This window comes from Bombina bombina, chromosome 4 (assembly GCF_027579735.1).
Source record: "Bombina bombina isolate aBomBom1 chromosome 4, aBomBom1.pri, whole genome shotgun sequence".
NCBI classification, from domain to species: Eukaryota; Metazoa; Chordata; class Amphibia; order Anura; family Bombinatoridae; genus Bombina; species Bombina bombina.
Window position 1 is genome coordinate 667,905,199 of NC_069502.1, and position 72,089 is coordinate 667,977,287.

The window sequence follows — 72,089 nt, forward strand, 5'->3', positions numbered from 1 at the left end:
GAATTTAATGTGGTTACATTTAGTTTAGTAAAGCTTCCTTGCTTTATTTTGTTTACTTATTCATTTTTTCAATTTTATCTCTCCTTCAATTATTTAGGCTAGCATTGTTGATGGTTTAAACCCCTTTAAAAAGAGAACTATATTTTTAACTTACATTGAAAGTCTAGTTATATTTAATTTTTTCTATTAATTTAACGGCTATCTGCTTAAATGTCTGGGAAAACGATATTTCACATGGAATCTGATTATTTTAACAATTATATTCATAAATATAATGGTCCATTCCTCATCCCAGAAGCTAAAAATCCCAAGTGTGAAAGTTTTTTTAGAGATACTAACACAGGTAGTAACTCTTAAAAAATCAATAATAATTAATAATAATAAATGAAAATGTATGATAGTGCAGGCAGTGATTTCAACAATAAGGGGACTAACAAACATTTTTGGAGACTTGACAGAGCAAAATAATGATTTGAAATTAAAGTTAGATAAAACATAGTCTGATAGAGATTGTATTAAGCTTTCTGCTTTAACTAACACCATACAGATTGGTAAATTCTGTCAATTAAAATTAATAGAACATAGCAGAAACGAATACTCAAATAAAATTACTGAGTTACAGATGAAAATAAAACAAGAAGAAAAAATAATTAGTGATATTTCTGGGAACAATGCAGTTTGTGATCACATGCTGTCACAAAGGAGAGAGCCAAAACAAGTGAAAAAACAAGATAATATGCCACTGGGTCCCACTAAAAACCAAAGTTCTGTTCCAATTGCCCCTGTCATAATATCTAAGCATTTTAACACCCCAAAAGTTCCTACAGGTTTTTCAAATCAGACCAGGCCAATGACTGTAGCAGATAAAGAAATGTTTCAGAAATGGTGGGTCACAATCCCCACAAACAGCTTTAATAACTTTTCACAGTGGTTTCACAAGGGGTCTGAAAAAGCCATAAAAGAAGGTATGAACATGGAGGAATGGACAGAATTTCTTCAAGATGCCATGGGCCCCTATGCCAACAGGTTATCAGGATTCACCTCAAGCATATCTGATCAGGCTGGGAGAATAGTTACATTTTTTTAAATTTTACTAGTCTAGAAAAAGAGATTAGTGAAATAACCATGAGACCTCTAGATGGGCCATTTGAAGTAGCAAAAAGAGTTTTATTCTGGTGTGTGCTGTGCCAGCCACAGACCCAAATGGTCTGGGGGTCAATAACTCACATACATAGGGTACTTGAAGCTCTCCCTAGAAAATGTCAGGAGTTTGTAAAGCTGTATGATCCAAACTACACAAACTTAGAAATGGTGCTCACTACAATCTCTATCAGACTATAATAGAAAAAGGAACAAGCGCATCCGTGATTCACTGTATCAATCTTTATTCAGTCAGATCCCTGACTATAAACATGCACACTTACAAGATATGTGAGTAAAACATGCCTATAATGTAAATGCCATTACACTGGAGTTCAGGTCTGGTTAAAATTGAAGTCGAATTGCAGAACTGAATTTCTATTGTAGATATTTTTCCCACAGTCCAATGTTTGCGGCTATTCGACAATAGGTGAGTAGTTTCACCAACAAAGGTTTACAGTCATTTAGAGTATCACTCTCTACCTGAATGCATTTCGTTCACACTTGGGTAAACTTTTTCAACAGAAAATGAATAGTTCTCAGCTGTTTTATCTAGCTTTAAATTTACCGGGCTCTGTTATTATTGGTTCATGTCAAATGACTCACACTGCCCATTCAAAACTTGCTACAATAATAACAATGTTAGACTAAATACAAGATATAACCATTTCTGTTACATATAAATACAAAATAAATTGAAAGCTACAATTGATTTAAAACCTATTCTAAGACTGCTACACTCGATTGCTAAACATATCATAAGAATTACTATGCAATAATTGTGATATACAACTCTCAACGGTAACAACTAATAAAATACAAAATAGCTTCTAAAAACAATGAATATTATACACTGTGAAGTTACAAAACTATAATTATTTTAAAATCCATTTTAAAAATCTTCAAAATTCTAGCTAGGATGAGACATAAATAAACTAATCTTACTTGATATCATATAAAAATAATGTATTATACTAACTGAAACGGAATTACTACTTATTACCAAAAATACTTAGCCAAAGTATTCTAGTATCTGGTATCTTCCATATTAGGCCATGAATTCTTGTAGGTCTATATCTATATTTAGACCTTTAGGGGTTAAGCTTTAAGCTGTATTTTATTAGTTGTTACCGTTGAGAGTTGTATATCACAATTATTGCATAGTAGTTCTTATGATATGTTTAGCAATCGAGTGTAGCAGTCTTAGAATAGGTTTTAAATCAATTGTAGCTTTCAATTTATTTTGTATTTATATGTAACACCAATGGTTATATCTTGTATTTAGTCTAACATTGTTATTATTGTAGCGAGTTTTGAATGGGCAGTGTGAGTCATTTGATGTGAACCAATAATAACAGAGCCCGGTAAATTTAAAACTAGTTGAAACAGCTGAAAAATTAAGAAGAGATAAGGAAGATTATGCCATGGATAAAGTACATACATACAATAAAAAGAATAACAAGATACGTCATAATGAGATTATATTTCACAATAACAAAAATCATTCCACTACAAGGGAATCTAATAGTGCCACAGGTAATGAAGGAAATACTCCTAGACAAGGGAACAAATATGTCCCTCCACCTGTGAGTAATAGATTTGGCCCCCTTAGTAAGAATGTTGGACACAATAATTATCAATCTCCAAAATGGGAAAAAGAGGGAACTAAACCAAAAGGAGGTGGAGATTACAACCATGAGGAAAATTCTAGAGCCATACATAAACCACATCATAATGAGAACCATTTTTTGTACGAAAGAATGTTCAGCACAGACCACCACCATATGCACAAAATACACATATAAAACCAACAGAACAAAGTTGGTGGGGACACCAGAATCAGAATTAGAGAGTAGTAAAATGAGGATGGGAACAAAGCGAGGATGAAGAGGAGGCACCAAACTTAGGAAGAAACAAACAAAAAAGATGGAACTAGAGATTGCTAAAAAAGGACATTTTCAACATATCAGATAGGGTTCTTAAAGATGAGGAAATTAGTCTGTTAGGTAAAGGTCTTAAATTTGCCCCTAAAAGAGCCCCTAATAAATTTGACACATATATAGATCTACAGAAATTTATTAGAAAACTAACTCTTAAAATATATTATGTCAAAGAATACAATAGTAATATGCAGAAGATTAGTTTAAATCTAGAAGATATTAGGGCTATTAATTGTCTTAAACAGTTGGAAAAAGATAATTATAATGAAGACTGCAGTCTCATAGACACTAAAGAAGATGATCTGTTGAATTTAAGTATATATGAGGAAGGAGATGACATAAAACATAGTGGATTAAAACCTCATTCCACTTTTTACCCACTCCAGGCCCAAAGGAGAATATATATACACCTATAATAAATTAGTTACAGAGGACCTGAATACTTACTTTGACAAACAACAAAAGAAATATGTGAATAAATATAATGATAACCTAAGTTTCTCAGAAAGAAAAGCACTTAAATATCTAACTAACGATAAGTCAATTGTTATTCCTCAATCTGATAAAGGAAGAGGGACAGTTGTACAAAATAGGTGTGATTATCTTAAAGAGGTATTTATTTTGTTGGGGATAATCGAGTATATTCTATTTTAAAACTAAATCCAACTGAACAATATAAAAGAGAACTACATTTGCTATTAACAGAGGCCAAAGATAATAACATTATAGATAAAGAAGAATTTAATTTTATATATAAGATAAATCCTAAGATTCCGACGTTTTATCATATTCCAAAAATTCATAAAGATTGCAATAACCCCCCAGGACGACCAATCGTTTCAGGGATTGGTTCAGTTAGTAGTAATTTGTCCATATATGTAGACTGAAACCTCCAACCTATGGCCAAAAGTTTTAAATCTTACATTAAGTATACAACACATAATATAAACATTTTGAAGGATTAGATTGGCAACAAGATTTTTTTGGATATCACGTGATGTCTCCTCTTTATACATCAAAATCCCTCATAATCAAGGTATAGATGCTTTTAAAGCGCTAAGTACCACCTGGAATATTCCAGATATACATGTAGACTTCTTAGCTAAGAGTATATTATCTATACTAACCCATAATTATTTTGCATTTGAAGGAAAATTCTATAAACAAATTCAAGGTACCGCCATGGGGACCAATATGACCCCCTCTTATGCCAATATCTATATGGGACATTTTGAAAATTCAATGATTTGGAGTGAGCATCAATTTAAGTCGAATATACATCAATATTATAGATATATAGATGATATTATTATGATCTGGAAAGGTACCCAAGAAGAATCTGAAACCTTTATAAAATATATTAATAATAATACATATAATCTCCAATTCACAAGCAAAATTTCAGCCAGTAAAATAGAATTTTTAGACCTTGTATTTTATATAGATAATCTAAATAAAATAGCTACAAAAAATTATAGAAAGCCTACCTATAAGAACGGTTTCCTACATGCCTCTAGTGGACACCTACCTATATGGAAAAATAATATTCCAGGTGGCCAATTTAGACGCATACGTAGAAACTGTACTAATCAAAAAGTAAATTTATGCTTACCTGATAAATTAATTTCTTCTATGGTAAGACGAGTCCACGGATTCATCCTTTACTTGTGTGGGCTTTTAAAAATGATGCTTCTGTTGAACAGATTTGTAAGGCTGCGACTTGGTCTTCGCTTCATACCTTTTCCAAATCATCCTGCTAACAGGAAATGGCAAAGAGCACCACAGCAGAGCTGTCTATATAGCTCCTCCCTTAGCTCCACCCCCAGTCATTCGACTGAAGGTACAGGAAGGAAAAGGAGAAACTACAAGATGCAGAGGTGACTGAAGTGTAAATAAAAAAATATAATCTGTCTTAAAATGACAGGGCGGGCCGTGGACTAATAGAAGAAATTAATTTATCAGGTAAGCATAAATTTACTTTTCTTCTATAAAGGTAAGACGAGTCCACGGATTCATCCTTTACTTGTGTGGATACAATACCAAAGCTACAGGACACGGATGAATGGGAGGGACAAGACAGATGGTTAAACAGAAGGCACCACTGCATGAAGAACTTTTCTCCCAAAAATAGCCTCCAAAGAAGCAAAGGTATCAAATCTGGAAAATTTGGAAAAGGTATGAAGCAAAGACCAAGTCGCAGCCTTACAAATCTGTTCAACAGAAGCATCATTTTTAAAAGCCCACACAAGTAAAGGATGAATCCATGGACTCGTCTTACCCTTATAGAAGAAATTACTATATACAGGAAGCTAATGTATTAAGTAAGAAGTTCATACAAAAAGGTTATAGGAAAGATCTTTATTGATACATGCTCAGATACAACTATGAATTGGAACAGAACCAACAAATATACTATTAATCATAGGACCACATGTAATTCCACATATGTAGCGTATCAGTTGACATGCATTTGTTGGATAATTTATATTGGGCGTACAAAAATCAAAATAAAAAGAAGGGTGTATGAACATCTGAATAATATTCAAAATGGACTAGAGGGACACAGTGTATCCCACCATTGTAAACTTAAACATCAGTGTAACAGTGTAGGGATCAAGTTTAAAGTCTTAGAACATATAATTAATAGTAGTAGTTATCGCCTCCTACTCCTTAGGAAAGCTGAAACCAAATGGATACATTTATTGGAAAGCTTAACCCCTAAAGGTCTAAATATAGATATAGACCTACAAGAATTCATGGCCTAATATGAAAGATACCAGATACTAGAATACTTTGGCTAAGTATTTTTAGTAATAAGTAGCAATTCCGTTTCAGTTAGTATAATACATTATTTTTATATGATATCAAGTAAGATTAGTTTATTTATATGTCTCATCCTCCGCTAGAATTTTGAAGAATTTTAAAATGGATTTTAAAATAATTATAGTTTTGTAACTTCACAGTGTATAATATTCATTGTTTTTAGAAGCTATTTTGTATTTTATTAGTTGTTACCATTGAGAGTTGTATATCACAATTATTGCATAGAAGTTCTTATGATATGTTTAGCAATCGAGTGTAGCAGTCTTAGAATAGGTTTTAAATCAATTGTAGCTTTCAATTTATTTTGTATTTATATGTAACACAAATGGTTATATATTATATTTAGTCTAACATTGTTATTATTGTAGCGAGTTTTGAATGGGCAGTGTAAGTCATTTGACGTGAACCAATAATACAGAGCCCGGTAAATTTAAAGCTAGATGAAACGGCTGAGAACTATTCATTTCCTGTTGAAAAAGTTTACCTGAGTGTGAACGAAACAGTGATACTCTAAATGACTGTAAACCTTTGTTGGTGAAATTACTCACCTATTGTCGACTAGCTGCAAACATTGGAATGTGGGAAAAATATCTACAAATAGAAATTCAGTTTTGCAATTCAACTTCAACTTTAACCAGACCTGAACTCCAGTGTAATGGCATTTACATTATGGGCATGTTTTAGTAGCATATCTTGTAAGTGTGCATTTTTATAGTCAGGGATCTGACTGAATAAAGATTGATACAGTGAATTGCAAATGCGCTTGTTCCTTTTTCTTTTGCAGTGTTTTCGAAAAAAAATCCGACTACAATCAGGACCATGTGATTAGCAGCACCTGAACGATTCAGAAAAGACATTTACAAGCAGGATTTCACTACTCAAGTGAGTGGAACTGTCATCTGAGTCCTGCACGATTTACCCTGTTCGATCCTGAGAGTAATTTCACTTTGACTATAACCATTAACCAACATTTTGACGGTGATGTGTATATAATGCTATGTCTATTATATTTCAGATGATAACATTGGGACTTACATTTTAACCATATATTATTTTATGCTTCTTAAACATAATTTTAAAGTATTTTTGTAGGGAATTTTATATTGATCACATATTATCACTAAATTATATTATCCTGAAGGTTGGCTATTTACCTGTGGTTCAGAACTTAGTTGCGCTGCTTTATTTTTTAGATAGTAAGTCTCTATCAGACTGTGTTTTATCTAACTTTAATTTAAAATCTTTATTTTTGCTCTGTCAAGTCTCCAATAATGTTTGTTAGTCCCCTTATTGTTGAAATCACTGCCTGCGCTATCATACATTTTTTTTATTATTATTAATATTTTTAAGAGTTACTACCTGTGTTAGTATCTCTAAAATACTTTCACACTTGGGGTTTTTAGCTTCTGGGATGAGGAATGGACCATTATATTTATGAATGTAATTGTTAAAATAATCATAGATTTCCTGTGAAATATAGTTTTTCCCAGACAGTTTAGCAGATAGCCGTTAAACTAAAAGAAAAAAATAAATATAACTAGACTTTCAATGTAAGTTAAAAATATAGTTCTCTTTTTAAAGGTGTTTAAACCATCAACAATACTAGCCTAAATAAATGAAGGAGAGAGATAAAACGGGAAACAAAATGAATAAGTAAACAAAATAAAGCAAGGAAGCTTTAGTAAACTAAATGTAACCACATTAAATTCCAAGCTAATTAAATTCTAAATTATTTCTAAATAATTTGATGTTTTTAACAAAACAAATAAGTTCAGCTGAGGCATGTATTGTGAACATCAATTTGAATAACCCACTAGCCGCCACTGGGGATTATACATTTTATTATTCCTGTTTTATGAAAATGATGCTTGGAAAAAAAAAAGTAATGAAATAAATTGTTTTACAAATAAAATATTTTTACTTTATACTTATGTTTAAGAGGTCCTCTTATCCAGACTTGACAAGATGAGATAAATAGATACCAGGGTATGATACTGAGAACTAGATTATAGGGATAGTAAACCCAAGTATATTCATGATTCAGATAGAGCATACAATTTTAAGAAACTTTTTAGTTTACTCCTAGGGTTTGATATATAATTTGTCTGGCGAACATGATCGTTGTAGCGATCATGTCTGCCAGACATCGATAAATGCCGACAGTTATGGTGAACTGCTTGTGCAATGCCACCCCCTGCAGATTTGCGGCCAATGGGACGCTAGCAGGGGGTGTCAATCAACCCGATCGTATCCGATCGGGCTGATTGCTGTCTGCCTCCTCAGAGGTGTACGAGTTAAGGAGCAGAGTTCTTAAGAAGGTCCCGAAGGCTCGCGCGGAAACAGGGGTATTTGGCCCCATTCTGGCCTTGATAAATCGGCCCCCTATTATCAATTTTTCTTCGTTCTCTTGGTATATTTAAAAGAGCAGGAATGACAGCTTTTGGAGCCGGCCTATTTTTTGATTCAAGACTCTGGATAGAGCTTGCTGATTGGTGGCTACATTTAGCCATCCAATCAGCAAGTGCAACCCAGGTTCTCAACCTAAAATGGGCCGGCTTTAAAACTTTTATTTTTGCTTTTTCAAATAAAGATAGCAAGAAAACAAAGAAAATTTGATAGGGATTAAATTAGAAAGTTACTTAAAATTGCATGCTCTATCTGAATCATGAAAAAAAATGTGTGGGTTTACTATCCCTTTAAGATAAGTGGCGCATAATTGGAATTTTTAGCTTGTGCACTAATTGTGCTTAAACTAAAATTTTGACGAAGCTGTGTTTTCGTGCGCATTATAAGTTGAAAGAAAAATGCGTAAAAGCAAAACATGAAACACACTAACTTCAGGTCTACTGATATTGTGACTGCATTAACACATTTTCCCCATAGACTTCAATGGAGCGCACATTAAAAAAAAATGTGTCGCTCAATCAGGCTCATGCACTAACTCAACATGCATTAGACCAACTGTGCTAAAGACGAAAGTAGTTATTACTACTTTAAATTCTGATGTTCTTCAAACAGAATATTATTTTTAATTTAAAATACAAATATATAAAAACATATATATGTAAATATATATACAGTAAATATATATATACAGGGAGTGCAGAATTATTAGGCAAATGAGTATTTGGACCACATCATCCTCTTTATGCATGTTGTCTTACTCCAAGCTGTATAGGCTTGAAAGCCTACTACCAATTAAGTATATTAGGTGATGTGCATCTCTGTAATGAGAAGGGGTGTGGTCTAATGACATCAACACCCTATATCAGGTGTGCATAATTATTAGGCAACTTCCTTTCCTTTGGCAAAATGGGTCAAAAGAAGGACTTGACAGGCTCAGAAAAGTCAAAAATAGTGAGATATCTTGCAGAGGGATGCAGCACTCTTAAAATTGCAAAGCTTCTGAAGCGTGATCATCGAACAATCAAGCGTTTCATTCAAAATAGTCAACAGGGTCGCAAGAAGCGTGTGGAAAAACCAAGGCGCAAAATAACTGCCCATGAGCTGAGAAAAGTCAAGCGTGTAGCTGCCAAGATGCCACTTGCCACCAGTTTGGCCATATTTCAGAGCTGCAACATCACTGGAGTGCCCAAAAGCACAAGGTGTGCAATACTCAGAGACATGGCCAAGGTAAGAAAGGCTGAAAGACGACCACCACTGAACAAGACACACAAGCTGAAACGTCAAGACTGGGCCAAGAAATATCTCAAGACTGATTTTTCTAAGGTTTTATGGACTGATGAAATGAGAGTGAGTCTTGATGGGCCAGATGGATGGGCCCGTGGCTGGATTGGTAAAGGGCAGAGAGCTCCAGTCCGACTCAGACGCCAGCAAGGTGGAGGTGGAGTACTGGTTTGGGCTGGTATCATCAAAGATGAGCTTGTGGGGCCTTTTGGGGTTGAGGATGGAGTCAAGCTCAACTCCCAGTCCTACTGCCAGTTTCTGGAAGACACCTTCTTCAAGCAGTGGTACAGGAAGTAGTCTGCATCCTTCAAGAAAAACATGATTTTCATGCAGGACAATGCTCCATCACACGCGTACAATTACTCCACAGCGTGGCTGGCAAGAAAGAGTATAAAAGAAGAAAATCTAATGACATGGCCTCCTTGTTCACCTGATCTGAACCCCATTGAGAACCTGTGGTCCATCATCAAATGTGAGATTTACAAGGAGGGAAAACAGTACACCTCTCTGAACAGTGTCTGGGAGGCTGTGGTTGCTGCTGCACGCAATGTTGATGGTGAACAGATCAAAACACTGACAGAATCCATGGATGGCAGGCTTTTGAGTGTCCTTGCAAAGAAAGGTGGCTATATTGGTCACTGATTTGTTTTTGCTTTGTTTTTAAATGTCATAAATGTATATTTGTGAATGTTGAGATGTTATATTGGTTTCACTGGTAAAAATAAATAATTGAAATGGGTATATATTTGTTTTTTGTTAAGTTGCCTAATAATTATGCACAGTAATAGTCACCTGCACACACAGATATCCCCCTAAAATAGCTATAAATAAAAACAAAAAACTACTTCCAAAACTATTCAGCTTTGATATTAATGAGTTTTTTGGGTTCATTGAGAACATGGTTGTTGTTCAATAATAAAATTAATCCTCAAAAATACAACTTGCCTAATAATTCTGCACTCCCTGTATATATATATATATATATATATATATATATATATATATATATATATATATTTACATATACACACAGATACACATATTAAGACATATCTAGAAAAAAGGTGCCCGTCCTAGTCAAACATTTTGCCAGAAATATATTAAGTTTACACTAGTCCACTAAGAAATAAAAAGCGAATACATTAAAAAAAGTGAATCTTTAAAATTGAGTGGACTAGTAACTTTTTCCCTTTGGATAAGTAATTTTTAACCCCTGACTAGTAAACTAAAGTTCCAAACCAAGAACTAGTGGCACAATACACAATATCATTGGACTGCGCTAGCATTAGCGCGCAACTTGATATTACAAGTCTGTCGTAAATTGCCTTTACCAAAGAAGGGTAAGCGCGGCCGACATCACTCTAGCGCAACCTATAATTTCACTGGATACTGTGACGATGCTAAATTGCACTTAAATTACAAGTTGAAAGTTATAGGTTGTGCTTGAGCGAAAGGCAAATCTACCCAAGAATATTTTGCGCGATTTGAGGCCCTGGGTTAGAATTATCAAAGCTTCAACTGATAATATGCTGGAATTCCGCGTCAAATTTGACGCAAGATTGATCTGCCATAGTTAACAAAGCATCAAGATCATCAAATGTTGAAACATATGATGTAATATACGCTCCCACGATCTCAATCCGATGCAGATCGATGCTTGCGTCATTCCAGATGTTTTAAATTCACATTCGACTCTATTTTACCCTCTTCCCAATTTATCAAACATTCAATAGCTACGCTCACATCAATTCCGACGCAGTGTACCTATCATTCAAACTGCCACCCTTGAGGCAGCTAATGCCATAGAAATCAATAGGAGTCTGAAAAAACAGAAAGGTTATGATCGATGTTGCAAGACAATGAAGCATATTAGATAATACACTTCTGCCCTTCACTTAGCCAAGCAAACTTACTTCTCTTCTCTCATATCTACTCTTTCCTCAAACCCTAAACGACTCTTCTCCACCTTACTATCTTCCTCATGCCTTACTACTAGTGATGCCGCAAACCTAAAAATTTGGGTTCGTGAATGTCGAACGCGAACTTACACAACTGTTCGTGAACGGGCGAACTGGGCGAACCGCCATAGACTTCTATAGGCAGGAGAACTTTAAAACCCACAGGGACTCTTTCTGGCCACAATAGTGATGGACTAACACCTGGACTGTGGCATGCTAGAGGGGGATCCATGGCAAAACTCCCATGGAAAATTACATAGTTGATGCAGAGTCTGGTTTTAAGCCATAAAGGGCATAAATCACCTAACATTCCTAAATTGTTTGGAATAACGTGCTTTAAAACATCAGGTATGATGTTGTATCGATCAGGTAGTGTAAGGGTTACGCCGCTTCACAGTGACAGACCAAACCCCCACGTTTAAAGGGACAGTCTACACCAGAGTTTTTATTGTTTTAAAAGATAGATAATCCCTTCATTACCCATTTCCCAGTTTTGCATAACTAACACATTTATAATAATATACTTTTAACCTCTGTGATTATCTTGTATCTAAGCCTCTGCAAACTGCCCCTTTTTTCAGTTCTTTTGACAGAGCCTGCTCCCAGATAACTTCTCGTGCAGGCACTTAAACGAACACGTGTGAAGGAAACTGACTTCTATTATTTAACACAGTCAAAAAAGTGTTGTTTTTTTTAAATCTACACTACTGTTACACCAGATATGAGTTGCAATGGGGTGACACTGTGCCCTGGCAGGCAGGCAGGCAGGCACTTAAACGCACACGTGTGAAGGAAACTGAATGCTATTATTTAACACAGTCAAAAAAGTGTTTTTTTTTTTAAATCTACACTACTGTTACACCAGATATGAGTTGCACTGGGTGACACTGTGCCCTGGCAGGCAGGCAAGCACTTAAACACACACGTGTGAAGGAAACTGACTGCTATTATTTAACACAGTCAAAAAAGTGTTGTTTTTTTAAATCTACACTACTGTTACACCAGATATGAGTTGCACTGGGGTGACACTGTGCCCTGGCAGGCAGGCACTTAAATGCACACGTGGGAAGGAAACTGACTGCTATTATTTAACACAGTCAAAAAAGTGTTTTTTTTTTTTTAAATCTACACTACTGTTACACTCGATATGAGTGGTGGCACTGAGCAAGTGGGCACAGTATATGCTGTAAGCCTGACACACATGCTGGCAGGCAGGCAACTGCAATTAGATTTTTTTTTTTTATATATTTATTTTTCAATTTTCCAGCATTTTCCAACAAACTTAATACATACATGAAACTTAGTATTCCAATTGTATAGAAGAGCGATGTAAATATATAAGTCATACTCGACATAATAATACTCATGTAAATAACCATATTGCAATTGTTCCTAAACACATCACAATCATGAAACAAACTAAACCCGCCACATGCTCAGATACTCTCCCTTTCTTCTCTTTTTAGAACAAATTACAGAACATTATTTGCCCTATCATACAGGGTTGATTCCTTATGGCGAAACCACAAGACAAAAACCAAAACACTAAAGAAAAGAAAAAAAAAAAAAAGCTCAAAAATCACCGGGATATAACTAGGAGAGGAGGTCTCCTCTGGCCTCACCGCCCCCCCTCACTGTCACCAGCCACCTCCCCGAGCCAGGCCCCCGGGAAATGACCCGCAAGTACTTGTAATTGGAAATATGGAGTGTTCCTAAATGGTTTGACTAGCATTATTTGTATCGGAAGTGGACATGATAAAATAAATATCTTCCAGTGTCTAAAAAACACTGCAAGACGATCATCAGTTATATTTTGTAAATTATACTGTTCTGAAATAACTTGCGTGATTAATGCTTTTTTTAACTCTTGCAGTGTGGGAGCAGTTTTGGCCTTCCAGGATCTTAATATTAAAATGCGACCCAACAATATAATCATATTAATTAATTTAGTTCCTTGCTGAGCGTTTTGTGCCAGAAAGAATATCTCCAACGGCTGAATCGCATAGTCTATCCTAAGAGTTACTTTCATCCAATAGAAAGTTTTTGCCCAAAACTGAGCAATCTTTGGACAGGACCAAAAACAATGAAATAGATCCGCGCTGGAGGCACTACACCGCGTACATAGATTTCCAGTCTTATACCATCTAGATAATCTATCTGGTGTTAAATAAGTCATTAACGATAGTTTGATCTGTGATTCCCTCCATGACGTTAAGATCCAGCTTTTCTGTATTGCTTTAAAGGCGTTTATTACCACTGAGCCTTCTATCTCTGGAAATATTTTATTCCATTTTCGGACAATGTATTCTACCTGCATTTCTGAGGGCTTTTGATTAAAAAGTGCATAAAATGGGCCAATTGAATAAAACCCTATTCTGAACATATTAATCCTAGTTTGAATCTGACGGAGAGCCCAATCAGAACCATAACTTTGCCTTAACTCAGCTATCAGATGTCTTACCTGTAAAAAGGCATAGAGGTCTTTGTTCACAAGCCCAAATTGGGTACTTACATCGCGAAACGAGACCGGAATAAGGTCTTTATCTATTATTTGACTGACATATATTAACCCCTTCGCAGCCCAGTCTCTGAAGACTCTATCTGTCAACCCTGGTGGGAAAGTCGGGTTGCCAGTAATTGGTAAGTATCCAGAGACATATGGGGAACAATCCAATATCCCGCATAATTTTTGCCATGCTGTAATTATATGTCTAAATGTAACTAGAGAAAAAACCGTTGAGGGTAAAGAAGTGATTGGGCAATGGAGGATAGCAGCTAACCCAAAAGGAGCTATCACCGAGGTCTCCCATACAGACGCAGCTACTTGATCCTGTTCTGTGAGCCAATCAACAGCAATCTTTACGCGTGCTGCTAAGCTATAAAACTGTATATTAGGAAGATTGAGGCCTGCCGCATCTTTGTTATTCATTAATCTGGAGACTGAGATACGCGCCTTTGTGCCTTTCCATATGAAATGCGTACATGCTTTATTATATTTACTTATATCTGCTTTATGTAACGGTATGGGAATGTTCTGAATAAGATAAAACAATTTTGGAAAAATAATAGTTTTTATAAGCCTTACTCTAGCTGTTAACGAGATGGGCAAATTTAACCAACCTTCCATTATTTTTCTAGACTCTAAAAAACAGTTGGAAAAATTCAAGCTATACCACTCTTCTGGGTTGACACTAAGTTTAATACCTAAATAAGATATCTGAGAAGTTTCTCTAAAAGGAGACTTAAAGTTTTGTTCTCTTTTATTTATCCATAGAAGTTCGGATTTTGACACATTGATTTTGTAACCCGAAATTGCCCCAAAAGTTTCAAACATGTCTAAGACGAGGGGAAGCGTCTTCCTAGTATTATTCAGACACAAGAGTATGTCGTCTGCATACATTAATATTTTCAATTTCTGGTCCCCTATCCGAATTCCGTCCAATTGTTGACGGAACCAAATTGCTAATGGCTCGAGCGAGATATTAAAAAGGAGTGGGGATACTGGGCATCCCTGTCGCGTACCCCTTTGTAAGACTAAACGCTGTGACAATTCCCCATTAACAAGCAGAGATGAATTGGGTGCGGAGTAGATTATACGAATAAATTCGTATATCTGCCCAGTCAACCCGAACTGTTCCAGAGAGAAAAATAGATGCGACCAAGAGATACGGTCAAATGCCTTTTCGGCGTCAACTGTCAATAGCGCTAAGTCAACCATCTCTCTGTGTCCAGAGTTTCTGAATTTATTCCAGAAATAATCTAGAAGGGTCATAATCTTTCTTATATTTTTAGCCGGGTTCCTCTTAACCATAAACCCCGCCTGGTTCTCATGGATTAATAACCCCAAATGCGGACTCAGTCTCTTTGCCAAAATCGATACCAATAGTTTATAGTCCGTATTTAATACAGAGATGGGTCTATAGGACTCCGGAAGTTCTGGGTCTTTATTTTTTTTGGGAATCAAGGATACAACCGCTGCAGCAAAATAAGGAGAACACTTACTATTCTTGACAAAGTAAAGGTTAAATAACTCTGCCAATGCGGATACTATCTGTGGTTGGAGAATCCTATAAAATTCTATAGGTAGACAATCTGGTCCAGCTGCTTTATTGGCTTTAGCAGCCTTAATAGCCGCACTAATTTCCTCTTCTGTGATCGGTTTATTGATTTCTGCCAATGTTTCAGTTGTAATTTTTGGCGTCTTAATTTTGTCCCAGAAAGCTTTCCTACTGTCTATCTCATGTTCTTCAGCTTTATATAGTTTGGTAAAATAATCAAAAAATACTTTAACAATCTCTGTATTATTAGTTACTCTTCTGAGATTACTCCTGATAGCCGTAATATTATTCCTATTAGCAGCCTTAGTTAGTCTTGCCAGGAACTTAGCAGATCTCCCAGCAAACCCACCGTAAATGATCTTCTGTCTTTGTATGTCTAGCGCAGATTTTTGATTGATGTGTGTATCATAGGCCAATTTGGCATCTATATATTTCTACCAATTGACAGAAGAGCGTCCTTCTAAATATACTCTGTATGTGTTCTTGACCCGGTTAGATAGTTGTAATTCCAATTGCTTGGCTTTTTTTTTCCGCTTACACATATAATGCTTGATTTCCCCACGTAGGACAGCTTTGGCTGCTTCCCAGAAGTATTCAGGTTTATCTACATATGCACTATTAAATCTATAGTACTCTTTCCATTGATTACAAAGCCAGTTATGGAAATGCTCATCATTAACCAAGTATTTAGGGAAAAAAATAGACTGGTTAACACTCCTATCTAAGCTAGGTGCGTTTAAAGTCAAAGAAATCACTGCGTGATCAGAGATTACAATATCCCCTATCTCCGTCGTCCAGTTGCGCCCACTCAAAGAAACTGGGATCAAGATAAAATCTATCCGAGAAAGAGACTGATGACCCTTTGATAGACACGTAAAAGCTTTCAGATCTGGATGCTGCAGACGCCAAATGTCTATCAAACCTAATTGCGCACAAACTTTCTGCAAAATATAAGTTTTCCCCTCACGCGAACATCTGAGGGCTTTACTATCTCTGTCTAAAATCGCGTCGGCTATCAAATTGAAATCCCCAGCTACTATTAGATTCTGTCCTGTATATTTATGTAAATATTGTATCATCCTGTCCCAAAACTCTCTATCAACTACATTGGGCCCGTAAATATTACACAAAACATAACGAGTTTTATTATGCGTCAATTCTACAATTAGAAACCGACCTTCTTGGTCTACATGCGTAGATTCTATTTTATATTCCAGAGTCTTGTTAAAGAGAATTGCCACACCTCTCTTGCGATCATTGTAAGGTGCCGCTATAACTTCTCCAACCCATTTGGAGCGCAGTTTCGGGACCTCGGCTACTTTTAGATGTAGCTCTTGTAAAAAAGCAATATCAGCTTTCTGATTTGCTAAATGCTTAATTATTGTTTTTCTCTTTATTGGGGACATTATTCCCCCAACATTCCAAGATGTTAACCTAAGAGGAGCCATTCACACATCTTATAAGGAACCACCACCAATGCCCAGACGACACACAGAGAGGTGATAAGGGACGTGCTGGGTGCCAGAGACCAGAGGGACATACGACGCCAGCATAAAAGGAGCCAGCGCAGAGCAAAGGAAGAGAAAAAGGAGAAAAAAAAAAAAAAAAAAAAAAAAGGCCATCAGGAGGGGGGGAAAATTTATTATCTACTTCATCAAATAAAAACATTACACCCTCCTGTGGAAAAACCCACAGTAAATATATACAAATAAAACAAGCGAATATACTGCTGAAAAAAATCAATGTAGCTCTTAGTATCATGATCTATGCTATTACAACCTCATCAGATGCCCAACTCTTTACATAAGGATCTAGCCTCATCGCTATTGTTCAATGTATAGGCGGTATCCACCTTACTCACTAACAATTTTGATGGGTATACCAATCGCACATTGTATTCTGCTTTCAAGAATCTGTCAAAGAAGGGGGACATTTCTCTTCTTTTAGCTGAAGTCTCAGCCGAAAAATCCTGAAAAATCATTATTTTATGTGAATGAATATTTAAGGCACTTAGTTTCCTGTAATATTTTAAATATAACATTTTATCCTGATAATTCACAAACTTAAAAATGACCGGTCTTGGTTTATATAATGAGTTATTCTCTCTAGTAATGCCTATTCTGTGAGCTCTCTCAATCAGAAACGGAACAGGGGGAAGAGGAACCGAGAGTGCCCGAGGTAGAGTAACTGATGCGAAGAGTATTAAATCTTGAAACTCAACCGACTCAGGGAGGCCAATAACCCGCAGGTTATTCCGCCTTGACCTGTCTTCAAGATCCTCCAAACGAGCTTGCAAATGGCAGATGGTCTTACCCTGTGTCGATATAGTTGCCTCGTGTTTGTTTACTGTATCCTCCACGTCAGACACCCTCGCTTCCACCTCGTCCATTCTGACTGTGAATTGCCTAACTTCCGCTGTTAAATTAACTATCTCTGTTTTTATTTCTTTTTTAATCATGTCAAAATGTGGTGTCATCATTTTGACTACTTCTGCCGCCAAATCAGACATGTTAGTGGTTGCCGGATTGCTCATTCCCCCTTCCTGTGAGATATCAAGGGTCATATCAGTATTTTTAGAGTTGCCTCTCTTGTCTTTTACTTTAGGTGGCATTTTAGGTGAAATACCTTTTTGAGAGGACACAAATCTGTCCATTCACCACCGTGTGTATGTGCACACTAATCAGTGAGATTAGTTTTCGAGTATATTTTACTGAACCCCTAGAGGGGTAATATGTGTAAAAAATGTGTATATAAAAAAAAAAAAAAAAAAAGAGCCTTATGCCGTGCCACGTGTAAAAAATGTGTATCTAAAAAAACGAAGAAAAAAGAGTGTTATGTGTAAAAAGAGAAGAAAAACACACAAAAAAAAGGGAAAAAGAGGGGCGGCAAACTAAGCCCCAGTGTGAACTGCCTACCTAAAAAAAAACTAAGATTATGTTTCTATTTAGCACCTCTAAAAAAAAAAATTACTTAAATATCAAACTCTGATAGATTCCTGCAGTTTACTCTCAAAATTATATTTTAGCTATAGGACAAATAACAAGAATAGGAAAAAAAAATTTAAGCTACACAAACTGCAGGTTCTATCACAAGGATTTATAATCTTATGCCCTAGATTCTTTTTCTATGAAAAATAGGAACTAATACCTTGTTCTATATTAACCGGAAAGAAAATTTTAAGCTAGACAAACTAGCAGACTTTATCACTAGAGTTTATAATCTTATGTCCTAGATTCTTTCTCTATGGGGAATACAAGCTGAAAAATTATTCCATATTATTAACTGCCCTTACACACCATTCAGCATCTGCTATAGAGCAAAAAAAAAAAGAGAACCAAAAAAGGGAAAAAAAAACAAGAAAAAACAAATATTGCAACAACAGTCAACTTTTTTATGCAAGATAAACTTTCTTCTCTTGTGCAAAGTCCAAAGTCTAAGCCAAAAGATCAGTCCAGCACAAGGCGTACCATAAATCCCCAGTTGCTTAACAATGTCACTTATGATCTGAAAGATATAGCGTTACGAACTCACCAAGCCTTAGGCCATAGGACCGGGTCTCAAATTTATATTCTTCTCCACGGCCGATACTCTGATAACTCAATGTGTGTTCTTGTGCGGGACACCTTTCTTCAGATCAAATTATATAATCCACCTCTGATAAGTTTATAAAAAATTCAACTTTCTTTACTCCCAAATCGAGTAATGACAGGCCCCTTTATTTCCTGAAGGGTTTAGAGCTCACATAGCTCCTCTTCCAACTTGCTAAGCTCCTGCGCTGCTCACCTACGGCTTGCGGGAAGCGGTCTCACAGATTCCTGTTGACTCCTTTATATTTGACTCATATAAGGACAGCACCACAGGGTATGTAGTATCCTAGCACGGCACTCACTCACATACCGGGTACATCAGACCTCTAGATCCTCGCCCTCAATGGAAACCACATCACCCGTGCTCCCTTTGCAATAACTCAGGGCAGAGCGACAAACACTAACAGGATCCCGCGTCGGCTCCTCAGGACAGCAACGCCGACTGTACAGAGCTCAGCGCAAAGGGGAGGTGTGTCAACGACTCTTACCCGGATTGGATCGGCTTGCAAACACTGGGCCACACACCCCCCACGCTAGAATCGTGTATCTACATCGGCAAATACAACTGTGGCAGCCCTTCTAGGTATTCTTTGCCCTTGATGCGAAACCGGCTCTGTTTCTGTGCGATCTTGTCCGGACACTGTATCGCCTCTATATGTGGGGAATCCTATTATCCTGCTGGCCACTGGGGAGACTCAGTTCTCCTTGTACACAGATCCACAGAGCGGAATCCTACGCAGGGAAGGTGTGTCAACAACTCCTGCCCGGATTGGGTCAGCTTGTAGACACCGGGCTACACACCCCTCTCACCAAGGCCGAGCTCCTACATCGGCAGACCAGCTGCAGGATTACTTCCAGGTACTTTTCTACTCCGCAGGTGGACAGGTCATAACAACTCCCATTTATTTTTTCCTATGATCTAGGGCACTTGTAAACTATTGACCATCAATTTAAGCCGCAAGACTGTTTTAATTTTACAGTTTGTGTTGCGGTGCCCTTTAGCAAAGAGAGCAAAGTTTTGCCTTATCGGGACTTCTCCTCCGTGGTTGATCCAATCTTGTGCCGGTCTTAAATGCTTTTAATCGAAGACAAGGCACCCTACGGAAGGCTGGAGAAAAGTCTTTACTCCTTATTTGGAGAGACGTAGCGAGCAGCAGCAACTTGCCTGCTACCTGTCCACTCCGCCCCCAGCCGGAAGTCTCAGAAATCCTCTCAAATGCTAATCAACTGCAATTAGATTAAACAGGAAAAAAAAAAAAGCAGACTGATGTTCTAGCCCTAAAAAGGGCTTTTTGGGGTGCTTTCCTTACAGCAGAGATCAGATGAGTCCTTCAGGACTGTAGTGGACACTGAATACACTACCCTAGCTATCGATTTCCCTATTCAATCAGCAGCAGCTACACTGTCCCTCCTCTCTCTAAGAATGCAGCTTCCAAATGAATCTAAAATGGATGCTGTCCAGGAGGTAGGAGGGTTTGGAAGGGAGGGTCTGCTGCTGATTGGCTGGAATGTGCCTGCTGACTATGAGGTACAGGGTCAAAGTATTACTCAATGATGATGAATAGGGGCGGATCGAACATCGCATATGTTCGCCCGCCGCGGCGAACGTGAACAAGCTATGTTCGCCGGGAACTATTCGCCGGCGAACTATTCGCTACATTACTACTTACTACCTGCCCGCTCGACCCTATCCCTTCCCACCTAATACCCTCCCTGTCTTCCACCCTCACTCCTGATCTTACTTACATCTACAACCTATCTCTCTCTACCGGCTCATTTCCATCTTCTTTTAAACAAGCAAAAGTTACTCCCTCGACCCTAATGTTCCTGAAAGCTACCGCCCCATATCACTGTTTCCACTAACATCAAAACTCCTTAAAAACTAGTTTACTATTGTCTAACCCACTTCCTGCCACCAACTCCTTGCTTGACCCCCTGCAAACTGGATTCCGCCACAAACACTCAACTGAGACTGCCCTTACCAAGGTTACTAACGATCTTCGCTCTGCTAAAAATATTGGCCACTACTCTATACTCATCCTACGTGACCTTTCAGCTGCCTTTGACACAGTTGACCACCCCCTCCTCCTACAGACCCTTAGCTCTTTTGGTCTTTGTGACACTGCTCTTTCCTGGATTCACTCCTATCTTTCTCACAGGTCTTTTTTTGTGTCATTTGCCGGAGACTCCTCCTCTTCAATGCCTCTGTCTGTTGGAGTACCTCAAGGATCTGTTCTGTGTCCTCTACTCTTCTCAATTTATACTTCTTCTCTGGGTAAACTTATCAACAGTTATGACTTCAAATATCACCTCTATGCTGATGACACCCAGATCTACCTCTCCACCCCTGCTCTCTCTCCCTCTGTTCTTTCTCATGTCAGTGACTGCTTATCTGGTATTTCTTCCTGGATGGCCTCTCACCACCTAAATATTAACAAGCTCTACGCCAACTTCTGACTTCTCTATCCCTGTTGATGGCATCACCTTTTCCTCATCGCCCCAAGTCCGCTGCCTCAGAGTTACACTTTACTCAAATCTATCCTTCATCCCCCATATCCAATCACTTTCTACATCCTGCCGAAACCATCTACACAATATTTCCAAAATTCGCCCTTTTCTGAGCGCTAACACCACAAAGCAAATAATTCACTCATTTGATATTTACCATCTTGACTACTGCAATAAGCTACTTACTGGCCTTCCTCTATCCCGCCTCCCCCCCTTCAATCCATCCTAAATGCCTCTGCCAAGCTGATCCATCTTTTCCGTCGCTCTGTATCTGCTGCACCTCTCTGCAAGTTCCTTCATTGGCTCCCCATTTACAGCAGATTTAAATTTAAAATTCTCACCATTACATACAAAGCTCTCAGCAACGCCACTCTCTTTTACCTATCCTCTCTAATAAACAAGTATACTCCAGCCCGCCCACTAAAATCCAACAATGACCTGCTCCTTGCCTCCGTGACTATCACCTCTTCTCATACTAGACTGCAGGACTTCTGTCGTGCAGCACCTACCCTCTGGAACACTCTTCCTTGTGCTGTCAGGCTTTGCCCTAATCTTTCATCCTTTAAATGTTCCCTGAAGACTTTTCTGTTCAGGGAAGCCTACCACCCAACTCAATAATAAATTAATGTCACTTACCTGACAACATTTCCCTCATCTAACTCTGCATTAACATCGTTCTCAATCTTGCAGTCCTCACCTCCTGTTTCTCAACCTCCTACCCTTCTAGATTGTAAGTTCCCACGGGGATAGGGCCCTCAATTCCTCCTGTATGTTTTTGTAAATTTTGTCCTGTCTCTTACAAGTTTTATATTATTGTTTTATTTAACCAACTCTTTACATAAGGATCTATCCTCATCGCTATTGTTCAATGTATAGGCGGTATCCACCTTACTCACTAACAATTTTGCTGGGTATACCAATCGCACATTGTATTCTGCTTTCAAGAATCTGTCAAAGAAGGGGGACATTTCTCTTCTTTTAGCTGAAGTCTCAGCCGAAAAATCCTGAAAAATCATTATTTTATGTGAATGAATATTTAAGGCACTTAGTTTCCTGTAATATTTTAAATATAACATTTTATCCTGATAATTCACAAACTTAAAAATGACCGGTCTTGGTTTATATAATGAGTTATTCTCTCTAGTAATGCCTATTCTGTGAGCTCTCTCAATCAGAAACGGAACAGGGGGAAGAGGAACCGAGAGTGCCCGAGGTAGAGTAACTGATGCGAAGAGTATTAAATCTTGAAACTCAACCGACTCAGGGAGGCCAATAACCCGCAGGTTATTCCGCCTTGACCTGTCTTCAAGATCCTCCAAACGAGCTTGCAAATGGCAGATGGTCTTACCCTGTGTCGATATAGTTGCCTCGTGTTTGTTTACTGTATCCTCCACGTCAGACACCCTCGCTTCCACCTCGTCCATTCTGACTGTGAATTGCCTAACTTCCGCTGTTAAATTAACTATCTCTGTTTTTATTTCTTTTTTAATCATGTCAAAATGTGGTGTCATCATTTTGACTACTTCTGCCGCCAAATCAGACATGTTAGTGGTTGCCGGATTGCTCATTCCCCCTTCCTGTGAGATATCAAGGGTCATATCAGTATTTTTAGAGTTGCCTCTCTTGTCTTTTACTTTAGGTGGCATTTTAGGTGAAATACCTTTTTGAGAGGACACAAATCTGTCCATTCACCACCGTGTGTATGTGCACACTAATCAGTGAGATTAGTTTTCGAGTATATTTTACTGAACCCCTAGAGGGTTAATATGTGTAAAAAATGTGTATATAAAAAAAAAAAAAAAAAAAGAGCCTTATGCCGTGCCACGTGTAAAAAATGTGTATCTAAAAAACCGAAGAAAAAAGAGTGTTATGTGTAAAAAGAGAAGAAAAACACACAAAAAAAAGGGAAAAAGAGGGGTGGCAAACTAAGCCCCAGTGTGAACTGCCTACCTAAAAAAAAACTAAGATTATGTTTCTATTTAGCACCTCTAAAAAAAAAAAATTACTTAAATATCAAACTCTGATAGATTCCTGCAGTTTACTCTCAAAATTATATTTTAGCTATAGGACAAATAACAAGAATAGGAAAAAAAAATTTAAGCTACACAAACTGCAGGTTCTATCACAAGGATTTATAATCTTATGCCCTAGATTCTTTTTCTATGAAAAATAGGAACTAATACCTTGTTCTATATTAACCGGAAAGAAAATTTTAAGCTAGACAAACTAGCAGACTTTATCACTAGAGTTTATAATCTTATGTCCTAGATTCTTTCTCTATGGGGAATACAAGCTGAAAAATTATTCCATATTATTAACTGCCCTTACACACCATTCAGCATCTGCTATAGAGCAAAAAAAAAAAAAGAGAACCAAAAAAGGGAAAAAAAAACAAGAAAAAACAAATATTGCAACAACAGTCAACTTTTTTATGCAAGGTAAACTTTCTTCTCTTGTGCAAAGTCCAAAGTCTAAGCCAAAAGATCAGTCCAGCACAAGGCGTACCATAAATCCCCAGTTGCTTAACAATGTCACTTATGATCTGAAAGATATAGCGTTACGAACTCACCAAGCCTTAGGCCATAGGACCGGGTCTCAAATTTATATTCTTCTCCACGGCCGATACTCTGATAACTCAATGTGTGTTCTTGTGCGGGACACCTTTCTTCAGATCAAATTATATAATCCACCTCTGATACCTTTATAAAAAATTCAACTTTCTTTACTCCCAAATCGAGTAATGACAGGCCCCTTTATTTCCTGAAGGGTTTAGAGCTCACATAGCTCCTCTTCCAACTTGCTAAGCTCCTGCGCTGCTCACCTACGGCTTGCGGGAAGCGGTCTCACAGATTCCTGTTGACTCCTTTATATTTGACTCATATAAGGACAGCACCACAGGGTATGTAGTATCCTAGCACGGCACTCACTCACATACCAGGTACATCAGACCTCTAGATCCTCGCCCTCAATGGAAACCACATCACCCGTGCTCCCTTTGCAATAACTCAGGGCAGAGCGACAAACACTAACAGGATCCCGCGTCGGCTCCTCAGGACAGCAACGCCGACTGTACAGAGCTCAGCGCAAAGGGGAGGTGTGTCAACGACTCTTACCCGGATTGGATCGGCTTGCAAACACTGGGCCACACCCCCCCCACGCTAGAATCGTGTATCTACATCGGCAAATACAACTGTGGCAGCCCTTCTAGGTATTCTTTGCCCTTGATGCGAAACCGGCTCTGTTTCTGTGCGATCTTGTCCGGACACTGTATCGCCTCTATATGTGGGGAATCCTATTATCCTGCTGGCCACTGGGGAGACTCAGTTCTCCTTGTACACAGATCCACAGAGCGGAATCCTACGCAGGGAAGGTGTGTCAACAACTCCTGCCCGGATTGGGTCAGCTTGTAGACACCGGGCTACACACCCCTCTCACCAAGGCCGAGCTCCTACATCGGCAGACCAGCTGCAGGATTACTTCCAGGTACTTTTCTACTCCGCAGGTGGACAGGTCATAACAACTCCCATTTATTTTTTCCTATGATCTAGGGCACTTGTAAACTACTGACCATCAATTTAAGCCGCAAGACTGTTTTAATTTTACAGTTTGTGTTGCGGTGCCCTTTAGCAAAGAGAGCAAAGTTTTGCCTTATCGGGACTTCTCCTCCGTGGTTGATCCAATCTTGTGCCGGTCTTAAATGCTTTTAATCGAAGACAAGGCACCCTACGGAAGGCTGGAGAAAAGTCTTTACTCCTTATTTGGAGAGACGTAGCGAGCAGCAGCAACTTGCCTGCTACCTGTCCACTCCGCCCCCAGCCGGAAGTCTCAGAAATCCTCTCAAATGCTAATCAACTGCAATTAGATTAAACAGGAAAAAAAAAAAAAGCAGACTGATGTTCTAGCCCTAAAAAGGGCTTTTTGGGGTGCTGTCCTTACAGCAGAGATCAGATGAGTCCTTCAGGACTGTAGTGGACACTGAATACACTACCCTAGCTATCGATTTCCCTATTCAATCAGCAGCAGCTACACTGTCCCTCCTCTCTCTAAGAATGCAGCTTCCAAATGAATCTAAAATGGATGCTGTCCAGGAGGTAGGAGGGTTTGGAAGGGAGGGTCTGCTGCTGATTGGCTGGAATGTGCCTGCTGACTATGAGGTACAGGGTCAAAGTATTACTCAATGATGATGAATAGGGGGCGGATCGAACATCGCATATGTTCGCCCGCCGCGGCGAACGTGAACAAGCTATGTTCGCCGGGAACTATTCGCCGGCGAACTATTCGCTACATTACTACTTACTACCTGCCCGCTCGACCCTATCCCTTCCCACCTAATACCCTCCCTGTCTTCCACCCTCACTCCTGATCTTACTTACATCTACAACCTATCTCTCTCTACCGGCTCATTTCCATCTTCTTTTAAACAAGCAAAAGTCACTCCCTCGACCCTAATGTTCCTGAAAGCTACCGCCCCATATCACTGTTTCCACTAACATCAAAACTCCTTAAAAAACTAGTTTACTATTGTCTAACCCACTTCCTGCCACCAACTCCTTGCTTGACCCCCTGCAAACTGGATTCCGCCACAAACACTCAACTGAGACTGCCCTTACCAAGGTTACTAACGATCTTCGCTCTGCTAAAAATATTGGCCACTACTCTATACTCATCCTACATGACCTTTCAGCTGCCTTTGACACAGTTGACCACCCCCTCCTCCTACAGACCCTTAGCTCTTTTGGTCTTTGTGACACTGCTCTTTCCTGGATTCACTCCTATCTTTCTCACAGGTCTTTTTTTGTGTCATTTGCCGGAGACTCCTCCTCTTCAATGCCTCTGTCTGTTGGAGTACCTCAAGGATCTGTTCTGGGTCCTCTACTCTTCTCAATTTATACTTCTTCTCTGGGTAAACTTATCAACAGTTATGACTTCAAATATCACCTCTATGCTGATGACACCCAGATCTACCTCTCCACCCCTGCTCTCTCTCCCTCTGTTCTTTCTCATGTCAGTGACTGCTTATCTGGTATTTCTTCCTGGATGGCCTCTCACCACCTAAATATTAACAAGCTCTACGCCAACTTCTGACTTCTCTATCCCTGTTGATGGCATCACCTTTTCCTCATCGCCCCAAGTCCGCTGCCTCAGAGTTACACTTTACTCAAATCTATCCTTCATCCCCCATATCCAATCACTTTCTACATCCTGCCGAAACCATCTACACAATATTTCCAAAATTCGCCCTTTTCTGAGCGCTAACACCACAAAGCAAATAATTCACTCCTTTGATATTTACCATCTTGACTACTGCAATAAGCTACTTACTGGCCTTCCTCTATCCCGCCTCCCCCCCTTCAATCCATCCTAAATGCCTCTGCCAAGCTGATCCATCTTTTCCGTCGCTCTGTATCTGCTGCACCTCTCTGCAAGTTCCTTCATTGGCTCCCCATTTACAGCAGATTTAAATTTAAAATTCTCACCATTACATACAAAGCTCTCAGCAACGCCACTCTCTTTTACCTATCCTCTCTAATAAACAAGTATACTCCAGCCCGCCCACTAAAATCCAACAATGACCTGCTCCTTGCCTCCGTGACTATCACCTCTTCTCATACTAGACTGCAGGACTTCTGTCGTGCAGCACCTACCCTCTGGAACACTCTTCCTTGTGCTGTCAGGCTTTGCCCTAATCTTTCATCCTTTAAATGTTCCCTGAAGACTTTTCTGTTCAGGGAAGCCTACCACCCAACTCAATAATAAATTAATGTCACTTACCTGACAACATTTCCCTCATCTAACTCTGCATTAACATCGTTCTCAATCTTGCAGTCCTCACCTCCTGTTTCTCAACCTCCTACCCTTCTAGATTGTAAGTTCCCACGGGGATAGGGCCCTCAATTCCTCCTGTATGTTTTTGTAAATTTTGTCCTGTCTCTTACAAGTTTTATATTATTGTTTTATTTAAATCAATTGTATCCATGGACAGCGCTGCGGAATATGTTGGCGCTTCATAAATAAAGAATAATAATAATAATAAATAATAAAAATAAATTAGAAACTTTATTAAAATGGTGAACTCTTTCTAAATCAAACAATATTATTGTTCCAAATTTGGTGCAAAGTATTGCTCCAAATTTGGTGCAAAGTATTGCTCCAAACTTGGTGCACTAGTAGATTTATAAATAATATAAATACATAACATAATAGAGCTTCCTTTTCCTTTTTTTGATAAATCTATTTACACCATGTTTAAGACATGTAATGCAAGTCCCACTATCCACTTTGCACCAAATTTGACGCAACATTTTTCACACCAAATTTGACGCAATACTCATAAACAACCTCCAAACGAGTGAAAGTTTCCACCACTTTTGATTGGGAAATGCATAATCACATGATTTATGACATCAGGCAATCTGATTTACATATACATTTTATACTATCACTAAAAAATCAAATTAGTTAACTTTTTACTAACTACCTAGCTAAAATAAATACAAATTTACCTGTAAAATAAAAACTAACCCGAGTTACACTAACACCTTACCTTACCTTACACTACAATTAAATACATTACCTAAATTAAATACAATTACCTAAATTACCAAATAACAAACAAACACTAAATTACACAAAATAAAAAAATAAATGATCAGATATTTAAACTAATTACATCTAATCTAATAGCCCTATCAAAATAACACCCCCCCAAATAAAAAAACCCTAGCCTAAACTAAACTACCAAATGCCCTTAAAAGGGCCTTTTGTGGGGCATTGCCCACCTCTTTTACCTGTAAAAAAATACAAACACCCCCCAACAGTAAAACCCACCACCCACACAACCAACCCCCCAAATAAAATCCTAACTAAAAAAACCTAAGCTCCCCATTGCCCTGAAAAGGGCATTTGGATGGGCATTGCCCTTAAAAGGGCATTTAGCTCTCTTTCAATTGCCCAAACCCTAATCTAAAAATAAAGCCCACCCAATAAACCCTTAAAAAACCTAACACTAACCCCCGAAGATCCACTTCAGTTTTGAAGACCGACATCCATCCCCAACGAAGCCGGGAGAAGTTTTCATCCAAGCGGCAAGAAGTTTTTAACGAAGCCGGGAGAAGTCTTCATCCAATCGGGCAGAAGTGGTCCTTCAGGTGGGCAGAAGTCTTCATCCAGACGGCATCTTCTTTCTTCATTTATCCGATGCGGAGCTGGTCCATCTTCAAGACATCCGGAGCGGACAATCCTATTCAATTGAAGACTTCTTCCCAAATGAAGGTTCCTTTAAGTGACGTCATCCAAGATTGCGGCACTTGAATTCCAATTAATCGGAATTAAAGATGAAAAAATCCTATTGGCTGATTGGAACAGCCAATAGAATGCAAGCTCAATCCTAATGGCTGATTGGATCAGTCAATAGGATTAAAGCTCAATTCTATTGGCTGATTGCATCAGCCAATAGGATTTTTTCACCTTTAATTCCGATTGGCTGATAGAATTCTATCAGCCAATCGAAATTCAAGGGAAGCCATCTTGGATGACGTCATTTAAAGGAACCTTCATTTGTCATTAGTCGTCAGAAAGAAGAGGATGCTCCGTGTTGTATGTCTTGAAGATGGACCCGCTCCGCGCAGGAAGGATGAAGATAGAAGATTTCGTCTGGATGAAGACTTCTGCCCGTCTGGAGGACCACTTCTGTCGGCTTGGATAAAGACTTTTCCCGGCTTCATTGAGGACTTCTTGCCGCTTGGATGAAGACTGCTCCCGGCTTCGTTGAGGATAGATGTCCGGTCTTCAAAACTGTAAGTGGATCTTCGGGGGTTAGTGTTAGGTTGTTTTTAAGGGTATTTTTGGTGGGTTTAATTTTTAGATTAGGGTTTGGGCAATTGAAAAAGAGCTAAATGTCCTTTTAAGGGCAATGCCCATCCAAATGCCCTTTTAAGGGCAATGGGGAGCTTAGGTTTTTTTAGTTAGGATTTTATTTGGGGGGTTGGTTGTGTGGGTGGTGGGTTTTACTGTTGGGAGCAGTGTTCCCTCTAAGGACAGTTTTGTGTGCAGTCCAGCAGTGAAACAGTTAACAAGAGAACCATACCTTCCCATCTGCATTGTGCAGTGTTTGCTAATTGCAGGGTGTGGTTACCTAATTAACTGTTTCACTCCTGGGCCGCACACAAAACTGGCCTTAGAGGGAACACTGGTTGGGAGGTGTTTGTATTTTCTTTTACAGGTAAAAGAGCTGATTTATTTGGGTCAATGCCCTGCAAAAGGCCCTTTTAAGGGCTATTGGGTGTTTTTTGGGGGTGCTTTTTTTTTATAGTGCTATCAGATTAGGTGTAATTAGTTTAAATATCTGATAATTTCTTTTTTTATTTTGTGTAATTTAGTGGAGGATTTTTGTAATTTAGGTAATTGTATTTAATTTAGGCAATTTATTTAATTGTAGGGTAAGGTTAGGTTTTAGTGTAATTCAGGTTAGGTTTTATTTTACAGGTAAGTTTGTATTTATTTTAGCTAGGTAGTTAGTAAATAGTTCATAACTATTTACTAACTATTCTACCTAGTTAAAATAAATACAAACTTGCCTGTAAAATAAAAATAAACCCTAAGCTAGCTACAATGTAAATATTAGTTATATTGTAGCTGGCTTAGGGTTTATTTTACAGGTAAGTATTTAGTTTTAAATAGGAATTATTTAGGTAATAGTAATTTTTATTTAGATTTATTTTAATTATATTTTATTTAGGGGGTGTTAGGGTTAGACTTAGGTTTAGGGGTTAATAAATTTAATATAGTAGCGGCAATGTTGGGGTGGCGGCAGATTAGGGGTTAATAAATGTAGGTAGGTGGTGGCAATGTTAGGGGTGGCAGATTAGGGGTTAATAATATTTAACTAGTGTTTGCGATGCGGGAGTGAGGAGGTTTAGGGGTTAATATGTTTATTATAGTGGCGGCGATGTCCGGAGCGGCAGATTAGGGGTTAATAAGTATAATGTAGGTGTCGGCGATGTCGGGGGCAGCAGATTAGGGATTAATGCACGACCACGAGCATGTAAAACCATGTACGAGCACGAGCATGTAAAACCAGCTCACCGCAGCTCTCAGCAGCGCTGGTATTGGAGTGCGGTATGGAGCTCAATTTTGCTCTATGCTCATTTCTTGTCTGATAACGCCAGGTTTTTATAAACCTGTAATACCAGCGCTGTAGGGAAGTGAGCGTGACAATAACGTGCAAGTTATCACTGCACCCCTCATAACACAAAACTCGTAATCTAGCCGCCAGTTAGGTAACCAATCATAGTTTAAATCTTGATATTTTATTTCCTGCCAAGCAATTTTTTTTTTTTCTAATTTATGTCTTTTTTTTATTTTAAGTGATGCTATGTATAATCTCATGGGGAACCCAGAAGCATTTTTTTTTAGCATTTAATTAAAGCTGTGTAGGCTTGTAGAATTTCGGAATAAAGGTATTTTTGAAAATATCCCCTTAGTATATTAATATTTGTAACATATATATTTGCAACCTTTAATTATTTCTTGGTTGAGTCATTTCACAAACACTTTCCTGAGGCCATTTATAGTCTTGAGCATTCAATGTGGCATTTTGTGATTAACGAGAAAGTAGAGAAAATATGGAGCACCGGAGCAGTGTGTTTATTAAAAACTTTGCTTTATTATATCCATTACAAAGTTTATATTCAGCAAACAGTAGAGAGGTGCCAGGGAACCAAACAAACACCCCAACAATGTGCAAATAACAGCTGGCGTGTTTCAGCTTTATGTGCACTATCCATTCATGTTTACATCTAATGCATAGCTTCTAGATATCCCAGTACTTCTAAGCTATCCTTGTCAATTCCTTTTTGGCTTGGAGTACGGCATAAAGCCGAAATGCGTCAGCTGTTATTTGCACATTGCTGGGGAGTTTGTTTGGTTCCCTGGTACCTCTCTACTGTTTGCTGAATATAAACTTTTAAATGGATATAATAAAGCAAAGTTTTTAATAAACACGCTGCTCTTGTGCTCTGTATTTTCTCTACTTTCTCTCTAATACTTGGGGCGGAATGCAGCATTAACTATATTATACCATAGCGTGTAAATCAAGTAGCTTGGTGTAAGTTAAGTTGAATTTTTGCAATAATTAAGGTCCGGTATTAGACATAACATAAAAACTGGATGAAGTAAAAAGCATTGAGCAGAGCTTTGATGTGTGTGTGAGTTCTGCGCCCTGTCCCTCTCATATGTACTGGCGGATAGTACAAAGCGCATACAGAGAGACTAGACATTTTTTAGTATTCTTTTTTGTAATCATATTTTGGAGAATTACTTTACCTGCATGCCCAATCCTTATTTGTTTTGAATTTTGTGATTAACCTCTGGTTGAGCCTTTTTATTGACCTTGATTAAGAGGATGAACGGGGAAGAGAATATTACCAGTGTAAACATTTATAAATAGACAAAAACAATAGGCAGACCATTGATTTTTTTTAAATATTTTTTGGAAACATTTAATACAATTAAGATATGTATAAATGGTGCAGAAGAAATGATCTGCCACTTGTCCATTAACAAAAAGCAGCAAATGCTAAATATATAAAATGAAGGATTTAGTTACAGCTAAGTCCAATAGCAGATAAGCCCAAATACCTCTACACAGTACCTCTAGTATCTGGGTCCTAACCTCAGCTTTCCATGCTTGCCTCTAACACACCTTGCCTCCTGCATATGTGAGGGTGCTTAATCTAAATGCATCTTTCATAGAAAATGCATTCTAAATCTGGAAATTGACTATACTTGGTGTTATTTATTGCAACCATGTTACAGTTTCCTTTATAACATATTCCTGATATCAATTAATGTATGTGCATGTATAAGATCCAATAATAAGATTGCTTTTAAATAAATTATTTAGATAAAAAAAAAAAATATATATATATATATATATATATATATATATATATATATTACAATATACTAGAGTATCAGATTACATTAAAATGTAACAGTTGTTTAGTAGTATACCTTTTATATATATATATATATATATATATATATATATATATATATATATATATATGTATATATATATATATATATATATATATATATACAGTTGTAAGAAAAAGTATGTGAACCCTTTAGAATGATATAGGATTTCTGCACAAATTGGTCATAAAATGTGATATGATCATCATATAAGTCACAACAATAGACAATCACAGTCTGCTTAAACTAATAACACACAAAGAATGAAATGTTGCCATGTTTTTATTGAACACACCATGTAAACATTCACAGTGCAGGTGGAAAAAGTATGTGAACCCTTGGATTTAATAACTGGTTGAACCTCCTTTGGCAGCAATAACTTCAACCAAACATTTCCTGTAGTTGCAGATCAGACGTGCACAACGGTCAGGAGTAATTCTTGACCATTCCTCTTTACAGAACTGTTTCAGTTCAGCAATATTCTTGGGATGTCTGGTGTGAATCACTTTCTTGAGGTCAAGCCACAGCATCTCAATCGGGTTTAGGTCAGGACTCTGACTGGGCCACTTCAGAAGGCGTATTTTCTTCTGTTTAAGCCATTCTGTTGTTGATTTACTTCTATGCTTTCGGTCATTGTCCTGTTGCAACACCCATCTTCTGTTGAGCTTCAGCTGGTAGACAGATGGCCTTAAGTTCTCCTGCAAAATGTCTTGATAAACTTGGGAATTCATTTTTCCTTCGATGATAGCAATCCGTCCAGGCCCTGACGCAGCAAAGCAGCCCCAAACCATGATGCCCCCACCACCATACTTCACAGTTGGGGTGAGGTTTTGATGTTGGTGTGCTGTGCCTCTTTTTTGCCACACATAGTGTTGTGTGTTTTTTCCAAACAACTCAACTTTGGTTTCATCTGTCCACAGAATATTTTGCCAGTACTGCTGTGGAACATCCAGGTGCTCTTGTGCAAACTGTAAACGTGCAGCAATGTTTTGTTTGGACAGCAGTGGCTTCCTCTGTGGTATCCTCCCATGAAATCCATTCTTGTTTAGTGTTTTGCGTATTGTAGATTCGCTAACAGGGATGTTAGCATTTGCCAGTGACTTTTGTAAGTCTTTAGCTGACACTCTAGGATTCTTCTTCACCTCATTGAGCAGTCTGCGCTGTGCTCTTGCAGTCATCTTTACAGGACGGCCACTTCTAGGGAGAGTAGCAGCAGTGCTGAACTTTCTCCATTTATAGACAATATGTCTTACCGTGGACTGATGAACAGCAAGGCTTTTGGAGATACTTTTATAACCCTTTCCAGCTTTATGCAAGTCAACAATTCTTAATCGTAAGTCTTCTGAGAGCTCTTTTGTGTGAGGCATCATTCACATCAGGCAATGCTTCTTGTGAAAAGCAAACCCAGAACTGGTGTGTGTTTTTTATAGGGCAGGGCAGCTGTAACCAACACCTCCAATCTCATCTCATTGATTGGACTCCAGTTGGCTGACATCTCACTCAAATTAGCTCTTGGAGATGTCATTAGTCTAGGGGTTCACATACTTTTTCCACCTGCACTGTGAATGTTTACATGGTGTGTTCAATTCTTTGTGTGTTATTAGTTTAAGCAGACTGTGAGTGTCTATTGTTGTGACTTAGATGATGATCAGATCACATTTTATGACCAATTTGTGCAGAAATCCATATAATTCCAAAGGGTTCACATACTTTTTCTTGCAACTGTATATAGTAACAAAGAAGAGCACTCTTACTCAGCACATCAACTGCCAGGGTGCTAGTGTAATTGAATATAACTGAACATAAGACTGGCACTCTCTGGTCTTTCCATGAAAAATATTTACAGTACATACACATTAAAACACATTATTCAATACTAATATTTATTAACAATTATATTTCATGTTTAAAGGTATTTGAGTGGAAAGGTATATATGTATATGCATACATATATATATATATATATATATATATATATATATATATATATATATATATATAAACAGAAAGATATGAATACTGCGCTACCCTGATGTTATATATAAAAAATATATAAACAGCATTAATACTACTACTATTATTATAATAAATAACAGAAAATAAAAATAAAAAACAAATAAGTTGCAAATTAAGATATTAAAGTAAAAACAATTGTTTCCAACTCCATGGAACAATTAAGTTCAGAAGATAGGCAGCTGAACTAAATAGTTGCGTAAAGACTCCCACTGTGTCTTCACTAGATGAATATAGAAAAAAAAAGTATTTTGTTCTGCGCCAATTTTCTTATGAACATATAATAATATAATGATTGCAGGGATAGAAACTCCCCTATATCTAAACACTTACTTTAAAATACCTCAATCGATATGAGATAAGTAATCACCCTTTAGAAGAAAATCCTTATAGGCATTATATTATTATATGTTCATAAGAAAATTGGCGCAGAACAAGACTTTTTTTTTTCTAAACATAAACATAAGACTGGCACTCTCTGGTCTTTCCATGAAAAATCTTTTACTGTGGAAGTAGTGACGTTTCAGGAACAGAGTATCCCCTTCCTCAGACACAGTGTATACAAAATGCAAACAATATATAGCAAAGATTTGAAAAACCCCACCCCCCCAATTAGGACCAAAAAAACGCCAAATCGTAGTCCTGGTAACCACCCAATCACATAGTAAATAAATATAATGTGTAGTTGAATTACAACAGAGCAAATGAACAAATATGTCTGAACTTGATAGTAAGTGCACGTGAATAAAACATATGTGACATGTAGAATATAACTAGAACAATATGGTCTGTATGAGAGAACAGGCAAACATAAAGGAGCAGACAAATAATGAAATGAACATTAGAATTTGTATCTTACATACTTATATTTCTAATGTTCTTCACATAGGGGAAAATGTTCTATGTATTTTTAAATAGATATTCCTATATATACCTATACACACACACACATATATATATATATATATATATATATATATATATATATATATAAGTATAGATATATTTTACAAAATAATAATCAAATATACTGTATTATATATATGTATTGGGTACTTGTAAAGCGCGGCTAATTACCCGTAAGGGTCTCAAGGCGCTGCTAATTTTATCAACCTCGGAAGTATGTGGTGTTTGTGTGGACCTCCTCGGGGATCAAACCTGCAACCCTTGGGTTGCAATAAAGCTCGGCTACAGTTCCTAAGCATGCTGAGCTATCTGTCCAGCTCTCAATGAGATATCTGTCTGGCGTATATATTTCTTCTATGTGGAGAATGTTAAACGTGGTCAGGTTAGCGCAAGAACAATAGGTGTGTGTACTCCAGTAATGTCTAAGTACAACAGTTAGCATGCGTCAGCTTTCGCTCGCATGCAAATATTTTATTTTCAACTTGTAATACATGTGCCAACCTGCGCACATTAAAATTTTACTTTTGGTAAATAGCCCACCACTTGTAATTTGGCTCTAAGTAAACAGCAGCATTAGTATAAATCAGATGATTTTGTCAACCAGTAACATCATCATCTTGAGGACACAGCATATGAGCGCATCCCTAGGGAGGTAACATCGACAGAGGAGGAGCAGCAGCAGTCTGGGTTGTGTTGTTGAGTGTGGTGACAAAACTCAACAAGACTACTGTACTGACTGACCACTTATTGCTTGGTCTAGTCAATATTTATGTAGTTAAGTAACTATTGTTTTTGTGAGCTAAACTACTGTTGGGAAGAGATTTTAAAGAAGAAAATCAATAAAACACCCCTCCCTACAAATCCTAGGCCCTAAAGTCCCCCTGTGAATTGGTTTAGTCTATAATGGGACAAGAATTGGATGGACCTCGAGATGACATATGGAAGGTGCTCTAGAATGCCCTGCTGATTTGTATACCTTTTAAATATGTTTTCTAGATAGTGGCAGCAACAAATAGAAACATTGTATATTTTTTACATGAGTCACAGGTGCACTTTTCTTCTTTGTTTTTCAGCATTTTTAGTTCCTACTTATGTAAGGCAAAATAAAAGTCCTTTCCTATTTGTGCAGCGGTGGGAATAAGACTGGCATCCACCACTAGTTTTAAAAATTGGTATGTACATAAGGCTAGCTCCTCTTCCTCAGGCCTACTGCTGCATCTGCTTGTAGCCATTTCGGCCTCAAGGCTGGCAACTGCTCTAATTACCTCTTGTCCACTGGGAGTACTTTAGAACAAGAGGGAACTGCTACTAAATGAGACACTGGAGGCAGAGGTGGAAGAAGTAGAGGTTATGGACACATCAGGTATTTTGGTCACAGAAGCAACACTGTTAGTAATTGCACTGCTACTTTTAAGGGGGTCAGTCACATATAATTTACATGAAACACTTGGCACAGATCGTGACCCAAGGAACTGCAACTGATGTCTAGTAGTTCCACTACTCTATGCTGATGTCTGTGGTTTAGAAAAAAAAGGATACTTTTTGGGTGGTGGGTGACACCACCGTGACCACTGTTAGTTCCAGCCAGTAGACTAACATGCCCTCTACTAGTACTGGCAATGGCAGAGGGTCACTACATTGCTGTGGCTGAAGTGTGGGCTATAACAGAGTGACTGTTGCTGCTGATGTGGTTACTGTGGAAGAAGAAGGTCTGCACTTTGAAGGGCAGGCCCCTTGTTGACAGGCTTCTTTCTGTGCATTTGTTTTGTGGAAACCCAAAAATAAATGGTTGGTGTTAGATATAAATGACTTGGAATATAGTGAAGGGAACTGCTTGGTGTTTCAGTTTTTGAACTTTATTGAGAAAATGTAATAAAGTTTATTTTTAATAAGAATTAGGGGTTATGGATTAGGGTAGGAAAGGATTAAAGATAAGAAAAGATAGGGGAAGTTGGGATGTTACACTACCAGTCACACACACACACACACACACAGAAATGTACAAGCCCTCACTACACTACTCTAAAATAATTCAGTTTTACTTACTGTATTAGATTTATCTTTCTTATTACAATACTAGTAATTTTATATGAAATTAAATTTAATCTTTTTTTGAAATTCCAATTTTGTGTATGGAAAGTGTTAAATCCACACACAGAGAGTAAAGGGAAAAAAAAGACTAATGTATTATTCTCTTTAGTCTACACTAAGCTTTCTTTATTTATATAATATTAATGCACACAGTCACTATACTGTCCTCACTACTGATAGCTAGACAGCTAGTTAACAAAACAGACAGAAATAGCTTTGTGTTTATTCCAAACTGATTTTACTTCTGAATAGTTATTTTGTAAAACTGCAATACAATAAGAAAAGTTGAAATTACAATATGTACTTACACGTGGTGTTTGCAATACATACAATAATACATATTTCTAATACAGCTTATATGTAAACCTTACAGCAAAATAGCAATGCAATTCAAATTTACAATGAACTCTTAGCAAACAATAAATAACTTGCAGGCATATGTATATCTAGAGGCAAATATAAAGAGCTGCTTTCAAAACTGAAACTAAAAACTTTTTTTATTAACAAATTGTAAATTTTATTAGCAAAAGGCAGGACACTTCCTGTTTCATTCTTGAGAGGAAATAAACTGTAATTGCAATATACAACCACCAGATGTCATCAACATAATAACCATATAATAGACAGTACAGTCACACTACTACTGATAGTACACTGGTGTGCAGATCGATTTTTTAACAAAAATCTAATTTTTTAAATATGCTGCACTATAAGATTACATTTTATTTAATTTAACTAATAAAATAGATTATGTTTTTACTTTAGTCTGTTAAAAAAGCTAGTTAAATCTATTAAAGAAAAAGTGCTGTAACAAATGGTCCTACTAACCTAAAGGGATATGAAACCCACATTTTTTATTTCATGATTCAGATAAAGAATACAATTTTAAACAACTTTCCAATTCACTTCTATTATTAAATTTGTTTCCTTCTCTTGTTATCATTTGCTGAAAGGTTTATCTAGGCAAGGTCAGGGGCAGCAGAGAACCTAGGTTCTAGCTGTTGATTGGTGGTTGCATATATATACTGTTTGTGATTGACTCACCCATGTGTTCAGTTAGAAACCAGTAGTGCATTGCTGCTCCTTGAACAAATTATACCAAGAGGATGAAACATATTAGATAATAGAAGTAAATTAGAAAGTTGTTTAAAATTGCATTCTCTATCTGAATCATGAAATCATTTTTTTGGGTTTCATGTACCTTTAATAAAATACTACATTAAATTGAAATAAATTACACTTTTAATTCTTATATATACTAAATTAATATAAACTTACCTAGGGCCAGATTACAAGCAAAGCTATTTAGAGCTTACTCTCATACACAAACACTGACAGAAGTAAACTTTTAATGTGTGCATATTACAAGGACTTAGAATATCATGACCTTGCTAACTTCTTCTCCCCATAAACTTCAATGGAGAGCGCAAACTAGAAAAAAATTACAAAAATTGTCTGCACGCTGACAGGAGTTATAACTACAGCGCTAACATGACGGTAGTTATGAATATTTTTAATTCCAATATTCACATAGAAGAAAATGTTATATTTTCAGGTATTTGAATAGAAAGGGCTCCAAAGTATACATTGAGGGGGGAAATTATTTCATCCCCTGCTGATTTTGTATGTTTGCCTACTGACAAAGAAATGATCAGTCTATAATTTTAATGTAGATTTATTTGAACAGTGAGAGACAGAATAACAACAACAAAAATCCATTAAAATGTATTTCAAAAAAGTTATAAATTGATTTGCATTTTAATGAGTGAAATAAGTATTGGATCCCTTATCAATCAGTATGATTTATGGCTCCCAGGTGTCTTTTATACAGGTAACGAGCTGAGATTAGGAGCACTCTCTTAAAGGGAGTGCTCCTAATCTCAGATTGTTACCTGGATAAAAGACACCTGTCTACAGAATAAATCAATCAGATTCAAAACTCTCCACCATGGCCAAGACCAAAGAGCTGGCCAAGGATGTCAGGGACAAGATTTTAGACCTACACAAGGCTGGAATGGACTACAAGACCATCACCAAGCAGCTTGGTGAGAAGGTGACAACAGTTGGTGCTATTATTCGCAGATGGAAGAAACACAAAATAACTGTCAATCTCCCTTGGTCTGGGGCTAGATGCAAGATCTCACTTTGTGAAGTTTCAATGATTATGAGAACAGTGATGAATCAGCCCAGAACCCAGGCAGCTGGGACTATAGTCACCAAGAAAACAATTGGTAACATTGTGAAGGACTGAAATTCTGTAGCGCCTGAAGGGCCCCCCTGCTAAAGAAAGCACATGTACAGGCCCGTCTGAAATTTGCCAATGAACATCTTAATGGTTCAGAGGAGAACTGGGTTAAAGTGTTGTGGTCAGATGAGACCAAAAGCGAGCTCTTTGGCATCAACTCAACTCGCCGTGTTTGGAGGAGGAGGAATGCTGCCTATGACCCTAAGAATACCATCCCCACCATCAAACATGGAGGTGGAAACATTATGCTTTGGGGGTGTTTTTCTGCTAAGGGGACAGGACAAGTTCACTGCATCAAAGGGATGATGGACGGGGCCATGTACCGTGAAATCTTGGGTGATAACCTCCTTCCCTCAGCAAGGGCATTGAAAATGGGTTGTGGATGGGTATTCCAACATGACTATAACCCAAAACACATGGCCAAGGCAACAAAGGAGTGGCTCAAGAAGAAGCACATTAACGTCCTGGAGTGGCCTAGCCAGTCTCCAGATTTTAATCCTATAGAAAATCTGTGGAGGGAGCTGTAGGTTCGAGTTGCCAAACGTCAGCCTCGAAACCATAATGACTTGGAGAGGATCTGCAAAGAGGAATGGGACAAAATCCCTCCTGAGATGTGTGCAAACCTGGTGACCAACTACAAGAAACGTCTGACCTCTGTGTTTGCCAACAAGGGTTTTGACACCATGTACTAAGTTATGTTTTACAAAGGGGTCAAATACTTTTTTCACTCATTAAAATGCAAATCAATTTATAACTTTTTTGAAATGTGTTTTTCTGAATTTTTGTTGTTGTTATTCTGTCTCTCACTGTTCAAATAAACCTACCATTATTAAAGACTGATCATTTCTTTGTCAGTGGGCAAACGTACAAAATCAGAAGGGGATCAAATACTTTTTTTTCCTCACTGTATATACACATATACATATATAAACATAACTACACATGTATACACATACAGTGCCCTCCACTAATATTGGCACCCTTGGTAAATATGAGCAAAGAAGGCTGTGACAAATTGTCTTTATTGTTTAGCTTTTTGATCTTTTGATAAAAAAAAAAATTAAAAAAATACTCTGCTCTCATGCATATTAAACAATTGCAAACACAACACAAGTTTATATAAAAAAAGAAGAATCTTTATTAAATATATGTATGACACAATTATTAGCACCGTTTTAGTCAATACTTTGTGCTACCACACTTTGCCAAGAAAACAGCTCTTAAAGGCCTGATGAGGTTGGAGAATACATGACAAGGGATCTGAGACCATTCCTCCTTCCAGAATCTCTCCAGATCCTTCAATTTTCGAGGTTGATGCCACTGGACTTTCCCCTTCACAGGTTTTCTATGGAGTTCAAGTAAGGCGACTAGGAAGCCATGGCAGGGCCTCAATTGTGTGGCCAGTAAAACATTTTTGTTTTGATTTTGATATGTTTTGGATCATTGTCCTGCTGGAAGATCCAACAATGGCCAATTTAAAGCTTTTTGGCAGAGGCAGTCAGGTGTTTAATATTTGTTGATATTTGATAGTCCATGATGCCATGTATCCTAACGAAATGTCCAGGTCCTCTGTATTGCCAAAAAAAGCTCTATTTTGGTTTCATCTGACCATAGAACAAAATCCCATTTTAAGTTCTAGTAGTGCCCGGCAAACTGAAGATGCTTCAGTTTGTTTTTGGATGAGAGTAGAGGCTTTTTTTTTTAAACCCTTCCAAACAACTTGTGGTGATGTAGGTGATATTGAATTGCAGTTTTAGAGACTTTTTGACCACAAGATGGTACTAAATTTTGCAATTCTCCAGCTTTTATCCATGGATATATTTTGTCCACTCGAACCATTGTCTTCAAAGTATGTTGAGACAAAATAGACAACACGTTCTCTTCCAGGTTGATTCATAACATTTCCAGTTGACTGGAAATTCTTCATTATTGCCCTGATGGTGGAAATGGGAATTTTCAATGCTTTTACTATTTTCTTATAGCCACTTCCCATTTTGTGAAGCTCAACAATCTTTTGCCACACATCAGAGTTATATTCCTTGGCCTTACCCATTGTGATGAATGACTAAAGGAATTTGGCCTATGTGTTACCTCATATTTATACCCCTGTGAAATAGAAAGTCATGATTGAACAATTTCCTGTTCATAGTCACCCAGGTGTACTAAAAAATTAGAATATCAATGGGAATATACTTCAAATATATTTTTCATATATGAATTCACAGGGTTGCCAATAATTGTGCCACACAAATATTTAACAAAGATTTGTATTTATATTTTTGGATAAACCTGTGTTGTGTTTGCAATAGTTTGATATCCATGAGTATTTTTGTGTATTTTTTGAATAATAGATCAAAAGGTTACCAAGGGTGCGAAATTTAGTGGAGGGCATTGTATATATATATATATATATATATATATATATATATATATATTCACATATTTAGACAAGTGTATATATATATATATATATATACTGTATATATTTATATATATATATATATTTATATATATATATATATATATATATATATATATATATATATTATATACTTTTCCATTCAAATATAATGTCATATACCCTACACCTTTTAACCCTTATAACTTTTTTAATATTTATGTAATTAATTTTTATTAGATAGTGTATATATGAGTGTAATACTTTATGTATTCATGTTGTGTTTAATGCAATTTTTTTTATTTAGTCCTTACCCTTAATGCAATTTGCTTTAAAAAACTGAGTGAAGAACAAAAATAGTTAGATTACAAGCAATATCATGGGCGCGCTAACTAGCGCTCAAATTACAAGTTGAAATTAAATGGTTGCGCTTGAGCACAAACAAAATTTACACTTAACAGATTAGCGTGCATGAAGACCTAGTGTACAAAGTTAGGGTTAAACAAAATGTTCACCAAACACATAAAAACATTTAAATTAAATATAAAATGTCTAAATATGTTTAAATAAGTGCATGCAGGTATATCGTGCCCTCCACTAATATTTGCGCCGTTGGTAAATATAAGCAAAAATGCTGTGAAAATTTGTCTTTACTGTTACTTTTGATCTTTTGTTAAAAAAATACACAAAAATAATCTGCTCTCATGGATATCAAACAATTGCAAACACAGGTTTCTTCAAAAAAACTATTTGTTAAATATAGGTGTGGCACAATTATTGGCACCCCTATGAATTCATATGAGAAAAATATATATGAAGTATATTTCCATTGATATTTCACACTTTTTAGTACACCTGGGTGACAATGAACAGAAAAATTGTTCAACCATGACTTCCTGTTTCACAGGGGTATTAATATGAGGTAACACATAGGCCAAATTCCCTTAGTAATTCATCACAATGGGTTAGACCAAGGAATATAGCTGTGATGTGCGGCAAAAGGTTGTTGAGCTTCACAAAATGGGAAGTGGCTATAAGAAAATAGTAATAGCATTGGGAACACCCATTTCCATCATCAGGGCAATAATGAAGTTCCAGCCAACTGGAAATGTTATGAATCAACCTGGAAGAGGACATTTGTCTATATTGTGTTAAAGGACACTGAACCCAATTTTTTTATTTTGTCATTCAAATAGAGTATGACATTTTAAGCAGCTTTCTAATTTACTCCTATTATTACATTTTCTTTATTCTCTTGGTATCTTTATTTGAAATGCAAGAATGTAAGTTTAGATGCCGGCCCATTTTTGGTGAACAACCTAGGTTGTTCTTCCTGATTGGTGGATAAATTCATCCACCAATCAAAAACTGCTGTCCAGAGTTCTGAACCAAGAAAAAAACTTAGATGCCTTCTTTTTCAAATAAAGATAGCAAGAGAACGAAGAAACATTGATAATAGGAGTAAATTAGAAAGTTGCTTAAAGTTGCATGCTCTATCTGAATCGCAAAATAAAAAAATTGGGTTCAGTGTCCCTTTAATGTGCTGTGAAGAGGATGGTGGGAGTAGCCAAAATATCTCCAAGGATCACAGCTGGAGAATTGCAGAAGTTAGTTGTGTCTTGGGTTCAGAAAGTCTCCAAAACTACAAACCGACGTCAACTACATCACCACAAGTTGTTTGGAAGAGATTCAAGAAAAAAGCCTCTACTCTCATACAAAAACAAACTTAAGCATCTTCATTTTGCCAGATACTACTGGAACTTGAAATAGGATTGGTTCTATTGTCAGATGAAACCACAATAGAGCTTTTTGTCAAACACCAGAGGTGGGTTTGGCACACACAAAGAGGTTGTGATATGTTGGGAAAGTACCTCATGCCCACAATTAAATATGGTGGTGACTCTTTAAGGTTTTGTTTTGAGGCTGTTTTTCTGCCAGAGCAACTTGACATTTTGTTAGGATACATGGCATCACAGAATGAACACCTGACTGCCTCTGCCAAAAAGCTTAAAATGGGCCATGGTTGCATCTTCTAGTAAGACAAGGATCCAAAACATCAAAATCAACACAAAAATAGGTCATAATTAATTAATTAATTAATTAATTAATTAATTAATTAATTATTCAATTTCACAGAACTAGAATAATCTAAGATACAAGACTGGAAAATAAGGGGCCCCAGGAACCAAATTCTCCAACTCTCAAAAGAGAGTAAATAAAATTCTACAATTCCCTACCCCCCCCCCCCATAGAAAAATAAGCAAACTTTTAAAGATATTGTAATAAAACCATATTCAGAATGTACGACCACACCATGCTGGGACCCTAGCCATGCCCACTGGTACATTTTATCATATGATGTAACTTTCTCATGACTTAAGTACACTATCACTACCTCTTCTGATCTCACAAAGACAGATATTGCTAACAATCACCTAACTGATACAAAAGATTCAATTCCATTACATAACAGTGTAAGCCAAGTGAATTTTAATGGAAAGCAAGTTGATTAAAAAAAAAGAAAACAAGTTAAACTCCATAAACATTTTCAATTATAAGGTTTTGAGTTGTAAAATATATTCATGATTACATTTATAATACATTTAATATGTCAAGTGTCATTATTTAGCACTATATGCTCAAAAATAATTTTAGCTCCTTCAACTCAAAATGCACGGATGCATAAATTAATCACTTGTGTCTCATTCTGACTAAGATTAAATATAATAACTATGCAACAGCTTCAACGGTTTTCCAAGTCAATTAAACTGTTCATTTGAAAATAAGAAGTGCAGCCATTATCAGTCTTATAAAGACAAAAAGGCAATTGATTTTTTTCCTCATATGATTCATCTAATTGCTAAAAAAAAAAAAAAAAAAAAAAAGATCTATATACTCTTTTAACAAAACTTGAATGTTGGTATAGGGTTAAAAGGGGATAAATAAGAGTGGTTTAAATTTCAGCTATGTTTTTTTTATTTCTAAAACACTTTTAAGGGACAATAACTCATTGACATCTTAAGGGGACTGATTTTAATATATAAATCCAATGTCTCCCTTTTGAATAAGTTTTTGTTTTAAGATTTGAAGTTTATAATGTACCTTTTTAATGGAAAAACAAACTTATTATTATATTTGTCAATACATTTGAATCATATTTATATGTAATGCAACAAGTATTGGGTAGTTCCATTCAGTTGAACACAGATGTTCCAAAACTTGTATCTTTAATTCTCAAGTGGTATTTCCTACTGTAAAGTCTATTTCAACTATGTAAGTGGAACGCAACTGCAGATCAATTATTGTTTTGTATCACCAGGGTTTTTGGGCTATTTAGGTGAGCATAGAGCAGTAAACCTGTGTTGAATTAATATTAAGTTAGAGGTTCAATGCTGTTAGTACTATCACAACATGAATCCTTCTAAGCACAATATTTCCAATACTGTTAGACTGGCACAGTATGGAAAAAATAATGAAAAAATTATAGAAGAAAAATATGCTTCTAATTTAAAGAACTTGAGTGAACAAAAATTCTTTTTTAAGCTTACATTAAATAAACATGTAATGCAGGAGAGAGTTGGTTAATCCTTGTAAGAAGTAAGCTTGGTTTGCAAGAGATATACTTTTAACAAGTCACAGAGAATGCTTCAGTTGTCTTGTAGCTGCTACTTTGTAGCTATGTTTATCGAGAGCAGCTGCTGCAGAGTAAGAGAGGAATTTGGCAAGATGCCCAGACTTGCGGTTGCAAAACCAAGTAACAGTTTTTATTTTGAAATAGTTAAATCCTCTTCAGTTCAAGCTTGTAAACTTAGAGCTCAAAGTCTTGTTCTTAAAGCAGCATATATATTATGAAGTGAGAAAGGAGACAGGGATTCCCCAGTATGAAATAGTGTGCAGAGTAATTTAGAAAACTGCAGCCCTGTCAGCTCCAGTTAAATTAAGAGTGATGCTGTAAGTGTACAATAACAATTCAGCAGTTAAGTTCTCAAATAGTATGCAAGGAATAAAATTAAGAGGTAACTTAGCTGTAAGTCCAAGGATGCAAACAGGATATTTCAGGGGATGTAATCCTTGTAGAAAATAGTCCATAGTAATCCAAGCAAACAGTCCTTTATGAAAGCAGTTGGTTTGAGAAAAACAATGCAGCTCAGAGACTGTGTGTAAGCTGTTACTCCTGCTAATGAAAATAACTAAGCACCTGTTTGCTGACAGGTGGAGCCTTAAGTAACATGAAAGTGAGAGAACCATGTGATGAGAAGTGAGAGAAGTAAAACATGAAATGGAATCCTGACATAAGCCCCACTTCAAGGAAGCCGATCCTCGGCTTGATGCCTGGGTCTATGTGGATAGCGTCTATGGAAGCGGGAGAGCAACCGAGGGGCATTGATGTGGGTGTGCAGTTCCCAACTGTCATCATCTGGCGAGAAACCCTTCCACCTCACAAGGTATTGCAACTGACCATTGTAGTATCTAGAGTCCAATAGGTCTTGGACCTCAAATATGTCAACATCCAAGGTCACCGGATCAGGGGGAAGAATAGTTTTAGTCGTTGAGGTAGAGGAAGCCGGTTTCAGGAGCGAGACATGGAAGGTGGGGTGAATAGGTAATGATGATGGAAGATCAAGAGTAACTGCATTGGCATTAACAATATTGCTTACTGTAAAGGGTCCGATATATAAGCCAGCTAATTTTTTACTGGGAACAGGTATTTTGATATTTTTGGTTGAAAGCCAGACTTTATCTCCTACTGCATAGACAGGAGAAGGTCTTCTACGGAGATCATAGTACTTCTTTTGTATAGCTTGTGCGTTCTGGATGTTTAGACGCAAGGAATGAAAATTCTCCGCTATCTTTTGTGGAAGGTCATCAACCGGGGGAGAAGTTGGGGCAATTGAGTCATGGATGAAGAAGTTAGGGTGGAAAGCGTAATTCGCAAAGAATGGAGAAAAATTGGTTGTACTGTTTTTACTATTATTATATGCAAATTCTGCCATGTATAGGTACCGGGCCCACTCTGTTTGTTGGTATGAGCAGTAACAGCGGATGTACTGTTCAAGCCATTGGTTTAACCTTTCAGTTTGACCATTGGTCTGCGGATGGAAGGCGGTACTAAGTCGATGATCAATCTGTAGATGTTGGGCTAGGGATTTCCAGAATTTTGAAGTAAATTGAGCTCCTCTATCGGTTGTTATGATGTTCGGGATCCCATGGAAGCGTACAACCAAATTCAGGAAAAGTTGAGCAGTCTCCATGGATGTGGGTACCTTGTGATACGGAATGAATAAAGCCATCTTTGTGAGAATATCTGTAACAACAAGAATAGTATTAAAACCAGAACTTAAAGGAAGTTCAACAATAAAGTCCATACCTATATGAGCCCAAGGTCTTTCAGGGATATCCATAGGTATTAGGTGACCATAAGGTTTATTTCTATCCTTTTTAGAAGTGATACAGATATCACAGTGTTGTATATAATTATGGACGGAATCAGACATGTTTGGCCACCAATAAAGTCTTGATAAGAGATCTAATGTCCTTTTGATACCAGGGTGTCCAAGCAAAGGAGAATCATGATGTTGTCTAATCAAGTCATTCCTGAGAGATTCTGGGATATATAGCTTGGAGTCGTGATAATAGAAATCAGCATTTTGAGTCAGTTGTAGATGGGATCTCTGATTATCTGACTGTAGAGCAGTAAGGAGTTGAGTTTTAAATGTAGGCATCAGGCCCAAGAATTTGTCTGCAGGTATGATGGAAGTAACTTCTTGAGAATTTGGTGGTCTGGGATCTCTCCTGGAGAGAGAGTCAGCCTTCCCATTTTTAGATCCAGGTCTGTATACTATAAGATAGTTAAACCTGCTAAAGTACAGGCTCCATCTTACTTGTCTACTGGACAGAGTTTTATTTTTCTGCAGGAATTCCAGGTTGCGATGATCTGTATAGATTATGATAGGTTGTACTGTGCCCTCTAGAAGATGTCTCCATGTATCGAAAGCACGTTTAATTGCGAGAAGTTCTTTTTCTCCGATGGAGTAGTTAATCTCGGCTGGAGAGAGTAGCTTAGAATAGAAAGCTACTGGATGAAGTGGTTGTGTAAGACTTTTCCTTTGGGAGAGAATAGCGCCAAGAGCAAAATCTGAAGAGTCGACCTCGAGGACAAATTGGAGGGAAGGATCTGGAAATTGTAGTATAGGTGCAGTAGTGAATGAGGTCTTCAGGTTGCGAAAGGCCTCATCGGCATCTTTATCCCAACGGAATGGCACACAGGTGCTGGTGAGTCTAGAAAGAGGTTTTATCTTTTGGGAGAAGTTCCTAATAAATTTGCGGTAATAATTACTGAAACCTAGAAAGCGTTGTAATTCTTTTCTGTTAGTGGGTTGTGGCCAGTTTCTCACGGCTTTTACCTTATTTTCTTGCATTTGAATGCCATTGGGTCCTATACTGTAACCCAGGAAATAAATTTCAGTAACGTGGAAAAGACACTTCTCAAGTTTAGCGTAAAGTCTATGCACTTGCAGTCTTGACAAGACCCAGCTAACATGCTTCACGTGATCTTCTAAAGTTTTGGAATAAATAAGGATGTCGTCCAGGTATACCACAACGCAGATGTCAAGAAGATCATGGAAAACATCATTCACGAAAAACTGAAATGTGGCCGGAGCATTAGTAAGCCCGAAGGGCATTACAAGATATTCAAACAGACCATATCTCGTACGGAATGCGGTCAACCACTCATCACCCTCTCTTATTCGAACAAGATTATAAGCCCCTCTAAGATCAAGCTTGGTAAAAATTTTTGCATCTTGAAGATGTTTGATAAGTTCGGGCATGAGTGGTAAGGGATACCGGTTTTTGATGGTTATTTTGTTCAACTCCCTAAAATCAATTATAGGTCGAAGTGAGTGGTCTTTGTTTCTGACAAAGAAGAAACCAGCTGCGGCAGGTGAAACAGAGGGGCGAATAAAGCCTTTTTTCAGGTTTTCATCTAAATAGGTTTTAAGATCGTCCAACTCTGGTTGACAGAGAGGGTATAGATGGCCGTATGGAGGTGTGGTTCCTGGTTTGAGGTCAATAGGACAGTCGTAGGTCCGATGAGGAGGTAAGCTGTCTGCCTCCTTTTTGCTGAAGACTTCTTTAAATTTGTTGTAAGCTTTGGGGATACTGGGCACTTCAGTAATATGTAAAAGAGTTGTAGGATGTAAGCAACTTTGTTGACAGTATTTAGAATTACATTTGATGTCAAGAGAACTCCAAGTTATTGTTGGTTCATGTAATCGAAGCCATTGTAAACCTAGGACAATAGGGAAGAGTGGAGAACTGATAATATCAAACGTGATATATTCTTGATGTGAGTCAAAGGTGGTAACCAGAATGGGGATGGTATGTTGTATTATAGGTCCTGAAGAAATTTCAGACCCATCCACTACTCGAATAAAAACAGGAGACAATTTTTTTATGAGTGGTATTTTATTTGTTAATGCAATAGAAGCATCCATGTAGTTTCCTTGTGCGCCTGTATCAATTATGGTCTCTTTCTTCAGCTGTTTGCAGTCCCACTGTAAGGAGAGGGGTAGAATACAGTGAATGGGTTTATCATATACCAATAGAGAAGTCAAACTAGAAAATGACATACGGTTCTTGTTCTTGCGTAGAGATGGACAATCCTGAACAGAGTGAGCAGCGGAACCACAATACATGCAAAGTCCCTTGGATTTACGTCTGAATCTTTCTTCAGGAGTGAGGGGGCCTCGAATGAAGCCAATCTCCATAGCCCCTGGAGCACAGCTAGAAGAATGAGCAGTGGAAGTTGTTTGAATGGGGTGAGTAGGCCTTTTATAGGATGGCTCTGTGTGCTGGCGTTCCGTCTTTCTTTCTCTTATTCTTCTATCAATCTGCATAACCAATCTCATAAATGCTTCCAAAGAGTCTGGGATATCTATACGAGCAAGTTCATCTTTCACCTGATCAGACAGACCTAATCTAAATTGACTTTTAAGAGCAACTGCATTCCATTGGGAATCAATAGCTTGTTGTTTAAATTCAGTAATATAGGTCTCGACTGGTCTCGACTGGTCGGTTGCCTTGTTTTAACTTCCTCAGTTTATCATCCACTGTATGTTGGAGGTTGGAATCTGAATATAACTCATCCATATCAGCAAGGAAGGACTGTAAAGAGGACAGAAGAGGGCTGTTTGACTCAAACAAAGTATCTGCCCAAATGCGGGGTTCCCCGCGTAGATAAGTAATCATGCTTAACACCTTGGTCCTGTCATTAGGATATGTGACAAGTTTCAGACTAAATGTTAGTACACAAGCATTTCTGAATTGACGATACTGACGTCTGTCACCATGGAAAAAATCTGGCGGAGCAATGATTGGCTCAGTAACAGGCTGTGCAGGAACAGGTTTGCTAGAAACTGAATCTTGAATAACCTTCCTAAGGGTCTCATTCTCTACTTTTAAATCCCTGAGACCCTGGTTAAGTTCATCCACTCGTTTAGAAAGGTTATAAACAATTGTTGGGAGATCTGCTGGTTCCATTGTATGGCTTAGTTATTATGTAAAGTCTATTTCAACTATGTAAGTGGAACGCAACTGCAGATCAATTATTGTTTTGTATCACCAGGGTTTTGGGGCTATTTAGGTGAGCATAGAGCAGTAAACCTGTGGTGAATTAATATTAAGTTAGAGGTTCAATGCTGTTAGTACTATCACAACATGAATCCTTCTAAGCACAATATTTCCAATACTGTTATACTGGCACAGTATGGAAAAAATAATGAAAAAATTATAGAAGAAAAATATGCTTCTAATTTAAAGAACTTGAGAGAACAAAAATTCTGTTTTAAGCTTACATTAAATAAACATGTAATGCAGGAGAGAGTTGGTTAATCCTTGTAAGAAGTAAGCTTGGTTTGCATATACCTTTTAGAAAGAATAAGAGGGCGCTAAAGCTAAGGTCCCACCACACTTAGTCAAAAGTATTAAAAACAACAAAGTGCAAATTAATAACTTTACTATACAATTATAAATACAGTTCATATAACAATGTTAAGAATTAGTTTTTCTAGAAAAATACACGAATTTAAATTTAATTCCCAGAGGCTTAAAATTTAAGAAAGCCTGCACATTTACTTTAAATTTAACACACCAAAAAGAATGGGATTTGGCACTAAAAGAAACTTCACACAAATTGATTGAGATTATAAAAAAATCACGTAATGAAACTTTAGAAGAGATTAACACAAAAATCACAATTTTAAAAAACCAACTAGAAAATAAAAAAGAACATCCTAACTTTAAAGAAAGACAAAATATTTTAGTAAATAAATTGTTAGAACTAAAACATGGCTTATTAGACACCAAATGGAAAAAATTAGAAAGGGATAGGAATGACTTAATAGAACAAACTAAAGAATTGAAAGACAAGATCGAAAATGCAAATAAAGGTACATCACATTCAGATGATTGGAATAAACACGATTATAACAATCAACAACACTCCAGAGGTCATACATCACTGAACACACCTAAAGATAGAACTTTTAACACATATGGGAATAGAAATATATACAATGGTAAGCCAGAGAACTCTTATGATATACAATATCCTGAATATTATCAGTCCAATACCAATTGGAGGGATCGTTCCAATTATGGATATAAAGCTCCTTTTCAACAATATCATAGTAACTATAAACATCAAAATAGAACATATCAAGAACATTCTGATCACGGCAACAGAATGCCCCAGAATTATAGAAACACATATAGAAATGATTATAGGCCACACTACTATGACAATAGGAATCGTAATAACTCCAACTATTGGCAAAATCCAATACAACCAAGAAATCAATATTATGACCCAAATAACGAATACTATGACAATAGGAGAAATAGATCGAGGAAGGATAGTTGGCATCTAGATACCAACAATAGATTTTCAGCTTTAGATAATGAATGTGAAATTGGAACAATTAATAACGGAAAAGATTTTTTAGGACACAGCCCTCCGAGGGAGGGCACCTCAAAGAGTCTTACAGCTCTAGAGAAGAGAGAGAGAACATACACCCCATTAAACATAAAAAAAGACAACTAGAGGACAAAGAGGAGGAAAGAATAGAAGGAGAGGCAAAGAGAGTGAGATAATAACTGAGAATACAGGCATTTTCAATCTGAGCAATAAAGAATTAGATAATGACGAAAAAAGGATATTGTCATTAGGTTTATCTTTTGCCCCTACCACAAATTTGAACAAATTCAACACCCACATTCATATAAAACAATTCACCAGAAAGTTAACGTTGAAACGTTATTTTTTGAAAAATCCCATAGAAAGACAGGTAAATCCATCAAAATTTCCAAAAAATATAATAGCTAATGATGGTAAGAGAATCTATACTAATCTCAAACCGACTTCCAAATTTTACCCTTCATATGCTAAAGGGTCTAATATAGAAACCTTTGAAAAAATGGTCCTACAAGATCTGAAAGACTTTAATCCCAAGAAATCGAAACCTAACTTCAACCTATCAAAAAAAGACAAAGAGATCATAGACAAACTACAAAAAAACAAAGATGTGATCATAAAGCCAGCTGATAAGGGTGGGGGGGTTGTCATTATGAATAGAACAAACTATATCGCAGAAGCAAATAGAATATTGAATGATCCTAAGACGTACAAAACATTAGAATTAAATCCGATTAAAAAAATCAAAAAAAGCTTACTCTGTATATTGGAGGAAGGAAAAGATGGGGGCATTATTAACGATAATGAATTTAATTATCTATATCCTGAGTTTCCCAGAACCCCCATCTTTTACTTTCTCCCGAAAATTCACAAAGATCTTATTAACCCTCCGGGGAGACCCATCATATCTGGAATAGGTTCTATAACATCTAACCTTTCCAGATATGTGGATATTTTTCTTCAGAAATATGTGAAAAATTTAAAAACCTATCTTAAAGACTCCACTCAAGTATTACAATTAATAGAAAAAATTAAATGGGAAGACAATTATATACTTGCTACTAGCGATGTTACATCCCTTTACACAATTATTGACCATGAACAGGGCCTTAAGGCCATTGAAAATACCCTTGAATTAGACAAAGACATAGATATACATCTTAGACAGTTTATTTTAAAGGGAATAAAATTTATATTAGAAAACAATTATTTTGAGTTCAATGGAAAATATTATCTTCAACTAGAGGGTACCGCGATGGGCACGAGGTTCGCGCCAAGTTATGCCAATATATTCATGGGAGACTGGGAGGATAATTTCCTTAGGTCACATGAATTTGGCGCGGACCTCGTGCTCTTCAAGAGGTATATAGACGATATACTAATTATATGGAAAGGTTCTGAGGAAAATCTAAAATTGTTCTTTCAAGCAATGAATAATAATGATAAAAATCTCCATTTCACCTATCACTACAGTAACACTTCCATCTCCTTTCTGGATTTAGAAATATTTGCAGATGAAAGTAGTCTAGCTACCAGAACGTACTTCAAACAAGTAGATTGTAATGGGTACGTCCACAAAAAGAGTTGCCACCATGAGAGATGGAAAGGTAATATACCTATAGGCCAGTACCTTAGAATTAAGAAAAATTGTTCAAGGCTTATAGATTTTGAAACCCAAGTAAATGTTCTCCAGCAAAGATTCCATGAAAGAGGTTACAGTGAACTAGAACTAGAAGGAGCCATGACTAGAGCTAAGACTACTGAACGAAGTTCTCTCTTACAATATAAAGAGAAAAGTACATTGGACATAAGAGATAATAAAAATGAATATGATATAGCGCTAATAACTAATTACAACGATGACCACCAAGCATTACGGAAAATCATTACAAAACACTGGCATATAGTCAAAAAAGATCCCTTGATAGGAGACCTCTTAGCATATAAACCGAAAATCATCTTCAGGAAAGCTAGGAATTTAAAACAAATTCTTGCTCCCAGTGTTTTACAAAAAGAAAACACCACTATGGTAGACCAAGATCTTAGAGGGAATAATTTGAAAGGTTTTTTCCCCTGTATTTCCTGCAGGGCCTGTAAATATAGTAGTAAAATTAGTTCTATCCAGATAACAGGCACAAATGAAAATTTCAAAATTAAAGACACAATAAGATGTTCAAATAAAGGCATTATATATCTTTTAAAATGTTCATGTGATCTGTTTTACATTGGAGAAACAACTAGACTTCTACGTGACAGGATCAGAGAACATCTCTGTAATATTGAAAAGGGTAATTTAGACACTCATTTATACAAACACTTCAGAGAGATACATAAAAATAAATTAGAGCACTTAAAATTCTGGGGAATATGTAAGGTCAGAGGTGACTGGAGAGGGGGTAATTTTGAAAGTAAGCTACTGAAAAAAGAAGCTGAACTAATCTATAAATTCGATACCCTCTTCCCCCGAGGCCTAAACTCCGAAATAGACCTGTCCCCCTTCCTAGGAGTCAAAATCTAATTTTTAAAATTTTTTTTTTAATTAACTCTTACTGTCTTTTAAATTGAGAAATATAAGGTGAACTACTTTAAACTCCTTTATAAAAAAATTCTTTTACCTTAGTTTAATGATACATTGAATAATGACTATAAGTCAATATATTAAAATTTTAAACTAATTTAAATGTAACATAAAAGATATTAAACATTTTTTAGATTTTCATGACAATATCCTTAGAAGATTGTTAGGAATACATCAGATCAGTCCATGATCCCACCCTACCTATGAGATTAGACTGATTTATTTAAGACTTCCTTTTTTATCTAGTGCTGAATAAAAATGAAATAAAATTAAAAGCAATATTTTACATCCTCATTATTTTCTGATTTTATTTTTTATATATTTCCAATTTTTATAATTAGGATTTATCAGATAATGAATTTTTAGAATTAATGAATTATATAACCTCTATTTTTTCCTACTGTTAGTCTGATTCGACATACCATACAAATCAAATTAAAAATTCTTTTGTCCAATAGGGAATACCACCTCTGGTTTTATCACCTTTATTTTCTCTTTATAAGCTGTTTTGTTCATGTTGAGCGTAAAAAAACTCTTTATTTAATAAAAACACACCATCACAAGACTCTACACTTATTCTTGGAAAGCAAACATGATCGTCTGGTCTAAACTAAATATACCACCTTAAATAAAACTATTAAGAATTTGGATCAAATTCCACCTTTTATTGGAAAAGCGTCACACCAATCAGCACACTCCGATGAATATTTAAACTCTGTCCCGGGAACATACCGGCATCTTGAAAAAGCCCTGCTAACGGGTGAAACGCGTAGACTGATTTCCAGTTGTTCCCTGCAAAGGACTCTACTTTATCTCTTATCTAGGTACCTAGTCAAGAATTTCTAACCCGCGCGTGATTCACGCTAAGTGCGGACCTGCAGATCTCAGAAATTGGAGTGACAAGCTGTTTCAATACATGCTGACCGGGTTCAGCTCTAGCAAATGACAAGAGCAAAATAACAGTGGAGGATACCGCTTACCTGGACATACATCTGACAGTGTGAGTCTAAAAAGATCGTAATAATCCTCTTTACTCTAAGGTGTGTATTTTGACTGTCTGAACCACATCATAAAGAGTCACACAAGGAATAAGAACATAATTTCTCTATGTTATAACCATACGATGGACAGTAACACGTTTTTTCCTTGATCAGCCTATATAAGGAACATTGTTTCAAAAGTGCAGCTACTCACTTAAGTGTAGCCAATCTCACTGGATTAATAACGCTCATTGAACTTATGAACATATTTTACTAGTTCAAGTACATATTTTTATCTTTTTAAAGGTGGTAATCCAGTCTATTTTTACTTTTTATTTTTATTTTCTTAAGGGAGACGTCCCTTTTTCTTAACATTGTTATATGAACTGTATTTATAATTGTATAGTAAAGTTATTAATTTGCACTTTGTTGTTTTTAATACTTTTGACTAAGTGTGGTGGGACCTTAGCTTTAGCGCCCTCTTATTCTTTCTAATTTGTTTTACTTGTAACAATCCAGGGGGGATTGTCTTAGAGTGGCCGAGGTCTACTTTAGCTATTAGCGCTATATATTTGCACTCACTTTGCATATACTTTTAACAAGTCACAGAGAATGCTTCAGTTGTCTTGTAGCTGCTACTTTGTAGCTGTGTTTATTGAGAGCAGCTGCTGCAGAGTAAGAGAGGAATTTGGCAAGATGCCCTGACTTGCGGTTGCAAAACCAAGTAACAGTTTTTATTTTGAAATAGTTAAATCCTCTTCAGTTCAAGCTTGTAAACTTAGAGCTCAAAGTCTTGTTCTTAAAGCAGCATATATATTATGAAGTGAGAAAGGAGACAGTGATTCCCCAGTATGAAATAGTGTGCAGAGTAATTTAGAAAACTGCAGCCCTGTCAGCTCCAGTTAAATTAAGAGTGATGCTGTAAGTGTACAATAACAATTCAGCAGTTAAGTTCTCAAATAGTATGCAAGGAATAAAATTAAGAGGTAACTTACTTGTAAGTCCAAGGATGCAAACAGGATATTTCAGGGGATGTAATCCTTGTAGAAAATAGTCCAGAGTAATCCAAGCAAACAGTCCTTTATGAAAGCAGTTGGTTTGAGAAAAACAATGCAGCTCAGAGACTGTGTGTAAGCTGTTACTCCTGCTAATGAAAATAACTAAGCACCTGTTTGCTGACAGGTGGAGCCTTAAGTAACATGAAAGTGAGAGAACCATGTGATGAGAAGTGAGAGAAGCAAAACATGAAATGGAATCCTGACACCTACATACTACTTTACTATATTTCCTACAAACTTGAACATGCTACTGCAACTGTGGCTTCTCAACCTATTTTGCTGTTTCTTCTTTATGTTGTAGCTTACTTTTGTTTGTAGGTATATAGAGGCCTTTTAATTAGTTTCTTAAAAAAACATACTTTACAATTGTCTCAAGAAGCCACCTTTAGCCTGTGATCTGTAGTATATTTTAAAAAAATGATATTTTGACCAATCAAATTTAGAAAATATAGATTTGTATTTACTTAAAATTGGTATGGATTAACTATAATTTAGTAACTACATTTTATTTACCTTTTGAAAGGTTTACATATAATTTTTAAGTTGGAAAAATCTCATTGGTGTTACAAACTATCCCATAAAAGAATTAGTCTCTCACAAACTGATATTACATAATACATAACATCAAACTTAGGGACATATTCACAGAAAGTTTTATCATTTCTGCATATTTTCCTCAAATAATAATTTTCAGGGTACTTCATGATTTTCTCAGTCTAATGTATTCTTTGTATGTTTCTATTTGGTGTTATTTATTTATTATTATTATTATTTTTATTATTATTATTATTATTATTTTGTTTTGTTTTTTGGGTCGGAGAGTCAATAAAAAGTTTTTTGATTTCAGAAGTGTTTTTTTAGGTTATGATAATTTTACTGCAGCCTCCATTAAGTCTAGTTTATTTATAGTTAAACTATGCACAAAAACTACATTTACATTTTTTATTTCGATTTGCCATTTATGAGGCCATTTATACCTTTGTAGAGCCCTTAGATAGAGGTTTCTCACTTGGGAAAAGTTGACAAAATAAATAATAATGCAATGTAAAGTGCAAGTTTATGCCTTGTATTATGTGAAATTAAACATCTTGGACTTGATAACAAGATGGAGTACAATCAATATCACAGTGTGCATTATCTTTTGTGAAACCTTAGGTGAAGAATAATGCACATTTTTTTATTACAAATGATTAGTTAAAGATTTAGCAAAGCATCTTAACGTGGCTAAAACTTTTAGAGTACCCTCGTTTTTGTTCTCAAGCAATAGCCAACATGAATCTTACTGCTACTCTCCTGGAAGAAATTTCAAATGACCTCAGGAATCCTTGGCAGTTTCACCCTTTATTCCCGGTATATAAGTACCCAAAGGCAAGATTTCCTAATACCCTTCCTGCTTGCTATCAGTACTTAAAGGGACATAATACTCATATGCTAAATCACTTGAAACTGATGCAGCACAACTGTAAAAAGCTGACAGGAAAATATCACCTGAGCATCTTTATGTAAAAAAGGAAGATATTTTACCTCACAATCTCCTCAGCTCAGCAGAGTAAGTTCTGTGTAAAAAGTTATACTCAACTGCTGCTCAGCTGCAGGTAAAAAAAAAAGAAATGAACAGCAGCCAATCAGCATCAGCAGTGCTGAGGTCATGAACTCTTTTACTGTGATCTCATGAGATTTGACTTAACTCTCATGAGATTTCATTGTTACACTGAATAGAGAAATAACATGAGAGTGCACGAGGCTCATCCTTTCAGCTGTCCCAGGACAGACATACTAATATGCTGCTTAGAAATCCTTTACAATGGGATGTGGCTAAAGAGAAACTTTTGAGGTAAAATATCTTTCTTTTTTACATAGAGATGTTCAGGTGATATTTTCTAGTCAGCTTTTTACAACTATGCTGCATCACTTTCAAGTGTTTAAACATTTGGGTATTATGGCCCTTTAAAGAGTGGATGATAAGAAATCCTATCTTGTCATCTTGAAGGACTGAACCGTCTTCTATTTGAAAAATATCCACCTGTGACAATCGGAATGCCGTGACGCATGATACATGTGACGGCTCAGAGAAGGAACACAGACGCTGAGAAAGACTGGCAGGTTTGTGAACCACTTTCCATGGCTTCTGCTCAGGAATAAGGTACTGTGTCATGTCCCTTCATGATACTGTTCATCTCATACCAATATTATCTGAAGATCTGACAGCTTTGAGTGTTTTGCTGTTCATATTGTGACATTGCAACATACTTGCTTTACAGATCAGCCTTTTAACTTTTGGATATTAATTTTGCCTAGAATTCAGTAAGCACCTGTCGGTGCGGATTACTACTTTGGACTTTAGTGGTGGCATTATCCCCTAGCTACTACAATATGTTGCTTTTGGTATATTTATTTTTAATCTGTTTTGATATTTTATCAGAGACGTCCGACTCTACTTGCATATGCTTTTTATATAAATTTTTTTATAATAAATTGTATTTTATATTATCGCTCTCTCTAATTCCTTATATCCTTAGCTTACTATAGCGCTCCTACTTATCTTTGTATTTTTGCTCTATTTATTGCACTCGAGCAATGTTAAAATGCACAAAAGCACTAATATATTTGCATTCCACTTGTAATATAGATCTTTATAGAGAAGTACTTTTTTACGTAAATTTCCTCTTCGCTATATTTTTTTAGATCAAAATTATTATTATTATTATAGGTAATTTGTAGAGCACCAACAGATTCCGCAGTGCTATAAACATAGGCGGAATACAAGGAAACATTTATAGGGATCAGACGGGTAGAGGGCCCTGCCAAGAGTCACACTGTTGTAGTCAGCACTAAAGAAGGTGATCTACAAACACTATGGCTCTTAGGCTTACATGATAAGGGGGTTCAAGGGGATAGCAATGGAGGAGAGGAAACGGTATAAAGAAAGATTAGTGTAGGTTGTATGCATTCCTGAACAGTAGAGTCTTTAGGGAGTGCTTGAAGCTTTCAAAACTAGGTGAGCGTCTTGTGGAGTGAGGCAGAGAGTTCCACAAGATGGGAGCCAGTCTGGAGAAGTTCTGTAAGCAGGAGTGTGAGGAGGTAACAAGAGAGTAGGAGAGTAGGAGGTCATGAGCAGTGCGAAGGGGACAAGAGGGAGAGTATCTGGAGACAAGGTCTTAGATATAGGGGGAGCATTGCAGTTGAGGGCTTTGTATGTCAGAGTGAGAATTGTGTGTTTAATCCTGGAGGCAAGAGGAAGCCAGTGAAAGGATTGGCTGAGAGATGCAGCAGATGAAGAGCAATGTGTGAGAAAGATGAGCTTGACAGAGGCATTTATTATGGAGTGTAAAGGTGCTAGGCGGCAGCTGGGGAGACCAGAGAGGACAGAGTTGCAGTAATCGAGGTTGGAATGGATGAGAGAGTGGATTCAAATCTTAGTTGTGTCTTGTGTAAGGAAATGTCTAATTTTAGAGATCTTTTTAAGGTGGAAGCGGCAGGATTTAGCCAAGGACTGAATGTGAGGAGTGAAAGAAAGATCTGAGTCAAGTGTGACCCCATAACTTTGGGCATGGGGGGTAGGGGTAATGATGGAGTTGTTGACAGTTATAGAGAGATTTGGGGTGGAGATTTTGGAAGAAGGAGGGAAAATAAGGAGCTCAGTTTTGGAGAGATTTAGCTTGAGGTAGTGAGAGGACATCCAGGAAGAGATGTGAGAAACACAGTTAGTGACACAGGTGAGCAAGGAAAGAGATAGGTCTGGTGCAGAGAAGTAGATTTGGGTGTCATCTGCATACAAAGGATATTGGAACCCATAGGACTTTATTAGGGAACCTGATGATAACGTGTAGATTGAGAAGAGAAGGGGACTGAGGACAGAGTCTTGCGGTACCCCAACAGAAAGTGGTGAAGGGGCAGAGGAGGCCCCAGAGAAGGCTACACTAAAGGTACAGTTTGACAGGTAGGAAGAAAACCACGAGAGGGCTGTGCCACAAATGCCGAAGGAGTGGAGGGTTTTGAGCAAAAGAGGGTGGTCAACAGTATTAAACGCTGCGGGCAGATCAAGGAGGATAAGCAGAGAGAAGTGGCCTTTTGATTTTGCTCTAAGTAGGTCATTGGTAACCTTAACGATTGCTGTCTCTGTGGAGTGATGGGAACGAAATCCAAATTGCAGTGGGTCGAGAAGGGAGTTTAATTTAAGGAAATGGGATAGGCATGCATATACTAGCTTTTTGAGAAGCTTTGAGGAAAGAGGGATTAGGGAAATAGGGCGGTAGTTGGATGGGGAGGTTGGATCGAGAGAAGGTTTTTTGAGGATAGGTGTGACCAGTGCATATTTCAGAGATGAGGGAAATATACCGGTGCTGAGGGAGAGGTTGAAAATGTTTGTGAGTATAGGGGTAAGGGTAGAAGAGAGGGAGGGGAGCAGCTTTGAGAGGATAGGGTCAAGAGGACAGCTAGGTGAATGCTCAATATAAGTGCCGAAACTTCTTCCTCAGTAACAGGGGAGAAAGAGCTAAATGTATGGCTATGTGTGCTGTGGTTGATTGCGAGCGTTTGAGGGGATGAGAGAATGGAAGTATGTTGAGAGCTTATTTAGTTTCTGATGGAGTAAATTTTGTTATTGATTATCCATTAATTACTCAAATAACTTGAAATGCTAATCCTGATAGCAATGAGTGTGTAGAGATTTAAAAGATAAACATCAGCTTAGAGCACCCTTGATTTAGTGCTCAAGTAAAAGCCAACATGAATTTTAGGAGTCTATTATGTGAGGGATTTAGTTCCCCCCACGCTACAGATGATAGCAGACCCTAGAGCAATATAGACTTCTACAGACCTCATGTTGCCTATTGCTCATATGCTAAGCCAAAGGTACACTAAGGCTTGAAGGCCAATACATGAATTGTATTAAGAATGGTTTTAAAATTAAAATATAAAGAACATCTTATTCTACAGGTAGTTTAGGAAAAAAAAGATTTGAATGTTTTGACTTACTTGGGATAGCCCTATTCTTGCCCATTGTAAAATGGAAATGAAAATTACTCAACAAAGTTACCAAACTATCGGCTAGATTACAAGTTTTGTGGTAACAAGGGTGCGGGGCTAACGTGCAGTTTATTCTCACCGCTTACTTTCCTACAGCGCTGGTATTACAGGTTTTTACAAACCCGGCGTTAAAAGACAAAAAGTGAGCGTAGAGCAAAATTTTGCTTCAATACCAGTGCTGCTTAAGTGAGCGGTGAGCTGGTGTAACGTGCTCGTGCACGATTTCCCCATAGGAATCAACGGGGAGAGCCAGCTGGGAAAAAGTCTAACACCTGCAAAAAAGTAGCGTATAACTCAGAAACGCAGCCCCAATGATTCCTATGGGGAAATAAAATTTATATTCACACCTAACACCCTAACATGAACCCAGAGTCTAAACACCCCTAATCTTACACTTATTAACCCCTAATATGCCTCTCCAGACATCTCCGCCACCTACATTATTTTATTAACCCTAATCTGCCGACCCGGCATCGTGGCCACCTACCTACACTTATTAACCCCTAATCTACCGCCCCCAACGTCGCCGCCACTATTCTAAATTTATTAACCCTTAAACCTAAGTCTAACCCTAACCCTAATACCCCCTAACTTAAATATAATTTAAATAAATCTAAATAAAATTCCTATTATTAACTAAATAATTCCTATTTAAAACTAAAAACTTATCTATAAAATAAACCCTAAGCTAGCTACAATATAACTAATAGTTACATTGTATCTATCTTAGGGTTTATTTTTATTTTACAGGCAAGTTTGTATTTAACTATTTAATAACTACCTAGCTAAAATAAAGACAAATATACCTGTAAAATAAAACCTAACCTAAGTTGCACTAACACCTAACACTGCACTACAATAAAATAAATTACCTAAATTAAAAACAATTAAATTAAACTAGCTAAATCACAAAAAAACAAACACTAAATTACAGAAAAAAACAAACAAATTACAGATATTTAAACGAATTACACCTAATCTAAGAGCCCTATCAAAATAAAAAAGCTCCCCCAAAATAAAAAAAAACCTAGCCTAAACTAAACTATCAATAGCCCTTAAAAGGGCCTTTTGCGGCGCATTGCCCCAAAGTAATCAGCTCTTTTACATGTAAAAAAAAATACAAACACTCCCCAACAGTAAAAACCACCACCCACACAACCAACCCCCCAAATAAAATACTATCTAAAAAAACATAAGCTCACCATTGCCCTGAAAAGGGCATTTGGATGGGCATTGCCCTTAAAAGGGCAGTTAGCTCTTTTGCGGCCCAAACCCTAATCTAAAAAATAAAACCCACCCAATACACACTTAAAAAAACCTAACACTAGCCCCCTGAAGATTGACTTACTGTACTGAAGACCGGACATCAATCCTCAAGGAAGCGGTGGAAGTCTTCATCTAACCGGGCCGAAGTCCTCAACGAAGCCAGGAGAAGTCTTCATCCAAGCCATACGAAGTGGTCCTCCAGATGGGCAGAAGTCTTCATCCAGACGGCATCTTCTATCTTCATCCATCCAACGTGGAGCAGCTCCATCTTCAAGACATCTGATGTGGAGCATCCTCTTCGTCCGGAGTCTTCATACTGAATGACGGTTCCTTTAAGTGACGTCATCCAAGATGGTGTCCCTTAGATTCCGATTGGCTGATAGAATTCTATCAGCCAATCGGAATTAAGGTAGAAAAAATCCAATTGGCTGATGCAATCAGCCAATAGGATTGAAGTTCAATCCTATTGGCTGATCCAATCAGCCAATAGGATTGAGCTTGCATTCTATTGGCTGATTGGAACAGCCAATAGAATGCAAGCTCAATCCTATTGGTTGTTGCATCAGCCAATAGGATTTTTTCTACCTTAATTCCGATTGGCTGATAGAATTCTATCAGTCAATCGGAATCTAAGGGACGCCATCTTGGATGACGTCACTTAAAGGAACCGTCATTCAGTAAGAATACTCCGGACGAAGAGGATGCTCCGCGTCAGATGTCTTGAAGATGGAGCCGCTCCGCGTTGGATGGATGAAAATAGAAGATGCCGTCTGGATGAAGACTTCTGCCGTCTGGAGGACCACTTCGCCCGGCTTGGGTGAAGACTTCTCCCAGCTTCGTTGTGGACTTCAGCCTGGTTAGATGAAGACTTCTGCCACCTCCTTGAGGATGGATGTCCAGTCTTCAGAATAGTAAGTCGATCTTCAGGGGCTAGTGTTAGGTTTTTTTAAGGATGTATTGGGTGGGTTTTATTTTTTAGATTAGGGTTTGGGCTGCATAAGTTTTCCAAAGAAGTAGCACATGCTGTAAAGACAAAAAAGATAGCTTATAAAAATTACAGACACACACAAGCAGATGATGATATGAAAATATGGAGACTCCAACAAAAAAAGACTAAGCAGTTAATTAGGAAGGTTAAAGCTCATGCAGAAGAGAAGATAGCACAGTCAGTAAAACATGGGGACAAAACATTCTTTAGATATATCAGTGAAAGAAGAAAAAATAAGGTAGGAATAGTAAAGTTGAAATCAGTTGATGGTAGAATAATAGAAGGAGATAAGCAGATTGCAGACTGTCTCAATGATTACTTCTGTTCTGTTTTCACAAAAGATTGTGAAGATACAATGTCTTCATTAAGGGATGCTACGAAAAATAGAAACAAGCTTAACAGTAATCTTTTTACAGAGGATGAGGTTTTGTTAGCATTATCAAAAATAAATGTTAAAAAGGCAGTGGGTCCTGATAATATTCATCCAAGGGTTTTAAAAGAACTTCGATTAGTGCTAACTGTCCCATTAACTGATCTGTTTAATCAGTCACTATTAACAGGAGCTGTCCCAGATGATTGGAGAATAGCAAATGTAATACCTCTTCATAAAAAGGGCAGTAGAGAAGAATCTGGCAACTACAGGCCAGTTAGTTAAACTTCAGTAGTAGCGAAATGAATGGAAAGCCTCTTAAAAGAAAGAATTATGACTTACATAAAGACAAACAATTTAGAGGACCAAAATCAGCATGGTTTTACTTCAGGGAGATCATGTCAGACTAATCTAATTGACTTCTTTGATTATGTAACAAAAGTATTAGACAAGGGTGGAGCAGTTGATGTAGCATATCTAGATTTAAGCTAAGCATTTGACACCGTCCCACACAATAAACTAATTCACAAACTGTATCTCCTTGGTCTAGATTAAAAAATTGTGAACTGGGTGGAATGCTGGCTTAAGGACAGAAAACAAAGTGTCTTAGTAAATGGAGTTCATTCAGAAGAGGGGGCTGTTACTAGTGGTGTTCCTCAGGGGTCAGTTCTGGGGCCTGTTTTGTTTAACATATTTATCTGCGATATCAGCAAAGGGCTACAGGGGAAAGTATGTCTCTTTGCAGATGATACAAAAATTTGTAACAGAGTGGATGTTCCATGGGGGGTAGACAAAATGAGAAGTGATATACAACAATTGGAGGATTGGACAAACGACTGGGATCTAAAGTTTAACACAGCAAAGTGTAAAATAATGCATTTAGGGAAGAAAAATCCAAATGTTAATTACAGACTCAATGACACTTTACTGACTGTTACAGATGAGGAACAGGACTTGGGAATTATTATTTCAGATGATTTAAAACTTAGTAAACAATGTAGTAATGCAGCGAGTAAGGCTAGCAGAATGCTTGGATGTATTGGTAGAGGTATTTGCAGCAGAAATAGTAAGGTTCTTATGCCACTTTATAGATCATTAGTTAGGCCTCATCTTGAGTATTGTGTGCAGTTCTGGAGGCCATATCTTCAGAAGGAAATTAACAAACTTGAATCTGTGCAAAGGAGGGCTACCAAAATGGTACATGGTCTAAAAAATAAAACTTACCAGGATAGGCTCAATGACCTAAATATGTATAGCTTAGAGGAGAGAAGGGAAAGAGGTGATATGATAGCAACTTTCAAGTACATTAAAGGGTTTAGTAAAACTGAGGCTGTGGGTGTTTTACATAAAATGGAAAATTCAAGAACAAGGGGTCATGAGCTCAAGCTAAAGGGTAGTAGATTCAGGAGTAATTTGAGGAAGCACTTCTTTACAGAAAGAGTGATTGATTTATGGAATAAACTTCCTCAAGAGGTAGTAGCAACAAACACTGTGGGGGACTTTAAAAATGCATGGGACAAGCATAAGGCTATCCTACGAACTAGATAAGTTTATACTGTTAGGTAAGGTCGGGCAGACTTGCTGGGCCTATGGCTCTTATCTGCCGTCAATATCTATGTTTCTATGTTTCTATGTAACTGCCCTTTTAAGGGCAATGCCCATCCAAATGCCCTTATCAGGGCAATGGGGAGCTTATGTTTTTTAAGATGGTATTTTATTTGGGGGGTTGGTTGTGTGGGTGGTGGTTTTTACTGTTGAAGGGTGTTTGTTATTTTTTTTTACAGGTAAAAGAGCTGATTACTTTGGGGCAATGCCCTAAAAAAGGCCCTTTTAAGGCTATAGATAGTTTAGTTTAGGCTAGGTTTTATTTTATAGGTAAATTTGTGTTTATTTTAGCTAGCTAGTTACTAAATAGTTAATAACTATTTAGTAACTATTCTACCTAGTTAAAATAAATACAAACTTGCCTGTAAAATAAAAATAAACTCTGAGCTAGCTTGAATGTAACTATTAGTTATATTGTAGCTAGCTTAGGGTTTATTTTATAGGTAAGTATTTAGTAGTAAATAGGAATTATTTAGTTAATGATAGGAATTTTATTTAGATTTATTTAAATTATATTTAAATTAGGGTGGGTTAGGGTTAGACTTAGGTTTAGGGGTTAATAAATTTAGAATAGTGGCAGCAACGTTGGGGGCAGCAGATTAGGGTTTAATAAGTGTAGGTAGGTTGCGGCAACATTGGGGGCGGCAGATTATGTGTTAATAAAAATAATGTTGGTGTCGGCGATGTTGGGGGCATTAGATTAGGGGTTATTAAGTATAATGTAGGTGGCGGCGATGTCCGGAGTGGCAGATTAGGGGTTAATAAATGTAGGTAGGTTGCAGCGATGTTAGGGACAGCAGATTAGGGGTTAATAATATTTAACTAGTGTTTGGAATGCGGGAGTGTGGCGGTTTAGGGTGTAATATGTTTATTCTAGTGGCGGCTATGTCTGGAGCGGCAGATTAGGGATTAAAATTTTTATTTTAGTATTTGGGATGTGGGAGGGCCTCGGTTTAGGGGTTAATAGGTAGTTTATGGGTGTTAGTGTACTTTTTAGCATTTTAGTTATGAGTTTTATGCTACGGCATTGTACCATAAAACTCTTAACTACTGACTTTTAAATGCGTTAGGACTCTTGACAGGATAGGGTGTACCGCTCACTTTTTGGCCTCCCAGGACAGACTCGTAATACCAGTGCTATGGAAGTCCCATAGAAAAAAGACTTTACGAAGTTTACGTAAGTTGTTTTGCGGTAAGGCCAAAAAAGTGTGCGGTGCCCCTAAACCTGCAAGACTCGTAATACCAGCGGTAGTGAAAAAGCAGCATTAGCACCTGTTAATGCTGCTTTATCAGGTTACTGAAAAAAACGTAATCGAGCCGTATCATTTTGTATTGTAATATAGTTTTAAAACACTTCACACATACATACATAAATAGACATACATATGTACACACATATACATATATATATATAAAAATATATTTACACATTTATATACATACACACATACATATACACCTTTGAGCCCTTTCAAGTCTATTACCTTTTTGTATACCGTATGCTTTTAATTTTCCTTTAATATGTATGTGTATATATAGAGTCCGGATTATTCACTGTAGATTGTGCTCCTCCTGAGCATCCGGTTAGAAAGTGAAACCCGGCACAATGGAGAGTGGGCGGGGGACACACCCCCTGTAGGAATCCAGATGATAGGCTGCAGCTTCAGGCGTGTCTGCCACACACGTCCCAGGCATAAGCAAGATACAAGGTGCAAAAAGAAGTTGCGCTCAAAGTTACTGGAGAGAAATGAAAAAAAAATTGTGTTCCAGGCAGGAAATAAAGATAAAAACAACTTTTATTCCACAGAAGTAAAAAGGACATGTAGCTTGGTGTCCTACAAAAAAAGCCAGCAGTGGCTCAAACAATCAGGTTGGTGAGCTGATCCTCATGCAGATATGTTTTGTGTGTTTGCGCACTTGTTCACTGCTTATAAATATATATACATACTATTCTATAAAAGGCCAAGTTTGTTTGTCCGAAGCTGTCATGCACAGTAGAAACTGTGCAAGGGCAAACACACCTGACCTTCGAGAAAACTGACCTGGCTGGCATGACATCTGGGATGACCGTGTGTGATGGGGGCTGGGCCAGGCATGACATGGGCAAGGCTGGGCGGGGCCAGGCATGACATGGGTGGGGCCGGACGTGACTTGGGCAGGGCCGGGCATGAATTGGGCAGGGCTGGACGGGGCCATGTGGATGTCAGAGAGAGGGAGAGAGCTCAAAAAAAGAGGGGGCATAGAGAGAGAGCTCAACAAAGAGGGGGGCTAGAGGGAGCAAAAGAGGGGGGATAGAGGGAGAGCAAAGAGATAGGGGGAGGGAGAGCAAAAGAAAGGGAAGAGAGCAAAAGAAAGGGGAGATAGAGAGAGCAAGAGAGAGAGGAAAAAGGGGAGAGAGAGCAAAAGAGGGGAGAGAAAGAGAGCGCAAAATATGGGGAAAGAGGGAGGAGAGAGTGAGCAAAAGAGATGGGAGAGAGAGAGAGAGCAAAAGAGAGGGAAGAGAGTGCAAAATAGAGGGGGGAAAGAGAGGGGAGAGAGAGAGAGAAGGAGAGAAAAAGAGAGGGGAGAGTTCAAAAGAGAGGGTGAGAGAGAGCATAAGAGAGGGGGGAGAAAGGGGAGAGAGAGCAAAAGAGGTGAGAGAAAGAGAGCGCAAAAAAAGGGGGAGAGAGAGAGGAGAGAGAGAGCAAAAGAGATGGGAGAGAGAGAGCAAAAGAGAGGGGGAGAGCACAAAAAACAGGGGAGAGAGAGTGCAAAAGAGAGGATGGAAAGAGAGGGGAGAAAGAGAGAGAGGGAAAGAAAAAGAGAGGGGAGAGCAAAAGAGAGGGTGAGAGAGAGCATAAGAGAGGGGGAGAAAGGGGACAGAGAGCAAAAGAGGGGAGAGAAAGAGAGTGCAAAAGATGGGGGATAGAGGGAGGAGAGAGCGAGCAAAGAGATGGGAGAGAGAGAGCAAAAGAGAGGGGATAGAGTGCAAAATAGAGGGGGGAAAGAGAGGGGAGAGAGAGAGAGAGAGAGAGAGAGAGAGAGAGAGAGAGAGAGGGAGAGAAAAAGAGAGGGGAGAGAGCAAAAGAGAGGGTGAGAGAGAGCATAAGAGAAGGAGGAGAAAGGGGGGAGAGAGCAAAAGAGGTGAGAGAAAGAGAGTGCAAAAGAGGGGGGAGAGAGGGAGGAGAGAGAGAGCAAAAGAGATGGGAGAGAGAGAGAGCAAAAGAGAGGGGGGAAGAGCACAAAAGACAGCGGAGAGAGTGCAAAATAGAGGATGGAAAGAGAAGGGAGAGAGAGGGAGAGAAAAAGAGAGGGGAGAGAGAGCAAAAGAGGGGAGAGAAAGAGAGCGCAAAAGAGGGGGGAGCACAAAAGATAGGAGAGAGTGCAAAACAGAGGGAGAGAAAGAGCAAAAGAGAGGGTGAGAGATAGCATAAGAGAGGGGGGAGAAAGGGGAGAGAGAGCAAAAGAGAGGGGAGAGAGAGCAAAAGAGGGGAGAGAAATAGAGTGCAAAAGAGGGGGGGAGAGGGAGGAGAGAGAGCAAAAGAGATGGGAGAGAGAGAGAGCAAAAGAGAGGGGGGATAGAGAGAGCAAAAGAGGGGGGATAGAGAGAGAAAAAGACAGGGAGAGAGACAGCAAAAGAGAGGGGGAGAGCAAAAGAAACGGAGAGAGAGAGCCAAAGAAAGGGAGCGAGAGCAAAAGAGAGGGAGAGAGACAGCAAAAGAGGGGGAGAGAGAGCAAAAGAGAGGGGAGAGAGAGCGCAAAAGAGAGGGTGGGGAAAGAAAGGGGAGAGAGAGAGTGCAAAAGAGAGGGGGGAGAGAGAGCAAAAGTGAGGGGAAGAGAGAGAGCTTAAGAGAGGGGGGAGAGAAAGAGCAAAAGAGAGGGGGAGAAAAAAGCAAAAGAGAGGGGGAGAGAAAGAGAGCAAAAGAGAGGGGGAGAGAAAGAGCAAAAGTGAGGGGGAGAGAGACAGCAAAATAGAGGGGGAAAGAGAGCAAAAGATAGGGGAGAGAGAGAGCAAAAGAGAGAGGGGAGAGAGGGCAAAATAGAGGAGGGAGAGAAAGAGAAAACAAAAGAGGGGGGATAGAGAGAGCAAAAGACTGAGAGAGAGATAGCAAAAGAGAGGGAGAGAGAACAAAAGAGAAGGGGGAGAGAGAGAGCAAAAGAGAGGAAGAGAGAGAGCGAGAGCAAAAGAGGGGGGATAGCACAAAAGAGAGGGGGGATAGAGAGCACAAAAGAGAGGGAGAAAAAGAGAGGGGGGAGAGAGCAAAAGAGAGGGGGGGAGAGAGAGCAAAATAGAGAGGGGGGAGATAGAGAGCAGAAGAGGGGAAAAGAGAGAGAGCAAAAGAGAAGGGGGAGAAAGGGGAGAGAGAGCAAAAGACAGGGGAGAGAGAGCAAAAGTGGGAGAGAAAGAGAGCGCAAAAGAGGGGGAAGAGAGGGAGGAGAGAGAGCAAAAGAGATGGGAGAGAGAGAGAGAGCAAAAGAGAGGGGGAGAGCACAAAAGACAGGGGAGAGAGAGTGCAAAAGAGAGGATGGAAAGAGAGGGGAGAAAGAGAGAGAGGGAGAGAAAAAGAGAGGGGAGAGAGAGAGCAAAAGAGAGGGTGAGAGAGAGCATAAGAGAGGGGGACAAAGGGGAGAGAGAGCAAAAGAGGGGAGAGAAAGAGAGCACAAACGATGGAGGATAGAGGGAGGAGAGAGAGCGAGCAAAAGAGATGGGAGAGAGAGAGAGAGAGCAAAAGAGAGGGGAGAGAGTGCAAAATAGAGGGGGGAAAGAGAGGGGAGAGAGAGAGAGGGAGAGAAAAAGAGAGGGGAGAGAGAGCAAAAGAGAGGGTGAGAGAGAGCATAAGAGAGGGGGAGAAAGGAGAGAGAGAGCAAAAGAGGGGAGAGAAAGAGAGCGCAAAAGAGGGGGGAGAGAGGGGAGAGAGAGAGCAAAAGAGAGGAGGGAGAGCACAAAAGACAGGGGAGAGAGAGTGCAAAACAGAGGGAGAGAAAGAGCAAAAGAGAGGGTGAGAGATAGCATAAGAGAGTGGGGAGAAAGGGGAGAGAGAGCAAAAGAGAGGGGATAGAGAGCAAAAGAGGGGAGAGAAATAGAGTGCAAAAGAGGGGGGAGAGAGGGAGGAGAGAGAGCAAAAGAGATGGGAGAGAGAGAGAGCAAAAGAGAGGGGGGATAGAGAGAGCAAAAGAGGGGGGATAGAGAGAGCAAAAGACAGGGAGAGAGACAGCAAAAGAGAGGGGGAGAGCAAAAGAAAGGGAGAGAGAGTAAAAGAGAGGGAGAGAGTCAGCAAAAGAGGGGGAGAGAGAGCAAAAGAGAGGGGAGAGAGAGTGCAAAAGTGAGGGTGGGAAAAGAGAGGGGAGAGAGAGAGTGCAACAGAGAGGGGGGAGAGAGAGCAAAAGTGAGGGGGAGAGAGAGAGCTTAAGAGAGGGGGAGAAAAAAGCAAAAGAGAGGGGGAGAGAAAGAGAGCAAAAGAGAGGGGGAGAGAAAGAGCAAAAGTGAGGGGGAGAGAGACAGCAAAAGAGAGGGGGAAAGAGAGCAAAAGATAGGGGGGAGAGAGCGAGCAAAAGAGAGAGGGGAGAGAGGGCAAAAGAGAGGGGGGAGAGAGAAAACAAAACAGGGGGGATAGAGAGAGCAAAAGACAGAGAGAGAGATAGCAAAAGAGAGGGAGAGAGAACAAAAGAGAAGGGGGAGAGAGAGAGAGCAAAAGAGAGGAAGGTAGAGAGCGAGAGCAAAAGAGGGGGATAGCACAAAAGAGAGGGGGAAGAGAGAGCGCAAAAGAGAGGGAGGAAAAGACAGGGGGAGAGAGCGAAAGAGAGGGGGGAGAGAGAGCAAAATAGAGAGGGGGAGATAGAGAGCAGAAGAAGGGAAAAGAGAGAGAGCAAAAGAGAGGGGGGAGAAAGGGGACAGAGAGCAAAAGAGAGGGGAGAGAGAGCAAAAGCGGGGA